The 58,908-nt window shown below is 43.1% G+C and overlaps 1 protein-coding gene and 1 pseudogene across 1 annotated transcript; one reads left to right on the forward strand and one right to left on the reverse strand.

The window, feature by feature from the left end:
- Nucleotides 1-7,171: 7,171 nt before the first annotated feature.
- LOC120063535 (unconventional myosin-Ih-like) lies at nucleotides 7,172-49,645 on the forward strand. Its single transcript, XM_039013899.1, has 31 exons — nucleotides 7,172-7,300; nucleotides 7,496-7,611; nucleotides 10,023-10,221; nucleotides 10,638-10,718; nucleotides 11,118-11,297; nucleotides 11,462-11,560; nucleotides 11,728-11,841; nucleotides 11,926-11,997; nucleotides 12,151-12,270; nucleotides 12,369-12,436; nucleotides 12,532-12,637; nucleotides 20,399-20,479; nucleotides 20,703-20,794; nucleotides 21,056-21,150; nucleotides 21,310-21,356; nucleotides 22,304-22,384; nucleotides 23,512-23,617; nucleotides 23,797-23,914; nucleotides 31,098-31,211; nucleotides 31,301-31,377; nucleotides 31,459-31,527; nucleotides 33,787-33,871; nucleotides 34,072-34,234; nucleotides 34,346-34,429; nucleotides 40,601-40,694; nucleotides 45,526-45,581; nucleotides 45,769-45,904; nucleotides 46,170-46,240; nucleotides 46,500-46,597; nucleotides 46,772-46,926; nucleotides 49,584-49,645. The coding sequence occupies exons 1-31, from the start codon at nucleotides 7,175-7,177 to the stop codon at nucleotides 49,643-49,645; spliced, it is 3,165 nt and encodes a 1,054-aa protein (XP_038869827.1). The 5' UTR covers nucleotides 7,172-7,174.
- LOC120063536 lies at nucleotides 48,656-56,311 on the reverse strand (annotated as a pseudogene).
- Between the last annotated feature and the right edge of the window lie 2,597 nt (nucleotides 56,312-58,908).

Consider the following 58,908-nt stretch of genomic DNA (forward strand, 5'->3'; position numbering starts at 1 on the left):
TATTAGCCCATATGTCTCACCCTAATAATTTGGTCTATTTTCACCAACGCGGTATTGTAAACACATCGTTCATGGCCCGGTGTGTCCTTGTTTGCCAACTTTTTTTGTACAGTTTTGACAGTGCTACTGATAGTAGTGTTATATGACGTGTATCTTTTTTGACAGGCAATGTTCAATGTGCCTCACCTTAATAATTTGGTCTATTTTCACCTCCTAATTTCGCCTACTGTTCTAACTTGGTGGTCCACATGTAGCCTATAACCTGTTTTAGAGAAATGTAATCATCGAATATTGCAAGAGCTTTCATTGTCTTCTTATATGCCCCCTTTTTTTATCCTACGGCTCTGACTTGTTGTACAGGGAGTACACGTAAGAACGACCCATGTTCTGAATTCTGTCGCTGTACATTTCAAAGTGCTGAACAAATAGTTATATTGATTACGTCCGTCGTCGCTTTCTCATTAATGTCATAATCGAAATTACGGATTGCCTCTTATCCGCTTGTCGTCCCCTTATGCCATAGTTTGTACGTCTCAACTGTCAGTAGAAGACACATTTGTTTAAGCAAGTCAGCCATATCATCTAAGTAAAAAGAAAAAGCAGTAAATGAGGCTGAATTAACTGTTTCGCTGCCAGACAAGGCGCCGCTGAAAGCCAGGTGTAGCAGTGGTAAGGTGTTGGGACTCTGCTGTGGGGACTCTGCTGTGGGGACTCTGCTGTGGGGACAGCTTTATGTAGGCCCTAACAGTTTGTCGGCACCGTTTGACACCGCTATAGTGCAATTGATGTATTGTTTAGTGTTGTGTTGTATAGTGGCTTAGCTGGCATGCATCCCACTTTTTCTTTTTCCCCACCAAGATGTACATGCTGAAATCACCACTGAGCCCATGTAAAGTCTACCTAAAACATATAAAGCCTACCAAAAACATGTATAGCCTACCCTACATTTGAAGTCCTTCAAAATAGAAACTAGATATCCTAGTGGTAGAAAGTAGAATATAAACTGGATATAGGCTACTGTGGGTGGGGTAGGTTAAATAAATACAACCAAATAGGCCTAATCAAAAAAATAGTGATAAAGGAAACAAAAAACGATAGGCAGAGCATGCCCATAGCTTGTGTCTGAGCAGTACCGGAGCGAAGTCGGAAGGAGAGAAGGCCGTTATTTTTTTTTTTATCTTCTCCAGCCATTCCAGACGAATTACGCCCCGCTCCTCGCTCCACACTCGCCCACTAACATGCTCTGGCATTCAAAAGCAGCACTTGCTTTATGCTATCAAAAGGACAAAAGTAACCATATCAATGGATGGAATCAGTGAATAAATGGCTGCAGCAACCGTCTGATAAGCACAACTGGCGCTGCAAAACAAACAAGACCTAATTACACAAAATAACAATTAAATAGTTTGAACAAGATAATCAGTCATTCAAACGAGATACTAAGTCTTTCTAACAAGATACTAAGTCGCGCTGACGAGATAATTCCAAGAGTCTGATTTATTTTTTTGTTGCCACCGCTTCTATGTGACATGGCAGATAGTGACAGTGCTCTGAGAGACTGCTGCATGTACCTAATATCAAAAGGTTGCTCCAGTTCCTCTGTCACAGTGCTATTGTATTGGGAGATCACACACCCTCCATCTTTCAGGTTTCGAGGTGGTAAATGGGGTTTACCTTTGTGTGACCAGGGTCAAGACCAATCAGCTGTGTTCTTTGGGAGGACAGCCCTTTTCATGGGCTTAGAGGGTAAGATTAAGACAAATTATTATTCTCATTCACGGGTGATCTCCGCACAACGACGGCTTTAGACATTGCCTCAACTCCAAAAGATTTCTCAATATGCCCTTTGAAAAAGACACAGCAGTCGCTGTGTATTTCAGAGGGATGGATGGTTCATGGGCACTTCAATGTCAAGCTGCCAGATTTTTTCTTTGTATTTAGCCTTGTCTATGATGGGCTGCATCCTTATAGCGCACTACTCTTGACCTGGGCCAATAGGGCATAGTGCAATGGCCATAGTACAACGTCGGCCATGTTGGGAATAACTTTCGGTCACTTTTTCACTCTTATCCTTTGTGCATTCCTATTTTTCTGCACTGTGGATATTGCAGGGGTAAATGAAATGCTGTTCACACATACATCTGAAATCATATGTAAGTTAAAAGAAATACAGGTGTTTTTTATGTCATATAGCTTCCTCGGCTAAGAGAGAGACAAACATTTTGTGAAAGTAAAGAACTGCCTTCGATGTACTGTATACAGGGAGTAAGTAAACTTGCTGACCCTATACTCCAAGGCGGGGACCTGAACTGAAGACGGGGGCCCATCCCTCGTTCCGCTGCTCGGAAAAAATTACTTTGATGGACTGTGAGAGAAAGAAAAAGAGAGAAAAACAGAGAGTGAGAGAGAAAGAGGAATAGGGGGAATGGGAAAGAGAGAGAGAATGAGAGAGAGAGAAGGACCTGGCAGTAATGGTCTGAAGATGTGAGTGGTATCATCCAGCCTTCATTCTCAGCATGGAATCTCTAATGGGAAAATCAACCTCTCTGACTCCTCTGTAATTGGATTTAACTGGGTCTCGTGCTGAATCAGAGCCCAGTGGGTAGCTCAAAGCTTGTTAAGATTGGACAAGCATTGCCGGGCTCCCTGGTTGGGGAGAGTGAGGTGGGGGGCTCAGGCAAAAGTAGCCCCCTGACAACTTCTCGGAGTGGAGGGTGGATAATTGAAATGGGCAACATCTGAACATCCATTATGTCTAACTTTACTCTAATGCTGGGAAGCAGCTCCAACTGCCACAAATAGAAGGAAATTGGATCTTTTCATTTCGTCATCGTGTCAGTGGAAACGGACACCTGTGCTTCCCCTTGTGTGTGTGTATTTGTATTTGTGTGTGTGTGTGTGTGTGTGTGTGTGTGTGTGTGTGTGTGTGTGTGTGTTTGCTACTACAGGTTACCATGTTACTGCTCCCTTATAGTCTTTCCCTGTGAATAGCAAATGGGGGGAACACCACAAACAGTCTTCAGGATAAAGTTTTTATTTTAAAAGTTGTCTCTTTTTTATTTCAACTGTGTGTTATTAGGGCAAAAAAGTTGACTAATATGATGTGAGAGAATGATTGGAGTATAAAGGGCCATTATGTTTGTATTCCTTGGCCTTTTGGAGATTATTTTGTGAACATTGGGCATTTCTTGTCAAGCATGTGTAGTTTTCCATTGTGCAAACTCAAAGCAAAGTTTCTTGAATCAACCATTAACAGCATCTGATCAGAGAGCTCTGAGATTTGATATTAGGATTGTATTCATTGGGCCCCAAATGGAAGAAAACGGATTGAAACAGGGATTATCTCAACTTGTCCAATAAGAAACACTCGTTTTTATTTTCTGTTGCTAAACATTTTGCTACGTTTTGCAATGGTGTGCATGAATGAATATGACCCAGTTTGGCATCATGAAAACAGCCTTATGTCGAGCAGGGAGTATTTGCAGCAGCAGTCAGGGACCCTTATGAAATAGTGGTGGCCCGGTAGAACTATAAACTGAGTAGTTTGTAATTAGCCTGTCATTTATCTGTCTAATCAAATATCATTAACAGGACCTATGCTGTGCCAGCAGGGGGTTGCTGTGGTGGTGGTGCTGCTGCTGCAATGACACACACACACACACACACACACACACACACACACACGCACGCTTAACGAGAGCGACTCGGAGGACGGTTGGATTGGATTGTGTTTCTGCATCTTTGTGTTACACCCCATCGAGCTAGTAGACCACTCAGGTAAGCACTGAATAAGATCTCCCTCTCCCTCCACCTCCGTTCTCGACGGCATGAATGATAGATTAAGCAGCTGGGCCTCAGTCTCCCGAGGCTGGGTCAGTGCGATCACGGTGTGGAGGAGCAGAGCACGCAGGTAGACAGCACCACCATACCCTGTGGTAGATCCTTACTGAATGGGTAGATGGGTCACTCAGTAGCGGCTACAGAGGAGAGAGGTCTGTACTGTAAATACACGATTTCGTCAGAATTTGATTTTTGCCAACTAACCGTCAGCACACGTGTGACATAACTCTGGTCCAGAGAGGGTGAAGGAAGAATTTATATCCGACCTGGATGTCATCATCCCATTCCTGAGTTTGACTGAGAACTTACCCACACAGATTTGGAGAATGCAGGTATGCTTCCAATGTACTGTATGTGTACCATTTTGTCTTTTCACAGATAGGATGTTAACTTCTCATAAGGTCTACTGTAAAACATTTGTTGCTGCTCCTTGGCCCCTAAGAGCGTTAACTAGTTTAAATGCTTTACAGTTGAAAGTTTGATTCATGCTAAAAGATAAAATAACCAATGTCATCCACTGTCTGACCGTGTTAGATTTAGAGGGGGGGGGGGGCATAGAGGCCCAGCCAGTGGACCATAGAGAGATAAAGTGCTTACGACAGGAATGGAGGCCCACTCTTTGTTAGTGGGGCGTAACAGGATCGTGTGGGTCAGGTAAAGAGATTGGCTTCCATACCGCGGGGCGGAATAGAAGAAGGGAGGGAGGCAGATTCATTCCATCCTTAGAAGACGGATAGGTTTTCCTGTTTCCTGGCTGAGGAGCCGACTGCCGTGGAGTTGAGTATCTCCTTATGGTCCTGTACATTAGGGCACGCAATGGAAAACGTTTGAACATTTTTTGCAACAGAAAACAAACATTAGTGTTTCGTAGTCCCTCCGTTTCATTCCATTTTCTTCCATTTGGTGCCTAATGTTTTTGACCTATTTTTCACTGGGTCTTGCTAATTTGTTTTCCCCTCCTGCAGTTATCTCTCAAGGGGGGCGAGATGAGGTCAACACCGTCTCAGGTGACGTTGTTTGACACTCTAGACCGAGACGAAGGGGCATCTCTTAATTCATTCATTTACATTTTCATTGGGCGGGCTGCAGCTAGCCTAGCGGTTAGAGCATCAGGCCAGTAACTGCTAAGGTCGCTGGTTCGAAATACCTGAGGTGAAATATCTGGCGATGTGCCCTTCATCAAGGCACTTAAGCCTAATTTGCTCCAGGGGCGTCGCACTACTATGGCTGACCCTGATATAACAACACGTTTCACTTCACCTATCCAGTGCACATGACAATAGAAAATATCATTGTTTTTAAAAGACAATTGGTCCCCTGATCTGACAATGAGTCACTTTTATCGGTCTATAAATTCTGTATAGCCTAAATGGAGAGACACATGGAAAATATATATGTCCATTGAATTATGTTATACTGTGTTAAGTCTGTCTCCAATACAGTTACCTCACAGATCCAGTGTCTTGTACACAGTTATTGGTTTACTGTGGCCACTCTCCAAATACAGGAATTGTGCATCAAGGTAGTTGTATTAACAGTTGTATTTACCACTGTCCATATGATCTGTTATGGAGCTGTACGGTAGACTCCAAAATCCCCCCTGTCTCTGAGCGTTGCACATCATCTGTTTGCACTGCCTTGAGAGATGCTTGTTCCCATGAAGGAATGGGGTGTCACAAATACCCCACACAGCCAACACCGCTACCATCATATTAGTAGATTGATTTTGACGTCTCAAATGGGGTGCCTTCAATGATATTGTTCACCTGTCTCATTGGCTTAAAGTGGGGGGAGAATGCTGAGAGGGGGTTGGTGAGGGTTATTGTTAAGAAGAGGGGGTGGGATTGGGGGGTGGGTTAATGGGGGGGGGGGGGCTCTCATCCGACCAGCCCCCCTCCATCCATGAGGCCCCATGTGAGGAGAGTAATGAAGTCCAAATTGCAGCACAGGATTGCTTGGAACAAGCCCCTATTGTCCGCCCCCAGGGCACACTAAATGAGTGTCACAGCAAACAGCGGGACACAGACCGTTACTGCACTATTTAGTCTGCCCCGTTGTCTCAAGACGGCCCCATTTCAGAGGGTTCTCAGATCAGACAAATACTGCCCCCTCTCCCTCATTCCCTCCCTCCTTTGCCCTCACCCTTCCTCTGTCCAATCGACCCCCCTTCTCACCCAAACATAGGGCAAATCTTCTCTATTGTGCTTTGACTGGCCAGCATGAAATTGATTGTGACATTAAATGTTTTCTAATGAATAATTACTGAATGGATATGCTGGGGGAATATATGTAATGGATTGTAGACTGCATTTTAAAAACCTTATTTTTGTCTCTGCTCTGTGGTATTTACAGGACAAAAACACTTGGCCTTTCTCAGAAGTAATGAGGGCTATGGAATAGGAAGGGGGACTTGGGGGTGGGGGACTAAGGGCTTTGTGTCAATTACATCCAATGGATTATCTTTTTAAAATGTTTAAATGAGAGCTGAGAATCAAAGGATTTCTGCCTTCCAAAGAAGGAGAAAAAAAAAAAAAGCTGGGAAAAAAACCTTTGGACCAAGTGTTGGTGTTGAGAATGCAAAACAGATTGGTGGAATTTTTCCCACTCTGCTTTCTCAAATGTGCCGCTGTTTTGTCGTTCCCCTGTTCCATTTGCACAGGGTGAGGGTGGTGGTTTACGGGCCGCTGGCCGACGCCTCCGTACTATGTGCTCTGTAGCAGTCATTAGCTTCTGTCTGTAGACTACCTCTGCACAATCAGAGGGCTCTGCTTCAAAGCCCCATGAGACACACAGAGCCCTCGTTTCAATAGAGCTAACAGCTAACTTAGCTTTTTCTGCTGATTTCACACCTCCGCTGGGTAACCAAGGACCCCTCTGCAACTTGACTTAAATATACAATATGGAGGTGTAGCTGCTAATTGTTTACATCAAATGTTGGCTGTATGGTTATACAGTACACATGATATACATATGCTATAATATTAATCCATTTCTTATCTCATGAAAGCACACAAATCCTTAGTTTTAGTTTTAGATTTTGCTCATGGAGTGGAGAGGTGTGCCTCGTTCTGTCCAATTAATTTATGGACAATATTCAAGTTTTGTATAGCATCTTAAATTCATCCTTCTTATCCATCCACTTTTGTTTGGATGCCTGTAAAAAATAATGTATAACTACATAAAAACATCCATAAAATGCATTCATAAGCAGTACAATAATACATTTATAAAACGCTTATCTTCTTCATTCTTCCAGTCCTTATGTAGGTACCCTTCAAATCAAGTGTTATTGCCGTGTGCTTGCCTGTAGGGGTGTGCCCAGGGTCAGCTGGACATGGAGGGGGCTCTGACCGCACGGGACCGCGTGGGGATCCAGGACTTTGTCCTGCTGGACGCCCACACCAGCGAGACTGCTTTCCTAGACAACCTGAAGAAACGCTTCATTGAGGACCTAATCTATGTGAGTTTGGAAGAGGTCGACTTAGTACCAACATTTCATAACATACATATCATGATGTATAACGACACCACTTGCCGACTCTATTTGTTGCAATAGTTGAAGGAAAGATATATAATCAGCAACATTCTGGGAAACATTTAGCGAATGTACAACTATCAACTTACAGATATTAACCAGGTTTTTCTTCACATGAAGACCTATATAGGCACTCTGCTAGTGTCTGTGAACCCCTACAAAGAGTTGAACATCTACAGTAAAAAACAGATGGATATATACATGGGCGTCAACTTTTTTGAGCTTCCACCGCATATGTGAGTGTCATATAATTAGCATGCCAATGTGTGTGTGTGTGTGTGTTTTTGCATGTCTGTTTGCAAATCTTTTTGATTGTCAGTTGTGAGAGGATATGCCAAACCACTGGATAAACCCACACATGGTATACTGGTCATTCTAAAGAAGTGGTAGAAATTGGGGGCTGATTTTTTTTCCAAATTTGTATCCTATTCCTACACATCTTCCAACTTATGTCAGGTAGACATACATACTACTCACACACTTTGTTTGTATTGCATATTTGAAATATTTACCTGAATTCCATACCACCCCACAAAATTTGTCACTACCGAAACATAATGACAAATCTGCAATGAAGGGAGAACCATGCACAGTAGTGATCAGTTGTATAAACCTTCTATTACAGAGACATTTTTAGAAATGTTATTTACATAACAAATTTACAAAATAGTGAAAACATACTTTTTAAACAGATTTTCAAAACCTTTAAATAGAATTTACAGAAATATGATTTTTATTGTTGTCTTTAAAATGTTTAATGTTGATTTTATGAATCTGAAACTTGTTGATTGATTGAATTACTTATGCATCTAATTAATTATGTTGTTAGATGTTTATCTGTCTTTACCTGTCTTTATTTTTGCAAAATAACAGGTGTTTCAGTGTCAAGTGTCAGTCAGATAAATGGAGGACTGTAGATGGATATAACACATTTTAGTATAGACATTGCAAATTGAGGGCTTCCACCATTTAAAAGTAATCTACTGGGTGGAAATTCCTATGGCTTGGGAGTGATCAGCCGATGATCAGAGACCATTGTCTTCTTCAAATTGGGATGCCTATGGTTTGTAAACCAAAGACTAAAGTAATATCCAGAAGCCAAGACCAAAATGTATACCAAAACATTAGTCCCAAGATCCAGACCCAGACCAAGTGAGTTGAGACCATTACAAGTTAAAAAACAAATGTATGTGGTCTTGAGTGGTTTCAACACGAAGACCAATAAATCAAGGGTCCATGGGCACTTTCTTCAATTGTAAGAAAGTAAATTAGAGTAAACTCAAGTACAGTACAGTAGAGTACAGTAGGGTACAGTACAGTATAGTAGAACATAGTATAGTAGAGTACAGCAGAGTAGGCTACAGTACAGTAGAGAAGAACACAGTACAGTAGAGTCGAGTACAGTACAGTAGAGCCGAGTACAGTAGAATACATTAGAGCACAGTGCAGTATATCACATAATAGAAATCAATGTTTGGGCTCTTCGAAGAATGGAATCCCCCCGCTGGCTATGCATCTCAATACTTGACACTTTTTCCTGAAGTGTGCACTTGCCCACTACCCACATGGTGGTCCTCTTTTTTGACTTATTTTGGAATACCAGTAGCTTAAGAAACAGGAAAAAGTCTCTGCACATTTCCAGTCAGATGCTAATTTATTTAAATTATAGCTGAGCTTTAATTAAAAGATAGTGGGACAGATAAGGCCACACAGCGAGCTAGAGGTAATGTTGTATTCTAAAGTACCCAAAAGGGTCACTGGATGTCATAATATCAGATGAATTACAAGATAGTACAGTACATGTTATAGATTTATTTCTACTAGAACAAAACACATGTACACGAGGAATACCCATAGCTAACATATGGCTGGCTATCTTTCATCAGGACAGATGTACATCCCAGCAAACCATACATGACATATTTCTATAGGTGTTTGGTAGTGACACTTTTAAAAAAATACATAAAGATTTACCAACTTGCTCACTAATCTTCTCCAAAATATTGGCAGGCAGACTACTCACCATATTTGTAGGGGTGTGGCTTAAGGCACATTCCGTTTACACTATTTTAATGTGTGTTTCGGTGGGGCTGCATTTCTTTGACAATGATGTTTAAAAATGAACAAAACTACTTATTAGATCAGTATGTTTCAATGTAATAAAATAACAACTCAATATGTTCTACTGAAGTAAAAGTGTTAATACAAATTTTAAATCATTAATAGCTTCATCTTCAAACATGAAGTACAGGAGCCAGGGTTTGGGACAACCACCTCTCAATGTAAATAGGTGTATAAACAACGACTTTGTACTATATTATGTTAATAATATGTTTATTATTGCCTTGAATTGAATTAGAATGCATCATGATGCAAATAAATGTCCGACATTTGGAGACTTAACTGTTTTGTTAAATCGTTTTTTTTTGGGGGGGGGGGGGGGGGGGGGGGACTGCAATTTGCACCACTTCTGTAGAATCCTCCATATACAACATGTACACAGTGTTTATACGGCTGTCTGACAAAATACCAGAGGTGGATCCAGGCCTAAAGCATGGGAGCAGCATATACCATCATTGCATCGTTGAAGAAATTTGAAATCTGGAATGTGAATATACATTTCACTAGACACACTATATTTCCGTAGTTTTGCCCTGGCGGACAACGCCTACCATACCATGCTGACTGAGGCCAACAACCACTTCATCCTCATCTCTGGGGAGAGTGGTGCCGGCAAGACCGAGGCTTCCAAGAAGATCCTGCAGTACTACGCTGTTAGCTGCCCCAGTACCACCCTACTGGACAGCGCCAGGGACCGGATGCTGTTGTCCAACCCTGTGCTGGAGGTCTGATCGGACAGTTCCCATCATTCACTGTTATCACACATCTGGTCAGATCTTGTCCCAAATCTGTTTGTGTTGTCTCGCCGTTGTGCTGTGCTGTGGTCATTGCCATCATGGCTATATAGTACAAACAGATCTGGGACCAGGCTATCACACACCCTGGATTACATAGTTTAGTTTGGGGTGACAGGTAGCCTAGTGGTTAGAGCGTTGGACTTGTAACCGAAAGGTTGCCAGATCCAATCCCCGTGCTGACAAGGTAAAAATCTGTCGTTCTGCCCCTGAACAAGGCGTTAACCCCCTGTTCCTAGGCCGTCATTGAAAATAATAATTTGTTCTTAACTGACTTGCCTAATAATTTTTTTAAATGTTTTTTAGTTAACCTCTCAGTGACTAACACCTTTGTGTTTCCTCCTCAGGCTTTCGGCAACTCCAAAACACTAAAGAATGACAACTCTAGCCGCTTCGGGAAGTACATGGATATCCAGTTTGACATCCAGGTAAGGATGGATGGAGGCTATGGGCTTATGTTCTTAAAGTAAGCAGGAGACATACCAGGGTATTGTTTCTTTCAAATATTTTTGCTGCGCTTTATTGCGCAATGGAGAAAAATTGCAATCCCCACCCATCTGACACTCCAGATAAGCTCAATCACAGGCTCAAAAGACAAAAAAGAATACCACCACTACTTCAACCCAGGGCCCATATTCACAAAGCTTGTTAGAGTAGGAGTACTGATCTAGGATCAGTTTTGCCATTATATTGAATAAGAGGGGTGACCTGATCTCGATCAGCACTCCTACTCTGAGACGATTTGTCAATACAGGTCCAGGTCTGGTAAGCAGTTGTGCTGAGGCTAATTGGATCATTAATCATTGTCACATATCTGGCACTCTCAGGGGGATGCAGTGGGGGGGCACATCCTGAGCTACCTGCTGGAGAAGTCCAGAGTGGTCCACCAGAACCACGGAGAGAGGAACTTCCACATCTTCTATCAGCTGGTGAAGGGAGGAGAGGAGGACCTGCTGCATCAGCTAGGCCTCGAGAGCAACTGCCAGCACTACAGCTACCTGGTGCAAGTATGGGCTACCACTGTGGTCAACTGATGTGCTAGCTCGGACTAGGCTAACTGGTGCATGCATGGGCAACCACTGTAGTCCGCTGACGGGCTAGCCAGAGCTAGGCCAACTGGTGGGTGCCATGCATGGGTGCCACTATAATGTTGACTCCCTCTCTCAAAAAGGGCGAGTGTGCCAACGTGACCTCAATCAATGACAAGAATGACTGGAAGACAGTGAGAAACGCCCTGTCCGTCATCGACTTTGATGAGAGTGACATACAAGTGAGTTGCTGTCACACTGCTTGTGGAAACAGCTTTTGTGATGACATTCATTCAATTGCTTATTGTGCTATACTGTGCGCTACTGCGCTGTACATCGTTTTGCTTTACTACTACGCTGGCCACCACCTCAACCCTAACCCTAACCCCCACGTCTCCATTCTCCACAGCACCTGTTAGGGGTCATAGCAAGCGTCCTCCACTTAGGGAACGTGCAGTTTGAGCCTGACAGCAAAGGCTACGCCACGTTGAGCAACAGCGCTGAGCTCCGCTGGGTTTCAACAGTAAGCCTTGTTAGTCATTAGACACTCCACAACAACACCATGCCAATGCTTTGCAGACTTTGTGTTGTGTGTGATCATCTGCAGTTGCTGGGCGTCAATGTTCAAGTGCTGCAGGAGGGGCTGACATCCAGGAAGATTGAGGCCAAAACGGATGAGGTGAGAATGAGAAGAGGGGTGGTGAATGACTAAATGAATAAATTAATGTCAAGAGAGAAGGCAGGGACTACACTCACTAATAATAGACATTTCTAACTTAACTCACTTGTCAGGTAGTTGTTAATGTGTGCCTTCTTTTTCATCAACATCCAGGTGCTCAGCCCATTCACAGTGGACCATGCCATCTATGCCAGAGATGCCCTCGCCAAAGCCATCTATGGACGCACCTTCACCTGGCTGGTCAATAAAATCAACGACTCCATGGAAAATAAGGTTAGCAGATACAGTAAGTGAAAAGCACATGTCAAGATAAAACAGGAGCATTGGTGATCCGTGTGAACGACCACAGTTTCCTGAAATCTTTTTGACAGGACTCGTCAAGGAAGACAGTAATTGGTCTCCTAGACATATATGGCTTTGAAGTTTTCTATGTCAACAGGTAGGTGGAACTAAGTTGTGCAATACATTGTAGAAAACTACTGGGCTACATTTTAATGCGCACTTCAATTGAAATATGTTTTCTGTCAATTCCAGTTTTGAACAGTTCTGTATAAACTACTGCAACGAGAAACTGCAGCAGCTTTTCATCCAGCTGACCTTGAAGTCGGAGCAGGAGGAGTACGAAGCAGAGAGCATTGGGGTAAACGTAATTTACTCACACGTCGATATTTGTCTATTCTATTCTTTTAGGTTCTATTCGGTTCTGTTTCGTCAACACGTGTAATGTGGCATTTTTACCTTGTCTAAGTATTACTTTGGCATTATAGTTATTGTTGAATCATGCAATGCCTTCCCACTGGGAACAAACTGGATAAATCAATGTTGTTTCATCATCATTTGTCAACTTATTGTGACGTGGAATTTACGAGGAAAATACATAGGATTTTTTTTTAAAGTCATCAACCTGCTGCAGTTTCAACTGTTGTTTTGAAGGTGAAATTTCACCCACAGGATTATGTCATCGTGATAACCAATTTTCAACACAGACAAACCTTTCATAAAATGTGTTGAATTTGTACATTTAAAACAACGTCAGATCTTCAACGTAATATCCACTATAAGAAAACAAACTATACTGAGCAGCAACTCCTACTGGAGAGTTGATCCTTCTACAACTAGCTTTGGTTGATTTCAAGTGGAATTCTACAAGTTAATTTAAAAAAGACAGTGCCTTCAGAAAGTATTCATACCTGTCACGTTCCTGACCCGTTTTCTGTTATTTTGTATGTGTTTGACGGTCAGGGCGTGAGTTTGGGTGGGTAGTCTATGTTATGTGTTTCTATGTTTGTTAAAGGGTGACCTGATATGGTTCTCAATTAGAGGCAGGTGGTTTTCATTTCCTCTGATTGAGAGCCATATTAAGGTAGGTGTTTTCACATTGATTGTTGTGGGTGGTTGTCTCCTGTGTCTGTGTCTATGTTGCGCCACACGGGACTGTTTCGGTTTGTTTGTCCGTTCGTTCGTTTTGTGTAGTCATTTTTCCTGTTCGTGCGTTCTTCGTTTCATGTAAGTTCTTACGTCCAGGTCTGTCTACATCGGTTTTGTTATTTTGTTTATATTCAAGTATAGTTCGTTTTTTGTCTTGTTAAATAAATATAATGTCAAACTACCACGCTGCATATTGGTCATCTGATCCGTCTCGCCTCTCCTCGTCTGAGGAGGAGGACGAAGTAGAGAATCGTTACAATACCCCTTGATGTTTGCCAAATTTTGTTGTGTTACAAATTGGGATTAAAATGTATTAAATTCTTCTTTTTTTTTCTCAACAATCTAAATAAAAAACTGTAATGTCAAAGTGGACGAAACTCCAATGGTAAGCTACTCCAGTGTGTATTTGGCCTTGAGTTTTAGGTTATTGTCCTGGTGAAAGATGAATTCGTCTCCCAGTGTCTGTTGGAAAGCAGACTGAACCAGGTTTTCCTCTAGGATTTATTTTTATCAACAACAAAAAACTCCCAAGTACTTGCCAATGACGAGCATATTCATAACATGATGCAGCCACCACTGTGCTTGAAAATATGAAGAGTGGTACTCAGTGTTGTACTTGATTTGCCCAAAATAGCAAGTAATGATAGGACGCATGGGGAGTGAGTAGTTCCGTTTGTACCAACAAAACTGTGGCTATATGTAGAAACCAGACAACAAAGTTTACAGTAAGCCTCTAAAATCTCTAAATCAACATATCCCCAAGCAACTGGGAAAGCATGAGTGATAAGTTATGTACAACAGCGAACCAATCAGTTGGTAAAACGGAGCGGTGACACGAATCCAAACAACTTCTACAATTTGTTATTACAAAAGTAGATTTGCTCGAAAAGAAAGTAGAGTCTATCGTGTCAGACACGCACAAACAAGGCATTTGAATGAATGAACAAGATAACAAAATGTGTCTTTTGGAAACAAAGTTGCAAACATTAGAAGATGAATTGGACCAGCAAGAAAATAGAATTAGACGAAACAACATGAGAGTATTGTCCTTACCGGAAGACGAGGAAAAAGGTGACCATTCCAGCTATGTGGTCAAACTGATATCAGAGGAACTTCACGTGGCTATATCACCAGAAGATCTGGAACGATGCCACAGGATCGGCATGAAACAAAATAACGCTAAATACCCAAGCATGGTAATCTTCAAACTGTGGAACTATCAAACCAAAATAAGCATTCTGAGGTCACAGGGGGGAAAGGAGATCAAAATCCCCCATTCGATTCGTCCAGGACCTGTCTGCTAAGCTGAAAGAGAGACGCCAGGAATACATTCCGATCAGACAGTCACTGGAGGAAAAGGGGATCAAGCCTCAGCTCTGTTCCCAGCAGTGCAGTTGGTATGGAAGGGAACGCAAAGGATGGAATTCACAAGTGCCAATGAAGCCCTAGTTACAAGAAACCTTCCCAGTTGAAGGAGAAGAGCCCCCTGCTCCGAGAAGCGGACGAAGTAGGAAAAAACAATGAGTGCACTAGGCTACATACAGGGATGCCTAAGACCAGCTTATTGTACATTGAGACCATATCCTTTCCCCCTCCCCCCAATACAATCTACAGTCGTGGCCAAAAGTTTTGAGAATGACACAAATATTAATTTTCACAAAGTCTGCTGCCTCAGTTTGTATGATGGCAATTTGTATATACTCCAGAATGTTATGAAGAGTGATCAGATGAATTGCAATTCATTGCAAAGTCCCTATTTGCCATGCAAATGAACTGAATCTCCCAAAAAACATTTCCACTGCATTTCAGCCCTGCCACAAAAGGACCAGTGAGAATCATGTCGGGTTTCTCTCGTTAACACAGGTGTGAGTGTTGACGATGACAAGGCTGGAGATCACTCTGTCATGCTGATTGAGTTCAAATAACAGACTGGAAGCTTCAAAAGGAGGGTGGTGCTTGGAATCATTGTTCTTCCTCTGTCAATCACTGTTACCTGCAAGGAAACACGTGCCGTCATCATTGCTTTGCACAAAAAGGGCTTCACAGGCAAGGATATTGCTGCCAGTAAGATTGCACCTAAATCAACCATTTATTGGATCATCAAGAACTTCAAGGAGAGCGGTTCAATTGTTGTGAAGAAGGCTTCAGGGCGCCCAAGAAAGTCCAGCAAGGGCCAGGACCGGCTCCTAAAGTTGATTCAGCTGCGGGATCGGGGCACCACCAGTACAAAGCTTGCTCAGGAATGGCAGCAGGCAGGTGTGAGTGCATCTGCACGCACAGTGAGGCGAATACTTTTGGAGGATGGCCTGGTGTCAAGAAGGGCAGCAAAGAAGCCACTTCTCTCCAGGAAAAACATCAGGGACAGACTGATATTCTGCAAAATGTACAGGGATTGGACTGCTGAGGACTGGGGTAAAGTCATTTTCTCTGATGAATCCCCTTTCCGATTGTTAGGGGCATCCGGAACAAAGCTTGTCCGAAGAAGACAAGGTGAGCGCTACCATAAGTCCTGTGTCATGCCAACATTAAAGCATCCTGAGACCATTCATGTGTGGGGTTGCTTCTCAACCAAGGGAGTGGGCTCACTCACAATTTTGCCTAAGAACATAGCCATGAATAAAGAATGGTACCAATACATCCTCCAAAAGCAACTTCTCCCAACCATCCAGGAACAGTTTGGTGATGAACAATGCCTTTTCCAGCATGATGGAGCACCTTGCCATAAGGCAAAAGTGATAACTAAGTGGCTCGGGGAACAAAACATCGATATTTTGGGTCCATGGCCAGGAAACTCCCCAGACCTTAATCCCATTGAGAACTTGTGGTCAATCCTCAAGAGGCGGGTGGACAAACAAAAACCCACAAATTCTGACAAACTCCAAGCATTGATTATGCAAGAATGGGCTGCCATCAGTCAGGATGTGGCCCAGAAATTAATTGACAGCATGCCAGGGCGGATTGCAGAGGTCTTGAAAAAGAAGGGTCAACACTGCAAATATTGACTCTTTGCATCAAATTCATGTAATTGTCAATAAAAGCCTTTGACACTTATGAAATGCTTGTAATTATACTTCAGTATTCCATAGTAACATCTGACAAAAATATCTAAAGACACTGAAGCAGCAAACTTTGTGGAAATTAATATTTGTGTCATTCTCAAAAGTTTTGGCCACGGCTGTATACTCTACTCCCCAAATAACCGTTCTTCTCCATGAAGTAACAATAGAAGTAGCCGATGCCAATGGGCTACATGGACACTGAAAATACAAGGGGGACATGTATTTCAATAACTGTTCTATGGATGTGTGTGTGCGTTTGTGTGTTTGTGTATATAAATGGGAGTTTGAGGGAAGAGGTGAGGGATGGTGAATATGAATGTGTAAGAGGGTGGGAGAGAATGGGTGTGTGGATCCATAGGGTATATGTTGGGCAGGAATGATGGAGAATGGATGAATAAGTCGATGGATGGATGGGTGTAAGTGTGGCTGAGAGGTAGGGAGGGTGGGAAAAGATGAGAGGTTGGGACAAGCTTGGCTTGGATGGGTAAGGATGGGCAAGGATGGGAGGTAGGGACAAGCATGGCTTGGGTGGGCAAGGATGGAAGGTTGGGACAAGCTTGGCTTGGGTGGGTAAGGATGGGAGGTTGGTACAAGCATGCCTTGGGTGGGGTAAAGGGACTAGAAAACAGGGAGAGTGAGGTAGAGAGGGATGGGTTTGGCTTGGGAGAGAGAAAAATAAGGATTTAACGATGCAACAATGTATACATATTTTAATTTTTTTGCAAACCTGATGTAAAATGAATAAGAGTTCTGGACAGATTAGGAGATGTTGAGTAATTATTATTCCTTGTTTGTCTTTATAGCTCAGATGGTGGTTATTGGTGAGAGTGGAGCGGGGCTCTGTCCGAGGGAGGCCTGATTCACGCAGTCTCCTCTGAACAGTTGATGTTGAGATGTGTCTGTTACTTGAACTCTGTGAAGCATTTATTTGGGCTGCAATTTCTGAGGTACAGTTAACTCTAATGAACTTATCCTCTGCAGCAGAGGTAACTCTGGGTCTTCTTTTCCTGTGGTGGTCCTCATGAGAGCCAGTTTCATCATAGCACTTGATGGTTTTTGTGACTGCACTTGAAGAAACTTTCAAAGTTCTTGACATTTTCTGGATTGACTAACCTTCATGTCTTAAAGTGATGATGGACTGTCATTTCTCTTTGCTTATTTGAGCTGTTCTTGCCATAATATGGACTTGGTCTTTTACCAAATAGAGCTATCTTCTGTATACCACCCCTACCTTGTCACAACACAACTGATTGGCTCAAACGCATTAAGAAGGAAAGAAATTCCACAAATGAACTTTTAACAAGGCACACCTGTTAATTGAAAAGCATTCCAGGTAACTATCTCATGAAGCTGTTTGAGAGAATTCCAGGAGTGTGCAAAGCTGTTATCAAGGCAAAGGGTGGCTACTTTGAAGAATCTCAAATCTATTTGGATTTTTTAAACACCTTTTTGGTTACTACATGATTCCATATGTGTTATTTCATAGTTTTGATGTCTTCACTATTATTTTACAATGTAGAAAATACAAAAAATGAAGAAAAACCCTTGAATGAGTAGGTGTGTCCAAACTTTTGACTGGTACTGTATGTACAATGACATAATCCACAAACTTTTGGTACAGAGGAGTTGGATCTTAAAAGCCCTAAAAAGGCATAGTGCCTCAAATTACAAAGAAGTACGTTGCATTATGTTTTTTGTACGTTTTCTGTTAAATGTCCACTCAGCCCACATGCTCACATGCTTTATGTATGTAATGTATACAATAACTATGTGTTCATACTTTAACTCTCCCATACCATGGAATGCCCACCACCCTCATATGATATGTCTGCTAAAATGTTTTACCTGGTTCTTTAATGATAGACGGAACAGACAAAGAAGGTTCAATTTGATTTTATACAGGACCAACAACTTATTGCATGGAATGTGCACGGGCTCCAAAAAAAAAGAGAAGCCTATTGTTCATATACACTCAAAGTGATTGTCAGAAGATGTGGTTTTCCTGCAAATGTTACATTTAAAAAAAGGAGAAATGCAATATTTAAAGAGGAGCTGGGTTGGAGAGGCCTATGCTGCCACCTACTGTAGTAACAGCAGAGGTGTAGGCATCCTGATAAATAAGAATAGGTACTTTTCCCGTATATCCCAACACAAAGACCAAGAAGGCCATTTTTCTAACATTGAATTGTACCTGATATGGTGAAAAATACACATTATTTCCATTGTATATCACACCAGGGGCAAATCTTTTTTTGTTGTTGATAGAATTCAAGCTATATCAGATCAAATCCAGACAGGAACTATTATTTTAGCAGGTGATCTAAAGCATAACGTACATTCGATAAGATTGGCAGACGTAGCAATAAAAAAGGCACATTCAAGGGACCTCCAAAGAGGCTGAAAAATTCCATCTCTACAAATAATTTACAGGACACCTGGAGATTACTATTCCCAACTACAAAAGACTACTCCTATTTTTATCAAAGTAAGAAAAGCTATTCAAGAATTGAATACATTTCTTTTCCCAAAAATGCTTTCAACAACATTCCATGATATAGTGATATTGAATCATTCCATACGCTTTCAAATGAAGGCCAGGCTGTTAGGAAGGGTAATGCAACCCCTGGGCCAGACTACACTCAATCATAGGACCTACTGAAGAGATGAGTCTTCAGTAAAGACATAAAGGTCGAGACAGAGTTTGCGTCTCTCACATGGATAGGCAGACCATTCCATAAAAATTGAGCTCTATAGGAGAAAGCCCTGCCTCCAGCTGTTTGCTTAGAAATTCTAGGGACAATAAGGAGGCATGTGTCTTGTGACCGTAGCGTACGTGTAGGTATTTACGTGAGATCCAAATCAGAGAGATGCCTGACAGGCAGCACTGTCTCCCAGTCTGAATGTCACCCCCAAGACCACAGCCAATCGCATGCAAGGAACAACACAGCTAACTTGGCTAGTTTTGTGAGCTAGGTAGTCAAACTAACAACCAGCACAGATAAAAAGCTAGCTAGCTAACAAGACTACCTAGCTAGCTAGCTAGCTCACTCACAAGACTAGCCAAGTTAGCTGCGTTGTTGCTTGCATGAGATCGGCTGTTGTCTTGGGGGTGGCACACAGCCTGATATGCATCATTCAGGACTTAAATGCCTCATGAGGGCTTAGATGCTCCACGAGCTTTTAACTCAAGATAAGGGACATTTAGCTTGCTAACATTCTAACTTAGAAACTGATAATGAACTCCAAACACAAATGAAAGCATGGTGTTAGCATGAAAGGTACCATTGCTTAGCGTAGCAATCAATAAAAACGTATGCGCTGATCCATTGTGGGCTCTGCCGCTTCAGCCATAGTATTATTGTCAATCCATCATCAATATGTCCACACTCCTATTTATAGAGTTTATTTTGTGATCTTGACAAAACAACTTTTTTAATGTCACGATCATGAGATAAATAAGTTGTGATCTCGACATAATGAAGGAATTTATTTATTTATTCATGTATCCTTTCTGGACTTCCGTATGTTACATTGTAAATACACATGTAATTACACTGTAATAAGGACCTCTGAAAATGAAGTGTTAGCGCTTTTAAATGTTTGAAAGCACAGTGATAAAAAAGTTAGGTGACAACCTAACCAACATTTTTTACATTGATTTTCCATAGGAATTTGGTCGTTTTTTAGATGGTTGAAAGCATAGTGATAACACATTGGGAATTCAACAAACTTTCGGCTGTCTTTTTGATGTTGTAATCTCATTGATCACGTAACAACCAAATATTTCCCAATTGTCAACGTTGAAATGACGTGGTGTGCCCAGTGGGTTGTGTATGTTTCTGTTGAGTTTGACTCGGGTAGTATTCCCCTCACTTACCCATGTTTTCCTATCACCTACTTCCTTTCCTCTTCAGTGGGAGCCTGTCCAGTTCTTCAACAACAAGATTATCTGTGACCTAGTGGAGGAGAAACACAGGGGCATCATCTCAGTGCTAGTGAGGACACACAAACAGCATCCTATTCCCTATCTAGTGCACTACGTTTGATCAGGGCCCATAGGGCTCTGGGCAAAAGAAGTGCACTACATACGGAATAGGGTGCCATTCTGGACGCCCATAAGACTGAACCCATACAGTAACATGATGCATCCTATTGGTCTTGGAAAGGACATAGGCTGAAATGAAATGGCGAGCGGTGATAATCCTGTTACTTTCTCAGGATGAAGAGTGCCTGAGGCCTGGAGAGGCCACTGACCTCACGTTTCTGGAGAGGCTTGAGGAAAAATTAGACAGTCACCCTCATTTCGTCACGTGAGTGTAGCTACCTCCCCTCTCTCCCGGCCCCACAGTCCTGCATATGTACATGTTGACCACGCACAACCCTTCTCAAGGATATACAATGGTGTAACTTTATCACTTAAGTCAACCTCCCTTATCACTTAAGCCCAAAGCCTTAAACATTTTGCTGATAGACCTGTTATTGTCCCACCCTGTGAGTCGACACAATGAGCTAAGGCTCTGTCCTTAAATTCCTCTCACTCTTCATCCCTCTCTCCATCCCATTGACTGCAGGCACAAGCTGGCTGACAAGAAGACACGTAAGACGCTGGAGAGAGACGACTTTCGCCTTCTGCATTACGCCGGGGAGGTCACCTACTGCGTTGTGGGTAAGGGAAACCATGGTCTCAGGCCCAGTGGTGGCATTACTCTGCTCCTCAATGTCCCTACATGTCCTACTACTAGATCTCACTGCCACTCTCACGTGTCCCTTCCCACTCAGGACACTCTCTCACATGTGGTTATTGTTGTTGTTTGTGTCATCCCAGGGTTCCTCAACAAAAACAATGACCTGTTATACAGAAACATCAAAGATGTGAGTCTGCAGGTTTCTACTCATGTATTATGTGAGACGGGGAAGAGAGGAAGGGACTCTTCAATTGGTTCCTTAATTATTTACTCTCCTGTAGACTTAAATAATAGAGGAGGAGGGGAATGCAGTGAATTTGGCCAATGGGTCTTGAGTATACACTTGGTGTGTGTGTGTGTGTGTGTGTGTGTGTGTGTGTGTGTGTGTGTGTGTGTGTGTGTGTGTGTGTGTGTGTGTGTGTGTGTGTGTGTGTGTGTGTGTGTGTGTGTGTGTGTATTTATCCCATAGAGATCCTATTAAATTACTAGAGGGGCTATGTCATAAACCCTCAAAGTTCCAGAATGAGAGGAAAATGGCAGCCATATTGGTCAGGGAGAAATCCAAACTAGTCTAATTGGAATAAATGGCAGGAGAGGCATAATCCTGATTTTACTTATGCAGGAAAATGAAAGTAAGGCATGTGATATATCAGAAATTGTGTAATATAATTATTGTCAATCTAAAATATTGTAATATAATTATAAATACAGTTTATATGGGTATTATACAAATGTACTGTATAAATAGCCTCTATGTATATATGTAAACAGACCATAAATGACTACATTTGTGCTTTTATATGATACAATATCATTACTTGTTGCATTTACAACTTGTCTAAGTCCTATCATCAACTGATTTCAGCTGAGGATTGACTGCATTGTTCGAATGGAATGTTGGCATATTGGCAGTTAATAAAAAAAATGTATGGAATCATTCCTCTAAAACTGGCTAGCTAACATACAGTGCTGATCAATTCTTCAAATTCTTTATTTTACACAATATCTTATCACAGCACTGGCACCTCCTTGACCAAAACGGCTGACCTTTATCCAATCATCAGGTTCATGTCCATTCTGTTATTTTAATTCCTAATTCTATTGTTTAACCCTCCCCCCTTTCCCTACTCACAGGTGATGCGGCAATCTAAAAATACCATAGTCAGAGAGTGCTTTGCATCAAAGGAGTCGGATGGCAGGCGGCGACCAGAGACGGTGAGAGCTCACCAAGTTTTTCTCCCACCTCTTTCCCATCTGTCCCCCTGAAGTCACGATTACATTGTTTCTTTACTTGTACATTGCCTCAATAGTATAACATATTGTATATAGTATGGCTGTATGGGGACACACCGTTTTCAGAATGACCAATAACTGAGAAAAGCAATAGATTGCTCTGTGTTTAAATTTGATTATTTATTGTCCCCTTGAAACAACACAAAATTGTAAAAGCAGTCTGCTGGGACTGACACTGATCTGAGGACTGCTTTTCTGTAGTTTGCCAGACAGTTTAAAGCTGTAATCTGTAGTGGTGAAACTGCCACAGCCGTTTGTGATATTACAACAACAAATATGTTACTTCAAACAACGAACACCGTTTTTTTTCCCTCTGACATCATTGCACATCATTGCACAGAGTATGTTCTATGATTTTTTTTTTTTTTTTACAACGATGGAGGATGCTCCTCTGTCCTGTTTCAAAAACAAAAAAATAACAAGTGCGCCTGGGGTGACCAGTGGCGCTGTTTCACCTTATGCGGATCGCAGCTTTAAGAGCAGTCTGCTGGGATTCAACAACTGATCTGAGGCCTGTTTCTCTATAGGTTGCCAGCCAGTTTAAGAGCAGTCTGCTGGGACTGACACTGATCTGAGGCCTGTTTCTCTGTAGGTTGCCAGCCAGTTTAAGAGCAGTCTGCTGGGACTGACACTGATCTGAGGCCTGCTTCTCTGTAGGTTGCCAGCCAGTTTAAGAGCAGTCTGCTGGGACTGACACTGATCTGAGGCCTGCTTCTCTGTAGGTTGCCAGCCAGTTTAAGAGCAGTCTGCTGGGATTCAACAACTGATCTGAGGCCTGTTTCTCTGTAGGTTGCCAGCCAGTTTAAGAGCAGTCTGCTGGGACTGACACTGATCTGAGGCCTGCTTCTCTGTAGGTTGCCAGCCAGTTTAAGAGCAGTCTGCTGGGACTGACACTGATTCCAGGCCTGTTTCTCTGTAGGTTGCTAGCCAGTTTAAGAGCAGTCTGCTGGGACTGACACTGATTCCAGGCCTGTTTCTCTGTAGGTTGCCAGCCAGTTTAAGAGCAGTCTGCTGGGACTGACACTGATTCCAGGCCTGTTTCTCTGTAGGTTGCTAGCCAGTTTAAGAGCAGTCTGCTGGGACTGACAGACATCCTCATGTCTAAGGAGCCCTGGTATGTGCGCTGCCTCAAATCTAACGAGTCCAAACAGCCAGGTGAGAGACCCTCTGACCTCCACCACATGCACCATATCATCACCAGCAGGTGGCACTTCCAAACTGCAAAACGACAACCTGTCAACTGTGTTTATGAAGCAATTTCTCCTTCTTTCTTTCTCTTTTTCCCTCTGTCTTTCTCTCTTTTGTGTGCATGCTCGCACACACACACACAACAGGGCAGTTTGACGACATGGTGGTTCGGCACCAAGTGAAGTACCTGGGGCTGATGGAACACCTTCGGGTCAGACGGGCAGGTTTTGCATACCGATGCCGCTATGACGTTTTTCTGCAGAGGTAGGCCAACAGAACTTATTGCTTTAGCAGACCACATTGATTACTTTGTAGAGGGAGGAACTTCAGCCTATGATTTTGCCTTCACATGAGCTGTTGATATTAGGGGCCTGGTCAAAAAATTGCATCCACCTGCCAAACGTTAAAAATATTTTCACATGACCGTGCTCTTGTACAGTAAAATTAATTGCACACCATCCCCCCTCATAGAATGAACTCAAAATAAGTCAGATGTTCAACATTGTGATGCCATATTTATAATTATATATATATGCAACAAATGTTCCACCAACAGATTTGTGTCAATGCAGCACACAGCCATTAAACAAAGCATACTGACTTTGGCAACTTCAATATCATGGTTTGCGTTAACACCACAATAAATAGACTATGTCAATTTTGACCAACAGATAATACATCCCTCCCTACCATGTAGTCCTACTCAGTATTGAATGTCATTGAACTTTTTGGTGTTTTGTAACAGATGTCTCTTTCCAGTCATCAAATGGCCGCTGCAGAGTTTCGATTGATTGAATGATTTTGTCAGTAAAAAAAATAAAACTGCTGTGGAAATTACCACCAGGGACACCTGAAGTCAATTGTAACGAGTGCGCTGAGAGTCGGGAAGCAATAATAAATAAACACAACAATTAACACGAAACACAAACAATGCACCAACATGAAACAGAGTCAATAACACCTGAGGAAAGAACCAAGGGGAGAGACAGATATAGGGAAGATAATCAAAAAGGTGATGGAGTCCAGGTGAGTGTCATGAGGCGCTTGACGATGGTGACAGGTGTGCGGGATAATCAACAGTCTGATGACCTAGAGACCGAAGAGGGAGTATACGTGACACTACCCCACCCCGACGTGCGGCTCCAGCCACAGGACGCAGACAAAAGGGACGAACCCAAAGGGGATAGGAGCGGACCGGTCACCCCTGCTAAAGAGCGGGAACCTGTCACGCTGGCTGAGGCGCGGGAACCTGTCGAGCCGGTGGAAGCAGGGGAGCCTGGCGATCCGGCTGAGGCATGAGAACCTGACAAGCCGTTGGAAGCAGGGGAGCCTGGCGATCCGGCTAAGGCATGAAAGCCCGATGAGCCGGCTGAGACAGGGGAGCCTGGCGATCTGGCTGAGGCATGAATTCCCGACGAGGCGGCTGAGGCAGGGGAGCCTGGCGATCTGGCTGAGGCATGAAAGCCCGACGAGCCGGCTGAGACAGGGGAGCCTGGCGATCTGGCTGAGGCATGAAAGCCCGACAAGCCGGCTGAGGCAGGGGAGCCTGGTGATCTGACTGAGGCATGAAAGCCCGACGAGCCGGCTGAGACAGGGGAGCCTGGCGATCTGGCTGAGGCATGAAAGCCCGACGAGCCGGCTGAGGCAGGGGAGCCTGGTGATCTGGCTGAGGCATGAAAGCCCGACGAGCCGGCTGAGGCAGGGGAGCCTGGTGATCTGACTGAGGCATGAGAGCCTGTAGCAGTTCCCGGACCCGACGTCATCACTCTGACACAATTTTTTAAATAAAAAACACTCCTTGATGCTTCCCTTAGGTGAGGTGTTATTCTGTAACGAGTGCGCTGAGAGTCGGGAAGCAAGTACAGGGAGTGAGTGTTTTAATAAATAAACACGAAACATAAACAACGCATCGACATGAAACAGAGTCAATAACACCTGAGGGAAGAACCAAGGGGAGTGACAGATATAGGGAAGATAATCAAGGGAGGTGATGGAGTCCAGGTGAGTGTCATGAGGCGCTAGGGCGCTTGACGATGGTGACAGGTGTGCGGGATAATTAGCAGTCTGATGACCTAGAGGCCGGAGAGGAAGTATACGTGACATCAATCTTAAATTAATCATTCTTTATTAACAGCAAGCTGAAGAGGTCACAGTCAAACTTAGATGCATAAAGTACCGTTCTGAAGTGAGCTCTGTCAGGGCAGTCCCGTTAGATCTCTTATATACATATCTGGCACCGTCTCCTATCTTAATTTATAGAATATATTCTGGGCATTCTGCCAGATGGTCCTAAGTAGGGGTTCATGACACCCCCCCCCCCCCTTACCTCATATATTTACCAAGCACAGGCAGGAACCAAGGATTATTTCTGAAAGAGCAGATGCAAATGTTCAACGCTCTTCAACTTCTCTTCATATGATAAAAGTGACCGGGATTGCACAATAAGTCGGAGACTTATTTCTATAGTGGTCCTTATTTTCTGTAGCTAATTCTTAAGATGTTTGTGGCTGCTGTTGAACCATAATCAAAGTGACACTGGACTAGCGCACTTGCCAGAGTTGTTAGGGGGACTATAGCTAGGCTTCCATCCAATTGTCGATAAATTTCATGCGAATAATCTAAAATCTGCATAAAAACAATATGCACATTTTCCATCAAATTGACAAATTGACACATAAAAGTATGTGCAAAAATATGAAGTGCACATAAAAATCACTTTTGCAGTTAAATTCCCATGTACCGAATAAAAAATACAAGGTTTCCATCGCATTTTCAACTCTAGGCATACTGATGGTTTTGTCACAAAAAATGTTGCGTAAGTATAGCGAATGTGCCCACTCTGCTATTAGCATGTGCGTTCTAGCCAACAGCTTGCAGATACAGTGCGGGTTAGCCTACTACATGATGTGATTATTATGGACAAAAAGTATTTTTATTTATCAAACTGCAGCCAAACATCAATCATCAGCCGCGTCCTCAGAGCATGCGCAGACCAGTTGGCTGGATTGTTTACGGACATATTCAATCTCACCCTATCCCAGTCTGTTGTCCCCACTTGCTTCAAGATGTCCACCATTTTCCTGTACCGAAGAAAGCAAAGGTAACTGAACTAAATGACTACCGCCCCTGTAGCACTCACTTCTGTCATCATTAAGTGCTTTGAGAGGCTAGTTAAAGAGCATATCACCTCCACCTTACCCGACACCCTAGACCCACTGCAATTTGCATACCACCTCAAAAGATCCACGGATGATGCAATCGCCATTGCACTGCACACTGCCCTATCCCATCTGGATAAGAGGAATTCTTATGTAAGAATGCAGTTCATTGACTACAGTTCAGCCTTCAACAACATAGTACCCTCCAAGCTTATCATTAAGCTCGGGGACCTGGGTCTGAACCCCGCCCTGTGGAATTGGGTCCTGGACTTCCTGACAGGCCGCCCCCAGGTGGTGAAGGTAGACAGCAAAACCCCCACTACGCTGATCCTCAACACAGGCGCCCCACAAGGGCACATGCTCAGCCCTCTCCTGTATTCCCTGTTTCCCCATGACCGCGTGGCCACGCACACCTCCAACTCAATCATCAAGTTTGTAGATGACACAACAGTGGTAGGAATGATTACCAACAACCCTTGAGACAGCCTACAGGGAGGTGGAGTGGTGCCAGGAAAATAACATCTCCCTTGACATCAACAAAATGAAGGAGCTGATCGTGGAGTTCAGGAGACAGCAGAGGGAGCACGTCCCCATCCACATCAACGGGGCCACAGTGGAGAAGGTGAAAATCTTCAAGTTCCTTGGTGTGCGCATCACTGACAATCTGAAATGGTCCACCCACACAGACAGTGTGGTGAAGGAGGCTGAACACCATTGAGAGCATCCTGTCGGGCTGTATCACCAGCTGGTACAGCAACTGCACTGTCCGCAACCGCAGGGTTCTCCAGAGGGTGGTGCGGTCAGCCCAACGCATCACCGGGAGTACACTGCCCTTCAGGACATCTACAGCACCCAGTGTTAAAGGAAGGCCAAGAAGATCATCAGGGACCTCAGTCACCCGAGCCACGGCCTGCTATCATCTAGAAGGCGAGGTCAGTACAGGTGCATCAAAGCTGGGCCCGAGAGACTGAAAAACAGCTTCTATCTCAAGGCCATCAGACTGTTAAATAGCCATCACTACCCAGCCTACACCCAGTATGCTGCCCTGAACTTAGTCACTATCTCTACCACCCGGTTACTAATCCGTGCACCTTAGAGGCTGCTGCCCTATGTACATAGACATGAGACACTGGTCACTTTAATAATGTTTACATACTGTTTTACCCATTTCATATGTATATACTGTATTCTAGTCAAGTCCATCCTATTCAACTATTTCTGTACATATACTAGTCTATACATGTATTCTTCAGATATACTATATATTCTATCCACATGATGCCCATAATGTCTATACATCTCATCACATATACAGTTGAAGTCAGAAGTTTACATACACCTTAGCCAAATACATTTAAACTCAGTTTCACAATTCCTGACATTTAATCATAGTATAAATTCCCTGTCTTAGGTCAGTTAGGATCACCACATTATTTTAAGAATGTGAAATGTCATAATAATAGTAGAGGGATTTATTTCAGCTTTTATTCAGCTTTCATCACATTGCCATTGGGTCAGAAGTTTACATACACTCAATTAGTATTTGGTAGCATTGCCTTTAAATTGCTTAACTTGGGTCAAATGTTTTGGGTAGCCTTCCACAAGCTTCCCACAATAAGTTGGGTGAATTTTGGCCCATTCCTCCTGACAGAGCTGTTGTAACTGAGTCAGGTTTGTAGGCCTTCTTGCTCGCACACACTTTTTCAGTTCAGCCCACAAATTTTCTATAGGATTGAGGTCAGGGCTTTGTGATGGCCGCTCCAATACCTTGACTTTGTTGTCCTTAAGCCATTTTGCCACAACTTTGGAAGTGTGCTTGGGGTCATTGTCCATTTGGAAGACCCATTTGTGACCAAGCTTCAACTTCCTGACGTCTTGAGATGTTGCTTCAATATATCCACATAATTTTCCGTCCTCATGATGCCATCTATTTTGTGAAGTGCACCAGTCCCTCCTGCAGCAAAGCACCCCCACAACATGATGCTGCCACTCCCGTGCTTCACGGTTGGGATGGTGTTCTTCGGCTTGCAAGCATCCCCCTTTTTCCTCCAAACATAACAATGGTCATTATGGCCAAACACTTCTATTTTTGTTTCACCAGACCAGAGGACATTTCTCCAAAAAGTACCATCTTTGTCCCCATGTGCAGTTGCAAACCGTAGTCTGGCTTTTTTATGGCGGTTTTGGAGCAGTGGCTTCTTCCTTGCTGAGCGGCCTTTCAGGTTATGTCGATATAGGACTCGTTTTTACTGTGGATATATATAAGTTTGTACCTGTTTCCTCCAGCATCTTCACAAGGTTCTTTGCTGTTGTTCTGGGATCGATTTGCACTTTTCGCACCAAAGTACGTTCATCTATAGGAGACAGAACGCGTCTCCTTCCTGAGCGGTATGATGGCTGCGTGGTCCCATGGTGTTTATACTTGCGTACTATTGTTTGTACAGATGAAGTGGTACCTTCAGGCGTCTGGAAATTGCTCCCAAGGATGAACCAGACTTGTGGAGGTATACCATTTTTATTCTGGGGTCTTGGCTGATTTCTTTAGATTTTCCCATGATGTCAAGGAAAGAGGCACTGAGTTTGAAGGTAGACCTTGAAATACATCCACAGGTACACCGTCAAATGACTCAAATGATGCCAATTAGCCTATCAGAAGCTTCTAAAGCCATGACATCATTTACTGGAATTTTCCAAGCTGTTTAAAGGCACAGTCTACTTAGTGTATGTAAACTTCTGACCACTGGAATTGTGATACAGTGAATGATAAGTGAAATAATCTGTCTGTAAACAATTGTTGGAAAAATGACTTGTGTCATGCACAAAGTAGATGTCCAAACCAACTTGCCAAAACTATAGTTTGTTAACAAGAAATTTGTGGAGTGGTTGAAAAACGAGTTTTAATGACTCCAACCTAAGTGTATGTAAACCCTCTGTGGAAAGTGTCTTACATGGAACTCAAAATGGTTCTAGCTGGAACCAAAAGGGTTCTACCTGGAACCAAAAAGGGTTCTTCAAAAGGGTTCTCCTATGGGGACAGCCGGAGAACCCTTTTAGGTTCAAGCCTTTTAGTTTTTTTTTAAGAGTGTACTTCACTCGCATAAAAATGTTGGATGGAACCTGATTAATGTGAAGCCATTTTGAGGATGCTGGAATTATATTTTGGACAAACGTTTGCATGCCTATGGGAGACTTTTGAAGTAGCCTAATCCCTAATTAGATTAAAACATTGTGAATGGTTATGTTTATGTTTATACCACATATAAAAGGTAATACATTTTAAAAGTAAAATTATACTGTAAATATTTTGGCTATATTAAAGGGTTAGGCCATTCCTCGCGCACCTAGAACCTATGTTGCCACATTGTTATAGGACGACATGGGAGATTGATGATCTGCAACATCCACAGTATCAGAATTAAAAATACAGCGACTGGCCTGCTACTGTGTCTTTCTAAACCTTATAAACTGCCGAGAGTAGATCCACCACTGATCCAAATGGAATGAAACATTCAAATCAATGCCTTTGTCAAGTTATATTTTCACTGCAGCCCAGAGTAGAATTTTGTACACTTGAAAACAATAATACAATTACTCATTGCATTGTGGTAGCTTTCTGATCTGCGTGTCTCATGTCATCACTGTTCTTTCATGCACAATAATGCAGCTGGCCTCTACACTGTCTATCAGCTATTCCTATTTGTTATTGTGGATTCATATTGAAAATTGATGCTGCTTTGAATTCTTTTATATGTGGTATGATTGCTAGTTAGCCTATTGCGTATCTTGACAAATGATCCACCTACAACTACATATGTCACTATGACAGACTGGAAGACGAATACTGATCTGTGGTATAGTAAAAGTTAGAGTGTAGAAAAGTGTAGTGCATAAGGGAAGTACCAAAACACATTGATATGGTGGAGGCACATGCAAGCAGATAAGGAAATGTGACTATGTGTAAGGAATTATAAACAAAAAATGATATCGTAAAATCTGCAAAACAGTGAATGCAAACATAAGGAAAAAATGCACTACCCTCCCCTGTGCCCAATACAAAAAAACACACAACACTCCCCAAAGTAAAAAAAAGTTTGACAACCCTCCCCTATTTTTTTACATTTCTATCTGTCCATTATTATAGATTTTTTATTGTGTCCCCTTGGGGAAATTTGTCTTGTGTCTCAACACAAACAAGCACAGGTATTACATTCAGTACAACATACTGTAGAGCATTAGGCCTACATCCATCTAGGTCTAGGACAATTAGGTGATGTGTGATCCACCTCCAGATACAAGCCCCTATGCCCAGCCACCTGGCCCTATTGGAGAGGAGTGGCTGCAGAAGGAGTGGAAGTGCTGGTGCAGCACCTAGGTTACCTACCAGATGAGTACAAAATGGGCAGGTGAGAGCAGCTAACCAGTGTGGGCCACTCATTTCTCCTTGACTAAATTGGTTCATACAAACCTCTGTTACCTTTCCATTTCACTGTAGAACCAAGATATTTATCCGCCACCCCAGGACACTTTTTGCCACAGAGGATGCCTTTGAGGTCTGCAAACATAAACTTGGTAAGGACAGGAAAACTAAGAAAAATCAAGAGGTTTTATTTATTTGCATAGAGATTGTAATATTACTCATTGATATTACAGCATCAAGGATTCAGGCCCAGTACAAGGGATACTGGCAAAAAGGACAATTCAGAAGACAGAAAGAAGCCGGTAAGTGAAGCTACATGATGTGTTCCTCTGTAGCCATTGTTGGGGAAGCTACTCTGAAAATATAGTTTACCAAGCTACCAATTACTTCACACTAGAAGACATTAAGCTACACTAAAGCTACCCTTAAAGGACAATTCCGCCACTTTTCAACCTCATATTCATCATCTCCAGCACCAAACCAGTGTCTACATATGTGAAAACAGTGCATTTCTATGATCTGTGTTTAAAAATATAAGAAGAAATTATTAAAAGTAAAAACAGGGATTTTCAAAAGCTGCAACGGGTTTCAAGCAAAAGGGAGGGTCTTTTCTTGCTCCTCACATCACTGCGAATCTCATAGTGTTTTAAAATAACTGTTCATCTTTAATGATGTCATCGGGTAGAACTTTTTAACTTTATAACTTCTTCAAAACGTAGAAATGTTCCGTTTTGAAAATATGTTGACACTGGTATTGTGCTGGAGGTAATGAAAAGGAGGTTGAAAAGTGGTGGAGTTGTGCTTTAAGAAAAACTTTGAAAAAGTCGTTCACTACATCCAAACTACTCCATCGTGATAAATTATATATCATAGAATACAAATCGGAAGAACAGATCAATTTAGGTTCATATGTTAACAGAGGGGTTAACATGGCAAAAAAGTTATTGACTACTGAAAAGATTACCTAGATTTGAATTAGGTTCAACTAACACTAAGCTACTGTAAAATGTAGTTAAATTACTAGTTGAACTACATGTAATTCACTATTCCCAAACACTGCCTGTAGCTCAGTTGGTAGAGCATGGTGCTTGCAACACCAGTATAGTGGGTTTGATTCCCAGGACCACCCACGTGTAAAATACGGATGCACGCATGACTGTAAGTTACTTTGAATAAAAGTGTCTGCATATATTTATTAAATATACACTGAACAATAATATAAACGCGACATGTAAAGTGTTGGTCCCATGTTTCATGAGCTGAAATAAAAGATCCCCAAAATTGTCCATATGCACAAAAGCTTATTTCTCTCAGATTTTGTGCACAAATTTGTTTACATTACTGTTAGTGAGAATTTCTCCTTTGCCAAGATAATCCACCTGACAGGTGTGGCATATCAAAAATCTGATTAAACAGCATGATCATTACACAGGTGCACCTTGTGCTGGGGGAGAATAAAAGGCCACTCTAAAATGTGCAGTTTTGTCACACAACACAATGCCACAGATGTCTCAAGTTTTGAGGGAGTGTGCAGTTGGCATGCTGATTGCAGGAATGTCCACCAGAGCTGTTGCCAGAGAATTTCATGTTCATTTCTCTACCGTAAGCCCCCTCCAATGTTGTTTTAGAGAATTTGGCCGTACGTTCAACCAGCCTCACGACCGGAGACAAAGTGTATGGCGTCGTGTGGGCGAGCGGTTTGCTGATGTCAACGTTGTGAACAGAGTCCCCCATGGTGGCGGTGGGGTTATCGTATGGGCAGGCATAAGCTACGGACAAAGAACACAATTGCATCTTATCAATGGCAATTTGAATTCACAGAGATACCGTGATGAGATCCTGAGGCCCATTGTCATGCCATTCATCCGACGCCATCACCTCATGTTTCAGCATGATAATGCACAGCCCCATGTCGTAAGGATCTGTACACAATTCCTGGAAACTGAAAATATCCCAGTTCTTCCATGGCCTGCATACTCACCAGATATGTCACTCATTGAGCATGTTTGGGATGCTCTGTATCGACGTGTACGACAGCGCGTTCCAGTTCCCGCCAATATTCAGCAACTTTGCACAGCCATATTGAAGAGAAGTGGGACAACATTCCACAGGCCACAATCAACAGCCTGATCAACTCCTTGCGAAGGAGATGTGTTACGCTGCATGAGGCAAATGGTGGTCACACCAGATACTGACTGGTTTTCTGATCCACACCCCTACCTTTTTTTAAAGTATATGCGACCAACAGATGCATATCTGTATTCACAGTTATGTGAAATCCATAGATTAGGGCCTAATGAATGTATTCAAATTGACTTTTCAATTGTTGCATGTAGAGTTTATATTTTTGTTCAGTATATTATGATGTGTGTAACATGACATAGGATAAATGGTACATTTTTGGAGAGCAGGAACATTGAAGACAAGCTATATATTAATTTCACTGGCCATGCAAACAGAATGAAGTAGTCTGAACTAAAACTAAATATACAGAGACATTCAATAAGTTCACCGTTCTCTCCATTTTTATTAAGATACCTGTTGTGTAATGTGATCCTTAGCCACCAAGATTGAAACTTGCTGGCGAGGAGTACAAGCCAGGAAAGAGAAAGGGAGGAGACAATGGGCTGTCAAGGTCATCAAGAAGTAAGATGGAGGACAAGATTATATCTTCAGGCTCTAACACTACAATGTTGATCCATCAACCAGAATTACATAACATCATTTATACTCTAGACTATAGTTTATGTCCATAGTGGATTGCTGCCTATCATTTACAGCACAGTCCCAGAAGGCAGAGGGCAGTGTTACAAATACATGACCAATTTGATCATTTTCTATCCCAGGTTTATTAAAGGATACATGGCCAGAGGGGAGGCAAAGACCATTGATAACTCAGAATACCTGGCCTTTGTCAGACAGAACTACCTAAACAGGCTGAAAGACAATCTCCCCGAAATGGTTCTGGATAAAACCAGCTGGCTTACCCCTCCACCGGTATTGACGGAGGTATGTATTGACATTGGAATTAAATGACATTGAATTGAGGATGGCTATTTTGCTTAAAGGGGAAGCTCAGTGAAACTTGGCTGTGGAACTGTGCTTGCTCTACTTGTACAGACCTCAGAGATCCTGCGTCAGCTCCACATGCGTCTCATGGTGAGGAAGTATATCAGAGGTATCACTGCACAACAGAAAGCACAGGTAAAACCAGAATTACTCTGTCATTTTCCATTTTAACACAATGAGTCCCACCATCACGCCGGTCTTGAATTAGGACCAGAAGTTGAAAGAATACTGAAATATCCTACTCAAGTAGATGTACTGTTAGTATGTATAATGACATTTTACTTAAGTACAAGTAAAACTGCTGGTGTGCGACACCGTGGGTTAGCTAAATAACTAGCTTGCTAGTTAGCGACATCGTGTGCTAGCTATCACACGGTGTTGCTCCGGCCTGCGGTGTACCGGACTAGCTGGCTAAACTAGCACACGGTGTCCTTTGCTCCTGTCTGCTGAACACCTGCCCTCGCCGTCGTTAACAGAACTGCAGGAAAACAGTGCCCGACAGGCGGGGACGAAGGTCACTGTCTACCGGTGTACGGCTAGCTAGCTACCGTTGTCCCCCCGCCCTTTCTTCTGTGGGGTTTATCGGCGGCTGCCATCCAACATCCAACAACATGACAACAACATGGTAGCAACACAACAGACAACAGCACAGAGGGCAAGAAGGTAGAGACAACAATACATCACACAAAGCAGCCACAACTGTCAGTAAGAGTGTCCATGATTGAGTCTTTGAATGAAGAGATTGAGATAAAACTGTCCAGTTTGAGTGTTTGTTTCAGCTCGTTCCAGTCGCTAGCTGCAGCAAACTGAAAAGACGAGCGACCCAGAGATGTGTGTGCTTTGGGGACCTTTAACAGAATGTGACTGGCAGAACGGGTGTTGTATGTGGAGGATGAGGGCTGCAGTAGATATCTCAGATAGGGGGGAGTGAGGCCTAAGAGGGTTTTATAAATAAGCATCAACCAGTGGGTCTTGTGACGGGTATACAGAGATGACCAGTTTACAGAGGAGTATAGAGTGCAGTGATGTGTCCTATAAGGAGCATTGGTAGCAAATCTGATGGCAGAATGATATAGAACATCTTGCCGTCTGAGAGCACCCTTACCGGCCGTTCTATACATTTTCTCCGTAATTTAGCATGGGTAGGATGGTCATCTGAATCAGGGTATGTTTGGCAGCTGGGGTGAAAGAGGAGCAATTATGATAGAGGAAATCAAGTCTCGATTTAACTTTAGCCTGCAGCTCTGATATGTGCTGAGAGTAGGTCAGTGTACCATCTTGCCATACTCCCAAGTACTAGTATGAGGTGACTACCTCAAGCTCTAAACCCTCAGAGGTAGTAATCACACCTGTGGGGAGAGGGGCGTTCTTCTTACCAAACCACATGACATTTGTTTTGGAGGTGTTCAGAACAACGTTAAGGGTAGAGAAAGCTTGTTGGACACTAAGAAAGCTTTGTTGTAGAGCGTTTAACACAAAATCCGGGGAGGGGCCAGCTGAGTATAAGACTGTTTCATCTGCATATAAATGGATGAGAGAGCTTCCTACTGCCTGAGCCATGTTGCTGATGTAAATTAAGAAGAGCGTTGGGCCTAGGATCGAGCCTTGGGGTACACCCTTGGTGACAGGCAGTGGCTGAGACAGCAGATGTTCTAACTTTATACACTGCACTCTTTGAGGCAGTTAGCAAACCAGGCCAAAGACCCCTCAGAGACACCAATACTCCTTAGCCGGCCCACAAGAATGGAATGGTCTACCGTATCAAAAGCTTAGGCCAAGTCAATAAAAATAGCAGCACAACATTGCTTAGAATCAAGGGCAATGGTGACATCATTGAGGACCTCTAAGGTTGCAGTGACAGATCCATAACCTGAGTGGAAACCAGAGTGCATAACAGAGAAAATACTATAGACATCAAGAAAGCCAGTCAGTTGATTATTGACAAGTTTTTCCAACACTTTTGATAGACAGGGCAAAATATAAATAGGCCTATAATGCAATTGCCAAATAAAATTCTTGAGATGGAGTAACTCTGCAGATCACGAATTAGGGGCTGAACCTGTTTTTAGTTCCTATTTTCTTTATGGGGGCGTGTTTGTTAAACAATACCACTGAAAATATCAAAAAAGAAAGTCCAAGCGTTTTCGACAGAGCTGTTTTAGCAAGCATCTATGACAAATCAGGACAGGTCATTTCACTGAGCAGCCATTAGAAACAAAGGCTGTAAAACAGTGATCACTAAGGTCATTACTGAAAACACCAGACTGATACCTGTCAGGATTTTTTGTGAGGATAACATTGAGGAGAGTAGCCTTTTCTGGATGTTTGGAGTCCTACCTTGTGGGATTAGTAATAATCTGAGAAAGATTTAGGGAGTCCCATTGCTTTAGGACTAGGTCAGGTGGATTTAAGTATGTCCCAGTTCAGGTCACCCAGCAGGACAAATTCAGACTTAGTGTAAGGGGCCAGGAGAGAGTTTAGGGCAGGTAGGGTACAGGCCGGTGCTGATGGAGGACGATAGCACCCAGCAACAGTCAACAAAGAGCTATTTGAAAGTTTAATGCTTAGAATCAAATTGTTTGGGGACAGACTTGGTGGAGACAACCGAGCACTGAAGGTGATCCTTGGTAAAGATTGCCACTCCCACCTTTGGAAGATCTGTCTTGCCGAAAAAAGGTTATAATCAGTGTTCAAAACACTCTTCCTTAACCTCTCTTGGGTACGTGAGACGTTAGCGTCCCACCTCTTCAACAGCCAGTGAAACTGCTGGGCGCCAAATTCAAATACAGAAATACTCATTATAAAAATTCAGAAAACAAAACATATTTTACATAGGTTTAAAGATTAACTTCTTGTGAATCCAACCACGGTGTCAGATTTTTAAAATGCTTTACGGCGAAAGCATACCTTACGATCATTTGAGAACATAGCCCACTAGACAAATCATTACAAACAGTAACCAGCCAAGTAGAACAGTTACACAAATCAGAAATAGAGATAAAATTAATCCCTTACCTTTGATGATCTTCATATGGTTGCACTCAGCAGACATTCATTTACTCAATAAATGTTCCTTTTGTTCGATAAAGTCTCTTTATATCCAAAAACCTCTGTTTTGTTCGCGCGTTTTCTTCAGTAATCCACAGGCTCAAAGCAGTCAAAACAGGAAGACAAAAAAATCCAAATTGTATCCGTAAAGTTCATAGAAACATGTCAAACGATGTTTATATTCAATCCTCAGGTTGTTTTTAGCCTAAATAATCAATCATATTTCAACCGGACAATAATGTTGTCAATTTAAGAGGTAAACAAGAAATACAAGCCTGAAACAATTTCTAAAGACTGTTGACATCTAGTGGAAGGCATAGAAACTGCAATTTGAGTCCTAAGTCAATGGATACTGTAATGGCATTGAATAAAAAACTACAAAACCAAAAAAGAAACTGCTTCCTGAATGGATTTTCCTCAGGTTTTCGCCTGCCAAATCAGTTCTGTTATACTCACAGACACTATTTTAACAGTTTTGGAAACTTTAGAGTGTTTTCTATCCAAATCTACCAGTTATATGCACATCATATCTTCTGGGCCCGAGAAGCAGGCAGTTTAATTTGTTCATGCATTTCATCCAAAATTCCGAATGCTGCCCCCTACCCTAGAGAAGTTAACTACGTCTCAGTAATGACCAACACATCTGGATTGGAGCTGTGAACCCATACTTTCAATTGATCCATTTTAGGTAATAAGCTTCTAGTGTTAATTTGCAGAAAATCCAGGCTTTTACGAGAGCAGAAATCAGTGAAGCAGATATCAGAGCACAAGTCAGAATTGGGGCTTGCAACAGTAGATGGGCCAGGGTGTACATGCACATTTCCAGATATCATCAGCAGTAATACAATTAAGCAAGTCAGCCATATCAGCTATGTTTTTTTAAGGCAGTAAATGAGGCTGAATGAACTGTTTCGCTGCCAGACAAGGCTCCGCTGAAAGCCAGGTGTAGCAGTGGTAAGGCGTTGGGACTGCTGTTGGGACTCTGCTGTTGGGACAGCTTTATGTAGGCCCAAACAGTTTGTAGGCACCGTTTGTCACTGTTATATTGCAATAAATGTATTGTTTAGTGTTGTGTTGTGTAGTGGCTTTGCGGGAATGCATCTCACTTTTAGTTTTTTGCCCCACCAACATTTACATGCTAAAATCACTGCTTATTATTCTCAGATACTGAGACTGTAATGAGTCTGTCAGATGTTCTCTGACCTAAAAAGTTGCCTAATGAGATGAGCCTATGTCTAGCTGTAGCTATTGTGTTGACACACACAGTTATATGCCAGATGAATTAATGTATTGTTCTCTCTCACTTCACATGCAGACACACACTCAATGAAATGAGATTGATGTGTAGACAATACATTATTTGTGAGAAACACTGATGTTGAATGAATACATCAATCATTAAGGTTAATGTAATGAATGATAGGCCTACTTCAACTCTCATTAATGTGTAATGAACGGCTGCACATTTGATGTGATTGAATTATGTGATACTTGGCTATTCTATGCTTTCATACATCATCTGAGTGATCTAACCAAATATAGTTAACTAAAAGAATAATGAAACTTGACCCATTCTATTTTATACTTACTAAGTCTGGCTTTTAGATGATCATTATCCTAATTTACACATGACTAAGTATATCAGATAGCTAAAAATCCTAAATCTCTCGAAATACGTCATGACAAAGCAAGCTAATGTTAGCTAAATAGCTAGCTAGTTCACTTGTTTTTGATGTTAGCCTAGCTAATGTTGTTACCTAGCCCACCACACATAGTGACAATGACGTGCTAGCCACAAGAACGGCTAATATTTTCGGGTGCTGGTTAGCCATGCAGCTAGCTAGCTAACTTACTGTAGCTGCAAGGATGGCCTCTCTTGTACTTGACGGAGAACTGGTCACTGAAATGCAACCATTGATTCTCCTCCTTGTGTTCTTCAGAAGACACAGACACTGGGTATGTGTCTGGATTGTCTCCTGACTCTCCTCAGTCTTCTCCGTCTCCATTGTTTTTCACACACACCGCTTTGATAAAAAAAACTTTTACTCTCTATTTCAAGACATGTCAGACTAACAAAGTTATTTTAGCTTTTTTGAAAATCTGCCTACCATCATCGTTCAGTTTGTGTGCACGGCTTAATTGGATTGGCCTGTTTGGTGCGTGATGCGTGACATTTTATTTGAGGGGCCCCAGCCCACGTAACATCATGATAAACTATGGACAGCCAACAAAATTGTAGTCTGTAACTTATGGCTTTAAAAAGGTAGCGAAATACAATAATTAATTCAAAACATACTTAAGTCTAAATGTAATTACTGACTTAGAAAAATACTCAAAGTACAAGTACTCGGGAAAGCTATTCAATTACAGTAACAAGAGTATTTGTAATTAGTTACTTCCACCCCTGTTTAGGACTTTTAAAACACAAAGTGTGTTTGAGCTACAGACTTCTGGGTTGTACCATTGGAGTTGTCTATTTTTTCTGCATCCATACCAATCATTAGTTTGTGTGATTAACGGGGACTGAGCTAGAGAAGTGTTTGTGAGACAAGAGCAGACCCCGAAGAGGCTCCGGGCTGGGTCTTTTTACTAAAACATCCGAATGGTTAAGCTACTAAAAACGATTAAAAGCTATCTATGAAAAGATGAGACTCTCATGTACACGCTCTAGCTACACAAGAGTTTTTAGAAGGTAAGGGGTTCTTCTACATAGAAGATCGTAGGAAATCCCAGAATATAGTGTCTATAATACAGTAATAAGCTCACATATTTGCTGTCACTCCAAAACCCTGACAGTTGTCACTGACGAGTTGGATATTCATTTCCCACTGAGCAAACCATTTCTGTACTTCTGTACATTTCTGTACATTTCTGTACAGCTTCATATAAATTCATTCTGATCAGGTTTTTGTTTGGCGGACCGTATTTTTTTAAATTGACATTTGTGAATCAAACTCATGAAATCAACTGTTTATGTGAAATTGTTGTTCAATCTAAGGGCTGAACATGCAGATAAATGAAAGTCAGATAAATAAAAACTTGATTTTTGCTATCCATTACATCATGGATATAGTAGGCAACAGACTTTTGTTGTAGTACTGTACATGTTTTATTGTATTTACTGTGTTGTAGGCATAGGGGCCTAAAAGGTTAGGATTTTAAACCTTGTATAACCTGTATAGCCTATGCAGATGTTTGTGATCACATGAATGTGTAATTCCGTCGTTGTGATGTTTATTAATTGTGTTTCCCTCCCAGCTTCAACTCAAGGGGATCACCAGTGTCATCTTCAAGGGCAAGAAGGACAGCTACCCACAGAGTGTCTCCCAACCCTATGTGGACACCAGGATCAGTCAGTATATAGTAGCACAGCGGTTCCCAAACTAGGGGTCGCAACCCCATGTGGGGTCACCTGATATGAAAATGGGGTCGCAGGAGAATTTCCAAAATCCTGAGAAAAAAATACGATATACAAATAAATATATATAAAAAATATACAGTATATATGTATATATACAGTACCAGTCAAAAGTTTGGACACACCTACTTATTCAAGGCTTTTTCAACCGAAAGGTTGCTAGATCGAATCCTCGAGCTGACAAGGTAAAAATCTGTTGTTCTGCCCCTGAACAAGGCAGTTAACCCACTTGTCACGCCCTGGCCTTAGTTATCTTTGTTTTCTGTAATATTTTGGTTAGGTCAGGGTGTGACAGGGGGGATGTTTGTGTATAGTTGTCTCGTCTGGGGTGGTTGTATGGTATAGGGGGTTTTGGTAGAGTGTATGGGTTTGTGTAGGTGTCTAGGTAAGTCTATGGTTGCCTGAATGGTTCTCAATCAGAGACAGCTGTCATTCATTGTCTCTGATTGGGAGCCATATTTAAGGCAGCCATAGGCAGTAGGCTTTTGTGGGTAATTGTCTATGTTGAACGTTAGTAGCTTGTGTGTGCACTTTCGTTTATAGCTTCACGGTCGTTTATTGTTTTGTTAGTTTTGTAAGAGTGTTTCGTGTTACGTCTTCGTCTAATAAAAGGAAGATGTATGTCTCTCACGCTGCGCCTTGGTCCACTCATTCACGTAAAGACGATCGTGACAGAATTACCCACCTGAACAGGACCAAGCAGCGTGATTCAAGGCAGCAGCAGCAAACGCAGGATTACAGGAATTGGGAGGAAATTCTGGACAGCGAAGAACCAGGAGAATATCGCCGCCCCAAAGCTGAGCTGGAGGCAGCGAAAGCAGAGAGGCGGCGTTTTGAGGAGCTAGCACGGAAGCAGGAGAAGGATCTGGGCTACTACCTGGGAGGAGATCGACAGGTGGGCGATCGACCCAAGAGCGCACGGTGTCTCCTGTACGTGTGCATAGCCCGGTGCGGGTTATTCCACCTCCCCGCACTGGCAGGGCTAGATTGAGTATTGAGCCAGGTGCCATGAAGCCGGCTCAACGCGTCTGGTCTCCAGTGCGTCTCCTCGGGCCGGCATACATGGCACCAGCCTTACGCATGGTGTCCCCGGTTCGCCTACACAGCCCAGTGCGGGTTATTCCACCTCCCCGCACTGGTCGGGCTACAGGGAGCATACAACCAGGTAAGGTTGGGCAGGCTCAGTGCTCAAGGGAGCCAGTACGCCTGCATGGTCCGGTATATCCGGCGCCACCTCCCCGCCCCAGCCCAGTACCACCAGTGCCAACACCACGCACCAGGCTTCCAGTGTGTCTCCAGAGCCCTGTTCCTCCTCCACGCACTAGCCCTATGGTGCGTGTCTCCAGCCCAGTACCTCCAGTTCCGGCACCACGCATCAAGCCTCCTGTGCGTCTCCAGAGTCCTGTACGCACTGTTCCTTCTCCCCGCACTCGCCCTGAGGTGCGTGCCCTCAGCCCGGTATCACCAGTTCCAGTACCACGCACCAGGCCTATAGTGCGCCTCGAGAATCCAGTGTGCCCTGTTCCTGCTCCCCGCACTAGCCTTGAGGTGCGTGTCTCCAGTCCGGTACCACCAGTTCCGGCACCACGCACCAGGCCTACTGTGCGCCTCAGCAGGTCGGAGTCGGTCGTCTGCCCAGCGCCATCTGAGCCATCCGTCTGCCCAGCGCCATCTGAGCCATCCGTCTGCCCAGCGCCATCTGAGCCATCCGTCTGCCCAGCGCCATCTGAGCCATCCGTCTGCCCAGCGCCTTCTGAGCCATCCGTCTGCCCAGCGCCTTCTGAGCCATCCGTCTGCCCAGCGCCATCTGAGCCATCCGTCTGCCCAGCGCCATCTGAGCCATCCGTCTGCCCAGCGCCTTCTGAGCCATCCGTCTGCCCAGCGCCATCTGAGCCATCCGTCTGCCCAGCGCCATCTGAGCCATCCGTCTGCCCAGCGCCATCTGAGCCATCCGTCTGCCCAGCGCCATCTGAGCCATCCGTCTGCCCAGTGCCATCTGAGCCATCCGTCTGCCCAGCGCCATCTGAGCCATCCGTCTGTCCCGAGCCGTCAGAGCCGCCCGTCTGTCCCGAGCCGTCAGAGCCGCCCGTCTGTCCCGAGCCGTCAGAGCCGTCCGTCAGTCAGGAGCCGCCAGAGCCGCCAGCCAGTCAGGAGCCGCCAGAGCCGCCAGCCAGTCAGGAGCCGCCAGAGCCGCCAGCCAGTCAGGAGCTGCCAGAGCCGGCAGTCAGTCATGAGCTGCCCTCCAGTCATGAGCTGCCCTCCAGTCATGAGCTGCCCTCCAGTCATGAGCTGCCCTCCAGTCATGAGCTGCCCTCCAGTCATGAGCTGCCATATAGTCATGAGCTGCCCTCCAGTCATGAGCTGCCATATAGTCCGGACCTGTATCTAGTCCGAAGCAACCATTCAGTCCAGAGCTGCCTCTCTGTCCGGAGCTGCCCTTCAGTCCTGAGCTACCCCTCTGTCCTGAGCTACCCCTCTGTCCTGAGCTACCCCTCTGTCCTGAGCTACCCCTCTGTCCTGGGTTACCTCTCTGTCCTGGGTTACCTCTCTGTCCTGGGTTACCTCTCTGTCCTGGGTTACCTCTCTGTCCTGAGCTACCTCTCTGTCCTGAGTTGTCTCCTCTATTTAGGAGGGGCCTTGGTGAAGGTTCCTGGACCAGGGTCGGGGGCGAGGGTCGCCACTCAAGGGACGCTAAGGAGGGGGACAAAGACAATGGTGGAGTGGTGTCCTCGTCCTGCGCTGGAGCCGCCACCGCGGACAGATGCCCACCCAGACCCTCCCCTTGAGTTTTAGGGGTGCGCCCGGAGTTCGCACCTTGAGGGGGGGGTTCTGTCACGTTCCTGACCTGTTTTCCGTTGTTTTTGAACTTTGTTTAGTTGGTCAGGACGTGAGCTGGGTGGGTAGTCTATGTTATGTGTTTCTATGTTGGGTTAAATGTGTTGCCTGATATGGTTCTCAATTAGGGGCAGGTGTTTGACGTTTCCTCTGATTGAGAACCATATTAAGGTAGGCTGTTCTCACTGTTTGTTTGTGGGTGATTGTTCCTGTGTCTGTGTCTACCACACGGGACTGTTTCGTTTGTTCGTTCGTTTGGCTAGTCTTTCCTGTTCGTGCGTTCTTCGTGTCTATGTAAGTTCTCAAGTTCAGGTCTGTCTACGTCGTTTTGTTGTTTTGTTTCTATTCAAGTGTTCTTCGTATGTTCGTCTTTGCTTTAATAAATATTCATTATGTCTACATACCTCGCTGCGTGTTGGTCCGATCCATGCTCCTCCTCGTCCGAGGAGGAGGAATATGACGAACGTTACAGTCCGCCAATTGAAGCTCAACAGAAGTTGGGTGATGCAACAGGACAATGACCCAAAACACAGAAGTAAATCAACAGCAGAATGGCTTCAACAGAAGAAAATACGCCTTCTGGAGTACCCCAGTCAGAGTCCTGACCTCAACCCGATTGAGATGCTGTTGCATGACCTCGAGAGAAGTTCACACCAGACATCCCAAGAATATTGCAGTTTAAACAGTTTTGTAAAGAGGAATGGTCCAAAATTCCTCCTGACCGTTGTGCAGGTCTGATCCGCAACAACAGAAAACATTTGGTTGAGGTCATTGCTGCCAAAGGAGGGTCAACCAGTTATTAAAACCAAGGGTTCATATACTTTTCCCACCCTGCACTGTGAATGTTTACACGGTGTGTTTAATAAAGACATGAAAACGTATAATTGTTTGTGTGTTATTAGTTTAAGCAGACTGTGTTTGTCTTGTTGTGACTTAGATGAAAATCAGATCAAATTTTATGACCAATTTATGCAGAAGTCCAGGTAACTCCAAAGGGTTCACATACTTTTTCTTGCCAATGTACTTCCCAATCTGTTTCAATGTGATCCTGGCTCTGCTGACATGCTGGTAAGTGAAATCGAACAGCTGATTGAGCTGTCATGTGACCAAATGCATTTACGGGTCACTACAGAGGAGTTTTGGTTCCTGACACAACGGGAATACCCTGCCGCTTCTCTCTGAGCATTTATGTCGCATTCCAAACAACTGGGAACTCTGAAATCTCTGACTTCAGTGCGTTCAAGACAACTGGAAACTCGAGCTCCGACTGGGATTTTTTTTTTTTATAATGGTCATCCAATTCGGAATTCCAACTCGGGACCTCGGGCCTCTTTCTAGAGCTCCGGCTTTCCGACCTGAAGATCACTGACGTCATAATTTGACCTTGAGTTTCCAGTTGTCTTAAAAACACCATAAAACTTGTGGTAGGCTACCCTTCACCAGCTTCTCTCTTCTCTCTGCATTAAACCAAATATTGATCCAGTTTGGATGTGACCTCAGAGATGAGGTGCGCACTGTTGACCACTCCCCTTGACTTTGAGAAGCTCCGACACGACATGCATCAAGCACACCCATCAAGCACACCCATCTCAGTAGTGGTGGTGAGCTAAGAGACTAATTTGCAATTGACTGTCATAGCCCCACATTAAAATGTGATGGTGAGTTAAAAAGACAATCAGAAACACTGTTAGAATGTTTTTCTATTGACTGCCATAGCCCCAAATAAACAAGTTAACACCGGCTGTTAATTACATTTTTTTTTTCACCAGGTTGGGGTCGCAGGAATTTTCAGATATGAAAATGGGGTTGTGGGCCATAAAAGTTTGGAAACCCCTGTAGTAGTGGATAGTATCTGTGTATTATGTGGTGTCTAACTTAAACTTGTATTTTAGGGTCAAATGCCACATTTTGCACTATGTTCTATTTTCAGGTGAACAGGACATAAATATGAAGGTCCTGCAGATGATTCACCATGAAGGAATCAAGGTAATCAAGACACTTGTGTTGCAGTGTGTCCTTGGCACTTAAAACTCATAGAAAGATTGTTTCAATCATTTAAAAATATTTTCTCTCTTTTTCTCTCCTGCTCCCTCTCTCACTCTCGTACTTTTACACCATCTCTCTTCTCTCTCACCCCTCTCTCCCACCATCTTTCTTCTCTCTCTCTTTGCAGTACAGCATACCAATAGTGAAGTATGACAGGAATGGATTTAAAGCCCGACCTCGGCAGCTCATCCTCACACAGACTGCTGCCTATGTGGTGGATGATGCCAAGATCAAGCAGAGAGTGCTGTACACTACTCTGAAAGGTGAGCATCCAGCATGCTGTGGATGGGATGGATGGGGTTCTAGCTTGTCTGATCTCTCTTGCGAAATAGACTTGATCTCAATTGAGATGAATCTTAACTTCCATTTTATAGCACATTTTCACAATGGATTACTAGGTGAAAATTCTACTTAAGTGGAAGTTGGGATTCTCCCCAATGAGACTAATGTGGATAAATACTGGTTGTATAGAATAGATTTGGTTTTAAAGTGTACTGACCTGTGTGAGTGCTGCTTACTCCATTACAGGTGTGTCGGTCAGTACCTTGAGTGATGGCGTCATCATTTTCCATATTGCAAGTGAAGACGATAAGCAGAAGGTAAGGAGGACACGGTCTCCACACGCTCACACAACGTATAGTATAATAGCTTGGTAATGTCCGTGTAGTGCCTCTGTTATTCAAGTGATTCTAACCAGGAACCGCTCAAAATGGAATCCGATGTGCATCCAAAATGGCGCCCTATTACATATAGTGCACTACGTGCCCTGGTCAAAAGTATTGAACTATACAGGAAATAGAATGCCATTTCAGACACAGCCCTAATGCTATCCAATGTGTCCTGACCTCGTGTGTCCAGGGGGACCTAATCATGCAGTGTGACCACCTGTTTGAAGCGTTGACCAAACTCAGCGTGGTTGCCAACAAGCAGAGCCCCATCAACGTGGTCCAGGGCAGGTAAGGCTGTGGCTGACAGGGTTGATTCTGGGAGTTCTAGTCCGATGGATCAAGAGGCCAGATGAGCTTACTTACGAATGTTATTTAATTTAGGATAGTCCACTCAGTAACACTTGCCAGTGTTCTCCAAGGAGTCCTGGGTGAATATGACTATGATATGTGGTTATTTTTTAGCGTCAAGTTTCAGATGCAGGCGGGGAAAGAGGGCATTGTGGAATTCAGCAGTGGCCAGGAGTCCATGGTGTACAAGGACAAGAATGGACATCTCATGGTGGTGAGTGATGCTGTTACTGCTGCTGAGAGGGGCCTGGTTGCCTGTTCCCAGACCTGTTTGTGCTTTCTTGGCCAACTCCTATGGCTATTGCCACGTAATTTGCCTCAGATCTGGGACCAGGCTCGTGCACAGCTGGTTAGAATCACATGCTTTCTGCTTTTATTTTAGCTGCTAGAAGAATACTTTTTTTATTGTCCACACAAAGTAGAACGTTTCCTTTGGCTTCCCAGTGGCATTATACACGGAACAGAACAGACAAACAAATATTGAAATGACTGTGATCGCATTGATATGATCTCAAACATAGGAAACGTTAACAAATGTTTGGAGTAAGATGCAGTTATTGTATGTTTTTTTATGAGTGCATGCACTACCTTGTGTTATGGACATACTGTGAACCATACAAAAAGGAATGCGGAGTCCTTTTTGCAGCAGGCAGCTCCAGGATCGCGCTCATTAAGCACCAAACGGAAGAAAATGGACTGAAACAAAGAGGGACTACCGTGTCCAATAGGAATCTTTCATTTAATTGCAAGGGTTTTCAAATGTTTTCTGTTACGTCCCCAATTAACACAATGCAGGTGATCAACACATGCAGGTTGAACGAATGACATATTTGTCACTCTAGGTTTCCACTCGGACCAGGGCTCGATGACCTGTGCAGGGTCCAGGACAGAGAGACACACTAAGGAGAGGATGGACAGGCTCCCAGGAGACAGACACATCATCTGGATTAGACCAAGAATTTTGCTCTTGTATTGCCTGATTCCAGATCTGTTTGTGTTGTGCACAAACTCAATAGCCAGTTGCAAGACCCCACAAACAAATCTAGGATCAGGCTGGTTTTTGTTAGAGATGAACACCCAAAAAATACCTACAGCTGTTGCTTTCAGAAAACCCTAAACTGCAAATGTACAAACCATTGAATCAATATATTTAATGTCAATCAGGCGGAGCTCTTAAGAAAATATATTTCAGTTCTTCTTATGCACCAATCCTGTGTGATAGAATTGACTGGAGCCAACCAAGTGTTCATTTAAAGACATGCTCCGGTACTTTGGCGACTAAGAAAGTATTTTTTAAACCTCCCACATTGGGCTGAATGTGTCAATTTGTAGTTCATACATGAATAATCTATGAGCAGAATTAGTCTTACCTCAATTAGCCAAGATATTCCTAGTTTGAAAGCGACTTTTCTTGAAGCCGTTTTCCCTAAATTTATCCTCACGTGGCCAGCCACCTAGCAATTTGAGTTCTAGCCAATGAGCTTGCATTTGAGTGACAGCGTTATCCAACAAAGTTGCAGGGCGGGCTCAGTGGACACAGCAGAGAGAAATGACGTCGTGCACATACAGTATGTGACATATTATGCCATTTTCGGGGACCACTTTTGGCTCATGAGCGCTACTTCCATAACTACTGACTAATAAGTATACAAAAGTACCGGAGAATCTCTTTAAGGGACCCAAGAAAAGCACAAACCTGTGTCATGTCTATGATCTACCACACACACTTGTATATTTCTGTTTGTGAATTCAAGGCTAAGGGAGCCTTATGTGTCTGCTGGTTTAGTTTTTCAGATGTAAGTACTATATTCACATTACAGTGTTGTTGAATTCAGAGCAAAGTGTACTACTCTCTAAAATAGTACATTATATATTTTTGTACTATAGCAACCGTCAGGATAGGAATCATTGATTTTGCAACAAAGTCATGTGTATCATAATTTTGTATTTCAACCAACATACAAATGAAATTAGAAAAATAAAATCACAACATTGTGGAATTCTTTAATTTATTTGATAAGGTATCTACAAACATGTAAAACATTGAAATGCGGTACATCTGTAGATGTCTTCACAAGTATTGTTTCCTAAAAGAGAACACACAATTACATTCCTTAATGAATACCCTCAGCAGGTCTAAATGATCTGCCTGTCAAAAGCTTGTAGGAGAGAGCTCTCTTCCTTGGGGGGGGGGGGGAGCTTTAGTTTCAACCATTCTTTTCAGCCTTGGAGCTCCATCATTCAATCAACCCGGATAACACTTCACAGCTCAAGTTCTTCCCTTGTAAGCAATCACTTACATGGCAAGAAGGGACATTGGGTTAAATGGGAAATCCTATGAAAATAAAAAGAGGTTGTGGGAGAGTAGAGGTACTGTATTGTATGATATATTTTTAAATCTACTAAATATTGACTGATATTCAATAGCGTGAATAAAAAAATGCAACGAAAATCGTTGGAAATTGATTTAAGGCTGCGAGCAGCGACAGTCTGACACAATACTGCCCCCTAGTGGACTTATTGTAGAACACCTGATTGACAGCATTCATACAGCTTCCTCAAACACATACAAGACTTTTCTTTCAAAACATCCAAAAACTCAGCAATAAACGTTGCATGATTCATGTTCTTCTGGTTGCATTATAGCAAGGACCAGAGAGCACGATGCTGACATCGCAATTCCCTCCAGTATAACAACTGACATTTACATTCCACACATTTCCAGTCCCATTCACAATCCTATTTACATTCACGCACAGTAGTAAAACAAATCATCACCTCCAAACTCTGCAACCACCAACCGACAGATGAGGGAAAACAAAAAAATCCTCAGAGCACTACACACAACAAGATGGCCTACAAATGAACAGACGTGAAACAACTTCATCACATCACACTAAGCTTCAACTCGTCTCATCCTCACCAGTGAGCTCCTGCTGTGGGAGACGGGTGAGAGTAGGAGTGGGGAAGAAGAGGCGCTGGAAGTAAGGCACAGAAGTGTTCCACTGAGTCCAGGGACATACATTCAGGGCCGGGCTTTGGATGGTTGAGGTCAGTCAGGGGTTACTGGTGGTGGTGGGTGCGGCCGTCGGGCCACTTGACGTGGATCCTGCGCACCCTGTCAATGCTCTCCTCGTCTCCGTCCAGATGGTGCGAGCGGCTGGGCGACACCCCCTGTGGCCTCCAGCAGAGCGTTGTCGGGACCCCTCCCGTCCTGGGACTCGTACAGCAGGATGTTGAGGGTCTCCTCGTAGATCCGGTCCTCAGGGAACTCCACCTGGAACGGTAGGGGAGTGGATATATATGCATTTATGTATGTCTGTCTGGGTATTATGTTATCTGAACGTAAAGTACGCCTGTACTTCGTTAAAAAGCAAATGTCACAACGGCATATTAAAAGTACACTATTTTATGCTATCAGAAGGTTAGAGACAACCAACTCATAAATTGAGGTAATTTACTAAAGAAGAAGATGAATCAGTTCTGTCATCAGAGACGGAAGTACATGATGTACCTGCAGAGTTTGTGCTGATTAAAATATCTTAATGATGACATCCCACTATAAGCCGTCCCAGAGTATGATTCACTTGCGTTAACTTGGTCTGCTTCTTCTTGGTGGCGTAGACGATAGAGGTGCAGCACACCTCGGCGGTCTTGCGGCCCTGGCCATAGAAGGACCAGCAGCAGATCTTGTCTCCGATCACGTCCTTGATGAAGACAGCTTGTTAAACAGCTCGATGTTCTTCAACATCGAGAGTTAGAGTCAGAGTTACTGCCTGGAGGGAAGGAAGGGGAAGCCTGGTTGGTGATAATGGGTCGCTTTCCACGCCGACTATATTGCAGACACGCTATTGCCTTCGCAGCAACAACCGGCTGCGTGTCACATCGACTATGCTGTCGGACATCAGATTTCTATATCAAATGACGTGGCTAGGTGATATGTTGTGAGATCTGGCAGATTTTTCACTTGACATTTATAGTTGAAGTCGGAAGTTTACATACACTTAAGTTGGAGTCATTAAAATTCGTTTTTCAACCACTCCGCAAGTTTCTTGTTAACAAACTATAGTTTTGGCAAGTCGGTTAGGACATCTACTTTGTGCATGGCACAAGTAATCTTTCCAACAATTGTTTACAGACAGATTATGTGACTTATAATTCACTGTATCACAATTCCAGTGGGTCAGAAGTTGACATACACTAAGTTGACTGTGCCTATAAACAGCTTGGAAAATTCCAGAAAATGTCATGGCATTAGAAGCTTCTGATAAATGATGTCAATTAGCCTGAGTCAATTGGAGGTGTACCTGTGGATGTATTTCAAGGCCCACCTTCAAACTCAGTGCCTCTTCGCTTGACATCATGGGAAAAATCTAAAGAAATCACCCAAGTCCTCAGAAAAAAATTGTAGACCTCCACAAGTCTGGTTCATCCTTGGTAGAAATTTAGTGAAGGTACCACGTTCATCTGTACAAACAATAGTACGCAATAGATGTCGACCGATTATGATTTTTCAACGCCGATACCGATACCGATTATTGGAGGACCAAAAAAAAGCCGATACCAATTACTCGGCCGATTTGTTTATTTTTTTAGTAATAATGACAATTACAACAATACTGAATGAACACTTATTTTAACTTAATATAATACATCAATAAAATCAATTTAGCCTCAAATAAATAATGAAACATGTTCAATTTGGTTTAAATAATGCAAAAACAGTGTTGGAGAAGAAAGTAAAAGTGCAATATGTGCCATGTAAGAAAGCTAACGTTTAAGTTCCTTGCTCAGAACATGAGAACATATGAAAGCTAGTGGTTCCTTTTAACATGAGTCTTCAATATTCCCAGGTAAGAAGTTTTAGGTTGTAGTTATTATAGGACTATTTCTCTCTATACGATTTGTATTTCATATACCTTTGACTATTGGATATTCTTATAGGCACTTTAGTATTGCCAGTGTAACAGTATAGCTTCCGTCCCTCTCCTCGCTCCTACCTGGGCTCGAACCAGGAACACCGACAACAGCCACCCTCGAAGCAGCGTTACCCATGCAGAGCAAGGGGAACAACTACTCCAAGTCTCAGAGCAAGTGACGTTTGAAAAGCTATTAGCACGCACCCCGCTAACTAGCTAGCCATTTCACATCGGTTACACCAGCCTAATCTTGGGAGTTGATAGGCTTGAAGTCATAAACAGCTCAATGCTTGAAGCATTGCGAAGAGCTGCTGGCATAATGCATAAACGTGCTGTTTGAATGAATGCTTACGAGCCTGCTGGTGCCCACCATCGCTCAGTCAGACTGCTCTATCAAATCATAGACTTAATTATAACATAGTAACACACAGAAATACGAGCCGTAGGTCATTAATATGGTCGAATCCGGAAACTATCATCTCGAAAACAAAACGTTTATTCTGTCAGTGAAATACGGAACCGTTCCGTATTTTATCTAACGGGTGGCATCCATAAGTCTAAATATTCCTGTTACATTGCACAACCTTCAATGTTATGTCATAATTACGTAAAATTCTGGCAAATTAGTTCGCAACGAGTCAGGCGGCCCAAAATGTTGCATATACCCTGACTCTGCGTGCAATGAATGCAAGAGAAGTGACAAGTTCACCTGGTTAATATTGCCTGCTAAGCTGGATTTCTTTTAGCTAAATATGCAGCTTAAAAAATATATACTTCTGTGTATTGATTTTAAGAAAGGCATTGATGTTTATGGTTAGGTACCGTCGTGCAACGATTGTGCTTTTTTGCAAATGCGCTTTTGTTAAATCATCCCGTTTGGCGAAGTTGGCTGTCTTTGTTATGAAGAAATAGTCTTCACACAGTTCGCAACGAGCCAGGCGGCCCAAACTGCTGCCTATACCCTGACTCTGTTGCAAGAGAAGTGACACAATTTTCCTAGTTAAAAGAAATACATGTTAGCAGGCAATATTAACTAAATATGCAGGTTTAAAAATATATACTTGTGTATTGATTTTAAGAAAGGCATTGACGTTTATGGTTAGGTACACGTTAGAGCAACGACAGTCCTGTTTCGCGAATGCGCAACGCTGGTCACGCTAGATAAACTAATAATATCATCAACCATGTGTAGTTAACTAGTGATTATGATTGATTGATTGTTTTTTATAAGATATGTTTAATGCTAGCTAGCAACTTACCTTGGCTTCTTACTGCATTCGCGTAACAGGCAGGTTCCTCGTGGAGTGCAATGTAATCAGGTGGTTAGAGCGTTGGACTAGTTAACCGTAAGGTTGCAAGATTGAATCCCCGAGCTGACAAGGTAAAAATCTGTCATTCTGCCCCTGAACAAGGCAGTTAACCCACTGTTCCTAGGCCGTCATTGAAAATAAGAATGTGTTAACTTACTTGCCTAGTTAAATAAAGGTGTAAAAAAATAAATAAAGGAAAACTTGAAATCGGCCCTAATTAATCGGCCATTCAGATTAATCGGTCGACCTCTAGTACGCAAGTATAAACACCATGGAACCACGCAGCCGTCATACCGCTCAGGAAAGAGACGAAGAGACGGTGCGAAAAGTGCAAATCAATCCCAGAACAACAGCAAAGGATCCTGTGAAGATGCTGGAGGAAACAGGTACAAAAGTATCTATATCCACAGTAAAACGAGTCCTATATCGACATAACCTGAAAGGCAGCTCAGCAAGGAAGAAGCCACTGCTCCAAACCCGTCATAAAAAAGCCAGACTACGGTTTGCAACTGCACATGGGGACAAAGATCGTACTTTTTGGAGAAATGTCCACTGGTCTGATGAAACAAAAATAGAACTGTTTGGCCATAATGACCATCGTTTTGTTTGGAGGAAAAAGGGGGATGCTTGCAACCCGAAGAACGCCATCCCAACCGTGAAGCACGGGTGTGGCAGCATCATGTTGTGGTGGTGCTTTGCTGCAGGAGGTACTGGTGCACTTCACAAAAGAGATGGCATCATGAGGACGGAAAATTATGTGGATATATTGAAGCAACATCTCAAGACATCAGTTAGGAAGTTAAAGCTTGGTGGCAAATAAATAGGTCTTCCAAATGGACAATGACCCCAAGCATACTTTCAAAGTTGTGGTAAAATGGCTTAAGGACAACAAAGTCAAGGTATTGGAGGGGCCATCACAAAGCCCTGACCTCAATCCCATAGAAAATGTGGGCAGAACTGAAAAAGCGTGTGCGAGCAAGGACGCCTACAAACCTGACTCAGTTACACCAGCTCTATCAGGAGGAATGGGCCAAAATCCACCCAACTTATTGTGGGAAGCTTGTGGAAGGCTACCCAAAACGTTTGACCCAAATTAAACAATTCAAAAGGCAACGCTACCAAATACTAATTAAGTGTATGTAAACTTCTGACCCACTGGGAATGTGATGAAAGAAATAAAAGCTGAAATAAATCATTCTCTCTACTATTATTCTGACATTTCACATTCTTAAAATCAAGTGGTGATCCTAACTGACCTAAGACGGGGAATTTTTACTGGGATTAAATGTCAGGAATTGTGAAAACTGAGTTTAAATGTATTTGGCTGAGGTGTATGTAAACTTCAGACTTCAACAGAACCATAGTTCACTGCCAATCTGTTTTTATAGATGCAAGAGTCTCACCTGGTGTAGGAGTATTTATTGTTGCTTCCGTTGTATAACAGTTTGACAGTAGGCTGTGTAGAGACAAAACAACAGAGGAAGATGTCAGTAAAATTTTAATACGTGAGATCTTCCCTAGTAAATACTGGACGTGTCCTTCACTCTGATGCCTGACTCAGTCAACAATACCTTATTAGAGGTGGCAATGAGTCTCTGTTCTTCCTTCGATGATGTCACCAGGGGAACTTTACAGAACGGCTCGTACGACTCTTTGTTCTAGAACACCAATAAAAACATGAGTCATACTTGGACGGTAAAGACAGATTTAGTCTAGAATCAATAAGAATTTGGACATAGGTCCTCTAACAGATTGGGTGGGTTGGCTGGGCCAGTAATGGTGTATTTGTAGTAGGTAGAGGCAGTGGGAGGAAGTAGAGCTAGACAAAGGCAGAGTGTGGGTGCAGGGATGAGACTTCGACTATTTCACACCATTGTGCCAACCAAAAACTTACTGGCTCTGATATTTTCCTTTTGACATGGTCCTTTCCACCACGATTCAAGCAACTATGGTGGCTGCATAACCAAGCCAGTGCAGTGCAGCTTGGCTCAGCTCAGTAGTGTGAAAAGGGTGTAAAGAGGTGTGACAGGAGAAAAGACCCGTCTTGAGGGTGAGGGTACCTGAAGGGCAGCCTGACACTCATCAGCCAGGCCCTGGACCAGATAGTACTTGGAGTCAGCCAGCATCTCCTCAGTCTCCCGACGACTCTCTGGGAGTGGCACCACTCCAGCTCTAAGGTAGTTCAGAATTGTCCCAAAGTGTTTCCCACACCGGTCAATCAAGTTCCAGCCTAGAAAGGGACAAGCACCAGATTAGAGACCACTTTCATTTGTAATTAGTGTATGGGGGCAATTCCACGGTAGTGATGCTAAAACAAACCATACAACTCTATGCACAAGGACGACTTTGAACAATTTCCACAGAAAGTTTTACCAACACATTCACTTAAAGAACAGCGCAGATGCAAAGTTTGACAACAGAATGATGTCACCAATAGCACAAACCGTCGCTGTTCTTAAAGTAAATGTGTTTTTGAAAAATGTCTGTGGAAATTGTTAAAAGTAGTCATTGTGCATAGAGTTGTATGGTTTGTTTAACTCTGCAATCATTGATTTTTGTTTCACATACATTTTAAAGTGAAAAAGCTGAGACTCAGCGTCACTCTATTCCTCAAGAATTGCCCATAGCCAACTCCTAGGCTCGTTGTCATGCTGGTCTTGACAATTAATATTTAGGAGTTGGCAAAACAGCACAAACAGACCTCCGACCAGGATAGCAAAATACAGAAGCATGTTACAAGGACTCCTCACTCAGACACTGGATCCCTCCAACCATGCGTTGTGGTGCCACTGACGTCTGACAGATACAGTACCTTCACTGTCTGTGAGGACCTCCATCCTGCCGCTGAACATGGCCTTGTGCATGGTGTCCTGCTTTGTGAGGGTCTGCATGGTGGTGTAGTAGAGCGCCCCGCCCACGTTCAGCTTCACATACTTGGAGCTGGGACTGGATCACTTGAAGGAGGTGGTCCGGGTTGCAGCCGCTGGCACTGCCGAGCTCACCACGCTCTCTCCTGACATCTCTTCCTGTAAACTCACATTGACCCCAAGCTTCAAGACTTGAGATCTGAAAGGATTAGCTAGATACAGTAGGTAGGACCTGCTATGGCCTAACCCAAAACCAATTTGATTCTCAATTCTCACAGTTGGTTGTCTTCCCCAGTTAGTTGCCTTGCCACGTACCCTCCATTCACCGAATGGCAGCTAACTTTTGTTCTGGCAAGATCACAGGTCACATACATAACCAGAGCTTTATATTCTAGACATAACTAGACGACTCCCAGTTAACTAATGTTAGCAGGCTAGCTAGCTACAGGATAACACATTCATTGTAGCGCCTATTGACGATAATACCTTCTGGCCGGGGTTGGCCGCAGGAGTGTTGTTAAAAGAGCCCCAACGTTCGTTCTGAACGTTAAAACGCATCGATTGCAGTATGGTTTTGGAAACATAAGGAACGTATCTTTAAAATCAGCGACAAATATATTTTTTTAAAGTTTAAATTAGTACACACCTTTATAGGGTTAGTGTTCCCACGCGGCCATATTTCCATGTTACAGCGCTTGTTTATGGAAACGGGGAAGACAGTGGACGACCTGTTCTAACTAACTTAGCTATCTGCATCTCCGAACACTTGTGTGTAAATGGAATAGAAGCCACAAATGTGTTGTCACTGAAAAGTACTGTCAGCTTCAACTGTTAAACCAATGTATAGTAACTGTGTATTTTACATTTGTGAAATTATTTTGACGTGATATAAAAGAACCATACAGTACCGCAAATTAGAACCGAATCATGTTTAGGTGGAATATTTGGCTGTTTTGGCTTCCAGGGCCAATTCACCCTTTAAACAGAACATGTAAGGTCCAATACTGGGCTAAACCAAGAAGACTAGCTAACATGTAAGGTCCAATACTGGGCTAAACCAAGAAGACTAGCTAATAAATAATCGGCTAGTCTGACGTCAGCTAATTAACGTTAGGCCAAAGAGACAAGAATGTCCACATTTGACAAATGAGTGATCATTGATTCAATTGTTTTCTATTCCCGAAAGTGCTAGCTAACTACCATGTGATTTAGAACAATAACATTATTCAGTCATATCTACCACAGAACCCACCCCCAACAGATTTAGGTAATCTAGCACCAGCCCGAGTCAGGAATCACCCACTTCCGGACACTAGTATTTTGCCAGCTGAACTTCTTCTTCTTATGTGATGAGGTTTAACGGCGGTTTGCATTCAACTAATGCTGCATTACCGCCACCTACTAGACTGGAGTATAACTCCCTTATACTTTGCTTGAAAAAATAAATAAATAAACAAATACCCTACAATCTACAACACTCACAAAAAAAATTAATAATAATAATTATGTTAAAAAATAACACCACCCTACTCCACTATTTAAATCTATTTAGTCCTACTTCAGGCCAACAACCTAAAATGATGGGACAACCCCACCTTAACACACCCTGTAACTTTTCTGATGTCAAGTCTCGCACACCCAAATACCTCTCTGCAGCTGCCACCACAACCTCAATTTTCTACGAGTTACATTCCATCCCTGCAGTACAGTTGATAACCATTGCTATAAATGCCAAAAATCCAATCTTACTGAAACATATATAACTTGTTGGCCTCTCCCTCTGTACTCCCCCTTGACACATCTTCCTCTACTTTCTTCAATGCCTCAGCCTATGACAACTTCTGCTCTACTCTAACCCTGGAAACCTCAACCTGTCTCTCTCACACGGGACATTTCTGATCCCCAGCCCCATGGGCACCCCTACAAGTAACACATACCACGACTTTCCCCAATGCTACACATTACTTTGTCTCATGCCCTTCTGCACACTTCTAAACTCTCCTTCCAGACTCATATTAAGCATCTCCAATCCAAAATGAAATCTAGAATCGGCTTCCTATTTCGCAACAAAGCCTCCTTCACTCATGCTGCCAACATACCCTCGTAAAACTGACTATCCTACCGATCCTTGACTTCAGCGATGTCATTTACAAAATTGGCTCCAACACTCTACTAAGCAAATTGGATGTAGTCTATCACAGTGCCATCCGTTTTGTTACTAAAGCCCCATATACTACCCACCACTGCGACCTGTATGCTCTCGTTGGCTGGCCCTCACTTCATATTTGTCGCCAAACCCACTGGCTCCAGGTCATCTATAAGTCTATGCTAGGTAATGCCCCGCCTTATCTCAGCTCACTAGTCACCACAGCAACACCCACCCGTAGCACGCGCTCCAGCAGGTATATTTCACTGGTCATCCCCAAAGCCAACTCCTCTTTTGGCCGTCTTTCCTTCCAGTTCTCTGCTGCCAATGACTGGAACGAATTGCAAAAATCCCTGAAACTGGAGTCTTATATCTCCCTCTCTACCTTTAAGCATCAGCTGTCAGAGCAGCTTACCGATCACTGTACCTGTACATAGCCAATCTGTAAATAGCACACCCAACTACCTCAACCCCCATATTATTACTTACCCTCTTGCTCTTTTGCACCCCAGTATCTCTACTTGCACATCATCATCTGCACATCCATCACTCCAGTGTTAATGCTAAATTGTAATTATTTTGACTCTATGGCCTATTTATTGCTTTACCTCCCTACTCTTCTAAATTTGCACACACTGTACATAGATTTTTCTATTGTGTTATTGACTGTAAGTTTGTTTATATGTAACTCTGTGTTGTTTGATTTTGTCGCACTGCTTTGCTTTATCTTGGCCAGGTCGCAGTTGTAAATGAGAACTTGTTCACAACTGGCCTACCTGGTTAAATAAAGGTGAAAAAAAATAAATAATACTTCACACCTAAGAACCTCCCACCTACACACTGCTGTCACATTCCCATAAGCTTGACACCTGTAACAACGTCATGTATTCGGCACAAAAGCTCGTACAGGATAACTTATATATCCTAATATCACTTTGTCGGGCAAAGACTCAACATCAAAACTCAAAAGAACAGACAACGACTCTTCTGTTTCACCACTCACGCCACC

This window comes from Salvelinus namaycush, chromosome 18 (genome assembly GCF_016432855.1).
Source record: "Salvelinus namaycush isolate Seneca chromosome 18, SaNama_1.0, whole genome shotgun sequence".
Taxonomy (NCBI): Eukaryota; Metazoa; Chordata; class Actinopteri; order Salmoniformes; family Salmonidae; genus Salvelinus; species Salvelinus namaycush.

What these genes read in the sequence shown, in the direction of transcription:
- LOC120063535 (XM_039013899.1), top strand. Translation starts at nt 7,175, where the DNA reads ATGGAGGGGGCTCTGACCGCACGGGACCGCGTGGGGATCCAGGACTTT. An exon ending in AGCTCCGCTGGGTTTCAACA is followed by an intron (nt 11,842 to 11,925) that starts GTAAGCCTTGTT and finishes GATCATCTGCAG; the next exon opens with TTGCTGGGCGTCAATGTTCA. An exon ending in ACGACTCCATGGAAAATAAG is followed by an intron (nt 12,271 to 12,368) that starts GTTAGCAGATAC and finishes TCTTTTTGACAG; the next exon opens with GACTCGTCAAGGAAGACAGT.